The 72,089-nt window shown below is 40.7% G+C and overlaps 3 protein-coding genes across 3 annotated transcripts in view; all 3 read left to right on the top strand.

Annotated features, from left to right (window-relative positions):
- Nucleotides 1–6,845, top strand: part of LOC307117658 (E3 ubiquitin-protein ligase TRIM39-like) — a 19,303-nt gene extending 12,458 nt beyond the window's left edge. Inside the window, exons 5-7 of the mRNA XM_079802641.1 lie at nt 4,066–4,243; nt 4,698–4,724; nt 5,785–6,845. Of these exons, the coding sequence (XP_079658767.1) occupies nt 4,066–4,243; nt 4,698–4,724; nt 5,785–6,323 (744 nt within the window). The 3' untranslated portion in view covers nt 6,324–6,845. The remainder of the gene's footprint in view (nt 1–4,065; nt 4,244–4,697; nt 4,725–5,784) is intronic.
- Nucleotides 6,846–17,264: 10,419 nt separating this feature from the next.
- On the top strand, nt 17,265–43,754 carry LOC307117650 (E3 ubiquitin-protein ligase TRIM39-like). The gene is made up of 7 exons (XM_079802630.1): nt 17,265–17,381; nt 25,914–26,470; nt 30,357–30,452; nt 32,063–32,296; nt 35,848–35,998; nt 41,611–41,637; nt 42,691–43,754. Exons 2-7 carry the CDS (start codon nt 25,916–25,918, stop codon nt 43,230–43,232), a joined length of 1,605 nt encoding a protein of 534 aa, XP_079658756.1. The 5' UTR covers nt 17,265–17,381; nt 25,914–25,915; the 3' UTR covers nt 43,233–43,754.
- A 7,732-nt stretch (nt 43,755–51,486) lies between these two features.
- Nucleotides 51,487–67,420, top strand: LOC307118005 (E3 ubiquitin-protein ligase TRIM39-like; the record flags this gene model as incomplete). The annotated part of the gene is made up of 7 exons (XM_079803298.1): nt 51,487–51,578; nt 54,528–55,084; nt 58,499–58,594; nt 61,557–61,821; nt 65,214–65,273; nt 65,730–65,756; nt 66,879–67,420. The coding sequence occupies exons 2-7, from the start codon at nt 54,530–54,532 to the stop codon at nt 67,418–67,420; spliced, it is 1,545 nt and encodes a 514-aa protein (XP_079659424.1). The 5' UTR covers nt 51,487–51,578; nt 54,528–54,529.
- Nucleotides 67,421–72,089: the final 4,669 nt, after the last annotated feature.

The raw sequence follows: 72,089 nt of genomic DNA, 5'->3' as shown, positions 1-72,089 counted from the left end.
CCCGGCCTGGATATGTGCCCAAGGTTCCCACTACTCCCTTCCGGGACCAAGTGGTGAGCCTGCAAGCGCTGCCTTCGGAGGAGGCAGACCCAGCCCTAGCTTTGCTCTGTCCCGTCCGTGCTCTCCGGACTTACGTGGACAGAACGCAAAGCTTCAGGACCTCAGAGCAGCTCTTCGTCTGTTACGGAGGACAGCAGAAGGGAAAGGCTGTCTCCAAGCAGAGGATGGCCCACTGGATAGTGGATGCCATCGTCTTGGCGTATGAATCCCAAGACGTGCCCTGCCCGCTCGGGGTTAGAGCTCACTCCACCAGGGGTGTTGCTTCTTCCTGGGCGCTGGCTCGTGGCGCCTCGCTGACAGACATTTGTAGAGCTGCGGGCTGGGCGACACCCAACACGTTCGCTAGGTTTTATAGCCTGCGTGTAGAGCCGGTGGCTTCTCGTGTGCTCGCTTCCCATAGTCAGCTTCACTGAAGTGCCCGTTCTAGTGTCGGCTTGCTGCGCCATTCCCTTCCCCTGGAACGGATACGTGCGCTTATTTTCTCCAGTCGAGTTCACCAGGATTGGCGAACCCTGTTGAGTCCTCCGCACCCCTCGGCAGTCGGATGTTGCGGAGCGTCCGACGCCAGGTCTGGCACTCGTATGCATTGGTGGAACTTGTGTCAGGCTGGGTTCCGTATGTCGTGACCCCTACGGCGGTCCCATACGTGTATCTCCACGGTTCAGCTCCCTACGGCGAGCTCGTGTCTTTCCCTTGGCAGAGTTCTCTGCCGTCTCAGTACGGTGTCGTCCCCCGCCTGCATTAGGCCGGGGCCTCCCCTGGGACTTCCGTATGTTGTGCTGCCCACGGCCAGCCCATACGTATTCTTCCACATGGTAACTCCCTCCGGGCATGATGTGGCTCCCGCAGCGTCCTTCGGGCACGCTTTCCCAGCGTTATCCAATCAAGTCTGCTGAATGGGTCTTGCGGAACAGCAGTATGACTCTTCTGGCGTGAATCTTCCCGCCCGCTTCAGAACGGGGTCTGAGGGGCTCTCGCTGGGCGCTGGAAGTGGTAGTAACTGTGGCGTTTTCCATAGGGATCCCAATTCGTCGGTTATTACCGACGTACGTCGTAGTGACCGACTGAAAGGGAACGTCTCGGTTACGTATGGTAACCCTCGTTCCCTGAAGGAGGGAACGGAGACGTACGTCCCGTCGCCACAGTTCCTTCCATCACTGCCTGGCCGGTCTCTGGTTAGGCTCCTTAGTGAAAAACGTCAGTCCGATGCTCTCGCTTCCTGTTTATACCCGCGGCGCGGGGCGGAGCGCGAGATGCAAATCTCGCACGCCAATTGTTCATTGGCCTGTTCTTAAGTTCTCGAAGCTGATAGGGGCTCTCTGAAGTGATCCCAATTCGTCGGTTATTACCGACGTACGTCTCCGTTCCCTCCTTCAGGGAACGAGGGTTACCATACGTAACCGAGACGTTTTTCATAAAAAGGTTATTTCAGCTTTACAGTTTCTGTAAGAATGAAAATCAACAAAGACTTTTTGCTTTCCTGTTCAAACCCACTCTTTCTTTCCACCATTTGTAATTCCTAAAGTCACAAGAGGTGCTGATACTGATCAAGGCTTGACGGTCACAGCTTTGGCTGTAAGACATTGTAAAACAAAGGCTCTGACCATTTTATCATGCTTTAGAAATCATACAGAACAGAAAGAAGCAGCAATAACTAGGGCTGGATAAAAAATATTGATTTCTCAATTTTAATCGATTCTTACTTTTATAAAACAATATCGATTTTTAAATCCAAAGAATCGATTACTCATCCTGTTTTCAGTTAATGAATGAAATAATCATTGTAGCACGCCTCCAATCCAATAAATTGCAACAATCTTTGTGCTTTATTACTATTGATGTGAAACAAAGTCTCAGATTTCAAATTGCGTCTATTTTTTTTTAACGAAATTCAAAAATATAAATACAGTTTTGGCGCTGTGGCGTGAGATCGCTCTGCCGCTCAGCTCAAGAGGAAACGCGGAGCAAACTTGAACAGATCTTCTCTTCCGCCTTAATACCAGTAACAGCGCAAAATATTTATAATAAACATGAATGAGCTTCTGAAAGCGTGTTAAAAGATACAGGACAACTTACCGAAATCGTATCATGTGTAACCAAGGGCGACCACTTTCCTGACAAAAATAACTTATTTTATTTATACAAAATTAATTATAACAAAATGAATTTAATCAACACAGAAAAAAACAACAAATAACAAAAAGTTAAATTCCCCCTTCAAAGATGTCAATGACCAACCAACCTTCCATAAACCCCAACACAATCCCAGCTTAAATCACACATAATTCGAAATAAAGAGAAAAACAAATTACATAAGTGTTCCCAAAAATCATATTACACCAAAGGAAAACCACTCAAAAGAAACTATAAATCAAACCAGGAAAACGTACACTCCACGGCAACCATAAATCTCATGCAAATGAATTAATGTGGTTTCAAAGCATCCATACGGTAGTATGGGTAAAAAGGTTGGCTGGCAATACGAGGCTGGGAAATGGCATACAAACAAAAACAAATAAAAGACAACAGAAAAAAAGAGCACCTCACTAGCCAGTCCAGTTCAGTACAAACATAATTTCTCCCTGCGCTGGAGGCAAACAGCGCGCACATACGGGGACTGGCTAGCTGAGGAAAATAAAACAAAAACAAACACAGGAGGAACAGCGATCAACTAAGCCTAATAAACAAACAAAAACACAAATTACTATACACCAAAAAAATACACACAATACATAGTTTTACTTTTTAATCCTAAAAAGAATAAAAACATTTGCAGACACTATACAAAAAACTTCTACAGTTACCGGCCACACGGCCACCAACTCACGATCACATGAAAACGGGCGTGACTAACGGCATGCAGACCCACGCTCTCTGCATCTGCAGTGCACTAAAACATGATACCTCATTTTAGTAAACAAGGCTTTATGGATATGCATCCCATCGATTCACTCATCCTACCTGCTCACAAGACCATGTCCGCGCACACTCAGCCACAGCAGTACTGCCGGACAGCACAATGTTTGCATCTACGTTAAAAACACCTCATTTAATTTAACAATATTTAATAAGTGACAAAACAAATCGAGGTTCACTTCAGCCTACCTGCTCACCCAGACCGCATCCGCGCAAAACCCGGAAGTGCTGCCAGACCACACGCGTCCACACAACAAATCGGACCCCGTCTCTAGATCTCCCTTCAGGTGCCTACTTAAAAACCCTCTCCCTACCTGGCCACGCCCATTAATTACATCAGTAACCACCTCACCGGCTACACATGTCACATAGAATCGCTCAATCAGTGTTTCAACGGCCATCTCGTCCATACTTTGAGCTTCAAAACTGCTCATCAGAATCCTATGGGTGACATCACGGACACCTACGTCCATATTGTTTTACAGTCTATGGTTTCAACCACAGAAAGATGCAAGTAAAACGGCTTGTAAACAATGTCATGTAACATCACATTTACCTCAGAAAAACCATATCCAGTGTCCATAAACCCGTTAGTCAGCTAGAAAAATTAACTCTAGAGATTATATGCACCACATTACATAGGATATTCATTGTCATTTTTTAATGTTCTTCAATATTTAATGCATGTATGTACGAATAAATCTGGCAAGTTGTTTTTATGACAGCCACTATTTAAATATTTACATTTCAAAAAATGAATTGGAGTAGAATTATGATTATGTAATTGTTAAGTTATTAGTTAGTAAAATATTATAACTTAAGTAAATTTTTACCTTCAATATTAGTAGGCTAATGTACTCAAGGTCAATCAGCTGACTCCCATAGTTTACAACATTAGTTCAGAAATTTGTTTTCTTTGAGAAAATGTTCCATGTTTTGTGCCTGATACATTTCCAAAATAATCGATATTGAATTGGATCGAAACGAATCGAAAATCGAATCGAATTGAAAGCTTGTGAATCTAAATCGAATTGAATTGTGAAATTTGTATATTTAATTGGACAATGCCTTAAATATTTCAGAAATTAGATATTTTATCCTCTCTCTCTCTCTCTCTCTCTCTCTCTCTCTCTGTACAGTCGTCCACACAGCAAGAACTGGACTGAGATCAGGATTGACTCTGATGTGAATGTGATCTCTCTGATTATAGCTCTGACTGAACTGAAGAAAACTCTAGAGACACTAAATGAAAAACTCCGTCAAACTGGTATGTGCATATCATACAGTGTATATATATTTTGCTATTAACTATCTAGGAAAAAAACAATTTCAAGGAAAATTATGGATTAAATAACATTTTAGCATCAGTGACCTGTGAATTATTTAATCTCTGTCTGCAAAAGATCACACTGTTCATAAATATAACTGCAACATAACTTCAACCTGCCATGTTAGCTTTAGACTGGTGTGATAAAATCACTTACTAAACCCAGTCTGTGTAAAGTTTAAATTTAACTCACGTCATAATCAGTTAAAACACTATTACTGTAACTTACTTTAGAGACATGTAAGCAACATGATGTAACTATCCGTGTACAAACACTAACACATCAGCAGAACTCACTACACACCACTGATGCTGCCAATAGAGAGAAACTCACTGTTAACCTGAAATTATTCATATTAATAATTCATCATTATATTGTCATCTGTGTCCACAGGGTTGACGTGGGCTCAGAAGTTTGCAGGTACAGTGTGACTGACACAATACACTCACAATACTGTTAATAATCTGTATTATATACAGGGTTGCTCATAACTGATACAAATAAACGATGCTCAGCAGAAAACGTGAAGGGAAGCGCTTTTGCACATGTTTACTTAAGGATTTGGATATCTAAATTTGATAATAATAACAATTTACATTCAATATCTATCTAAATATTAACATATTATTGTATTGTTGCTATATAAGCTATGCTATGAAGTAACTAGTAACTAGGAGTAGTTTTTTTATTGGATACTATTTTACTCTTACTCAAGTTACTATTCAGATTAGTACTTTAACTTGAGTACAGTGTTTGGATACTCACCTCTGTCTGCGCATCTCTGTGTGAACACACACACACACACACACACACACACACACACACACACACACACACACACACACACACACACACACACACACACACACACACACACACACACACACACACACACGTGGTGTTTTCAGCCTCTGAAGCCTCACTATATGAGGACATGAACACATGAACTTCATCTCCAGAGCCGCTCTGAGTCACTTCATGAGCATTTCACAGTTTCATTTGAGAGAAACTACCGTCACATAAACACACAGAAACAGAAACGTCTTCACCGCAATGAGTCAAAATAAGTTTGGTTGAATTTAGAAACGTCTCAATGTAATAATAATACTAACACTAATAATAACGCATTATTATTAATAATTATTTTTTAAGGAATAATCACAATTTTCCTTCCATATTTTAATTTGAACAGTAAAGCTCATTGTGCAGAACAGATTGTTTAATTTCATATGATTAAAAGATCAATTAACAGACAAATCTTCATTTGATTACAAGAAAATACATAAATAATTTGTGGATAAAAAACATTTCATTGAAATTTATGTTTTTATGAATTAGACATGCTTTTTGATTATTAAAATTTAATTAAACCATCCAGAAATATTAAAACAGAAAAACATAATTTGGTCAAAATGAGGCAGAATTTGAAAAAAAAACATGTGTGTTCTGAAGTTGATTGATAATGTCTGATCTCTCTCAGTGGATGTGACTCTGGATCCTGATACAGCGAATCCATATCTCATCCTGTCTGAGGATGGAAAACAAGTCAGTCATGGAGACATTAGGCGGAACGTCCCAGAAAACCCAAAGAGATTTGAGGCCATTTGTGTTCTGGCAAAGCAGGGATTCAGTTCAGGGAGATTTTACTATGAGGTGCTGGTGAAGGGAAAGACTGAGTGGGATTTAGGAGTGGCCAGAGAATCCATTAACAGGAAGGAGGTGATCAGACTGAGACCTGATAATGGATTCTGGACTGTGGCTCTGAGGAATGAGAATGAATATTTAGCTTGTGAAAGTCCACCTGTCTCTTTATCTCTGAGAGTGAAACCTGAGAAGGTGGGTGTGTTTGTGGATTATGAGGAGGGTCTGGTCTCTTTTTATGATGTGGAGTCCAGATCTCATCTCTACTCTTTCACTGGTCAGACTTTCACTGAGAAACTCTATCCATTTTTCAGCCCAGGCGATAATGATGAAGGTAAAAACTCAAACCCTCTGATCATCTCACCTTTACTGGATTAGAATATGTGAATGAAAACCAAAAGGAAATTTGCACAAACCGGAATCAAGTAGATTTTAACTACAATTATAAAGAAATGAAAATGTGATGGACAAAATGTGTACAAGTGCAAAAATAAACTGTATATTCAGGCCCTTAAAATAATCAGTCACTGATAAAACATCAAATATAATGAAACATTTGTGAGTTATATGTTTTGTGGAAAAAATTAATATTTCATCACTACATTTGAACGGTCAATTTGTTACAAGTCTATATTTTCTAATCAACACAAAGATTTGTTTGCTTTTCTCTTTCATTTATACTTTGCTGTAACTTTTCAAATCTACAATGAAATTCTACATAATATGCTACATTTCCAAACTTTCCAGAGTGTTTCTATTGTTATTCTGTGATGACATTTCTGAAGTCATTTTCTCTCTTTTCTCTCCAGCTGTTAATATTGAATGTCTTGTGAAATGTTGAGGTTTTTGGTTTATATTGTAATAACTGCAGCATCTGAATAAAGACAAGTGTTGAATTCTATAACTGATATTGATTATAATCTAAACAGATAATTATTATGAAAACACATTAGAGAATGAAAGTTCATGAACATCTGCTCACATTAACATTACAACAGACAGACAGGATAAGAATAAAACAGAATCTTTATTGTTGAATAATTGTTTTTTATCCAACAATAAAGATTGTGAATGAAAACACTAATATTATCATTCAGTGTAGATGACTCTTCAATCTAGTGCATATTCTTCAGGAGAAGCGGGAGCATTAGAAGCTTCACAATGACAGTGTTTTTGACTTTGGTTTGAGCTCAATATCAGTGAATGCGTGCACCTGAGTGAGCTGACGGCAGTCCATCGATGCCAGGAGCTTCTGAGAGCCGGAGACGGTGGGAACAAACTTCTCCATCAGTGTAACCGTCGCAAGCTTCTCCACATCACTGACACACAGAAAGACAATATCAACTCTCTGGAAGATGTTCACTCTTTAAATATCATATTTAATGCAGTACAATCTATGTTTCTGAACCAATCTAAAGTGCAGGAACACGTCACAGCTGAAATTAAACTGCTGTTAAACACTGAAAGTCTTACCCATACGGGATCTTCCTGACGCTCTGCATTCCCAATCCCTCTATACGGAACAAAACGTTCTTCAACACTTGTGACAGCGGGTTCAGGAACGGGATCTTGACTGTCAACTCTTTCCCCAGCACAGCGTCCTCTAGAGGCTGAAACAGCACAAACACAATCAATGATGGAGAGTTTCTTTATGATGAACTGAATCCAAATACGACGCCTTTAGATGTTTCACCAGTTATAACTTTTAACGTTAATGTGCATTTCTATTTTATTTAACCCTTGATGTAACTTATATATATATATTTAAAGCTGTGAATTCAGAATTCACTAAATTAAGCACATTTTAATTTGACTAAGATTTTTTTTTACAATGCTGTTAACTGTACAAGTCTTCTTTACCAAGAAATACTATTAAGAATTTCCCCCAAAACAGATACATTCTTTATGATAATTTAAGCAGTTACACTGAAATTGTTTTTATTGGCGAAAGGCAGCATTAAACCATCAAAATGAAATGTTTGTTTATTTGATTATTGTAATGCTCTACTGGGTGGTTGCCCTGCTCGCTTAATAAATAAACTCCAGCTGGTCCAAAACGCAGCAGCTCCAGTTCTTACTAGAACCAGGAAGTGTAGATGTATAAAGTACTAGAGACACATACTTGAGTAAAAGTACAAGTTCCTTATCAAAAAAGTGACTTGAGTAGAAGTTGAAGTGCTCTTTAAGCACCACACTTAAGTAGAAGTACTAAAGTATTCAACATTTTTTGTACTTAAGTATTGCAAGTAGTTTATTTTAAAATGTACTACTCAAGTACTGAAAGTAAAAGTACAAGTATTGTCAAGTCAAGTCAAAATGGTAAATGGTAAATGGACTGCATTTATATAGCGCTTTTAACAGACCTACGGCCATCCAAAGCGCTTTACATTTGCCTCACATTCACCCATTCATACACTCATTCACACACCGACGGCGGAAGTCAAGTCACCTTTATTTATATTGCGCTTTTTACAATGCAGTTTGTGTCAAAGCAGCTTTACAGTGATAACTGGTATATCATTTTTTAAAATAATATAATATAATATAGCCTAATATATAGGCCTATAATATAATAGCCGAGAATTACATTTAAACTTGTGTGAATTAAATAAACTCAAAACCTTTTTATTTAAAGCTTTTCATTTTTATTTTGTTTTATTTGCCTCTATTAGGATCTAAATCTGAGTTGTCATGCATTCCCAATTAAGTTGAATAATTCAAATAATATTAATGATTCTGGTATTTCCATTCAGAACAACTAGTTACTGACTGGCGCTTGCCAAAATGTTACTCACCTAATGCAGACTAATACACATTGCTGAAGCAGATTGATGCTGTCTAGGTCTGGAGCGAGATTTACGTAAGGTAATGTGGAAATAAGAGGGGGATCCTCTCAATTACAGCGTGCTGCAGTTCTGTTTTCCACCACAGATTTACATGGGAAAATTGTGGGGCGCTGTACAGTGTGCACACACTTATCAGATTATATTTTAAGCACGTAAAGAAGTAAAGAAAAAAAGTAAAAAACAAAAAAACAAAGAAACAATTAGGCTAGAAGCAACAATAATCAAAAGGTGAACATTTATTAATAAGCAACTTAAATGTTTATTGTTTACTTATTATTCATTAAACTTGTTATTAAATGTTCATTTATTAAACATTAATAAATGTCCATTTCAAGCAATACAGTCATATTTAAATAATAGTTGAGTTAAAAAAATAAATAAATAAATAAAAACATTCAACCCAACCGCTGGGTTAAAACACCCTAATTGCTGTGTTTGTCCCTTTTCCAAATTGTTTTTTATTTTATTTATTTTTTTAACCCAGCATTGTTTAGAGTGCACTACCTTTTACTGAAAGGTTCTTTTATGGCATCAGCGTGTCAAAACTTCCTTTTGGAACCTTTATTTTTAAGAGTGTGTAGTGAAGTATTGCATTCTATTAAATATTATAATATAGTTTAAATTGGTTCAACAGGAAGGGAAAATCCTGTCCAAAAATTATTAAGGCTTGATGTTAATTTCTTTAAGTGATTTTCCTTTTCTTTCATTTTACTGTAGGCCTGATCAGTTTGTTATCCCAAATAGTGGGTAGGTGTGTTCGGCTAATGTAGCCTAAATAAATTACTGAACAAATGACTACCAGAAAAAAGAAAAAGAAAAAGAAAGAAAGAAAGAAAGAAAAGATAGCATCCTCAACAAACAAGATATTACCTTAAGTTTGATGATTATGGACATATAAAATAAATATATATTTATATATATATAAATGTGTAGCTATATAAAAATGCAAAAAATTAATAACAGATGTTAAATAAAAAGGTAATGAAAAGGGTATATGTTAAGTGTTTTTTTTTTTAGGAGGGGTGTGTGGAGCAGGTGGCCCTCCAACATAAAGTTTGCCTAGGGCCTCCAAATGTCTAGAACCGGCCCAGGCCAAAACTAACTAATTTAAAGCTAAACTGAAACAGAAACCAGCGTTATAACCTGGCTATCTCTCTAATACTAAAACTGATATGTTGTGTGTGAGTGTGAGGCGCTGACGCATTCACTTGAATTTTCTTATAAAAGCGGAAACAACTTAAAATACTCAGACATTTGTGGTCAAATATATGTAACACTATTCAAATCTGTGAAGGGTTAAATAGGCCTATTATTTTTGTACACTTTTATTTCCTTTCTGTATCACTTTTATTTCCTTTCCTTTCTCAAAAATGAACCAAAACTAGCCTGTAGTCTATTGTTGCATTTTTAGCCTTTCATTTTGGTAATAGGCCTAATTAATTAAAGGGGCTATATGCGTTTTTCTGAAATTTAAACTCGCAACTGACACCTGTGGCCAAAAAACAGAACTGCTCTCATTTTCTGCTCGCTCTCGCAGCGGTGGTGACGTCACATCCGCAGACAGCGCGGGAAAAGACGACCCGCCAGAAAATAGGAAAAATAGGATACAGGCTTATAGGTGCACCCACTGTGAGCGGACAAGGTGTCAGTATGCTCATCAGGAGATGTTTGAGTCATAAATGGTAAAATAAAAAGGCTATTGTTACGTTTATTTTGGGGAAAAAGTTGCATATAGCCCCTTTAAGTAAAATAAATTTCACGCACAGAAATAGGCTATTTATTCCCTTCATATAATTTAATCCTATTTTATTTCCTTCACAGCGCAGCAGGTGGGTGATGATGATGATGAACTCTCATGTTCTGTTGTTTATTCTGCTATTGTTCATGTAGGCTAAAACTAAACCCCTGGGATTTTTTTTAATGATTCACAAACACATTTCAATTCTAATTTAATCTTGTCGGTTAAAGATGATTGTGTAAGTTGAGAGTCAGGGGGAAAACCCAGAAAATGATATTGAAAAGGAAGGCAACACTAATTTTCGTTTAAGTTTTTCAACTAATATTTATATTTTCATATGTTTTAGGTTTATTTCGATTAGCATAAATGTTTTAATCATTTTTATTTCTTAATTAGGCCTAACTATAATAATCCTGTTTGGGTAAATTTTCCCGATGTATAGCCTAAGTCAATTAATATTTACAAAGATTCACAAATTATTTAATTTCGTCAGTGACAATCTCAGGGCTGGGAGTCTGACGCTCATCGAGGCCAATAAACCTACAATATTGTTGAAAACATTACTTTTAAGAGTAATGCTGGGAAAGTGATAATGACGTGCCTCTTTTGCCAAATTTCATTTATCAGTTTTATCTTGATAATAGGCTATGACAGTATGCTGTAGCAGTAATGTTATATAAATCGTTTGTTAAAAAGGCACGATTTTGTGAGCACTATTGGCGAACTGAATGTGAATAGCCTACTCCTCTCCTCATCCCCCACAGCGCCAGGCCTGCTCTACAGCGTGGTAGTTTTGTTCATTATGTTAATAAAAGTTCTATGTTTAATATAGCCCTACGAGAGTTTTTGTTTTGCTCTTTTCCATTGAAGCAATTGATGCAGAATCGCTAATTGCGATTAAAAATTGAAAGTAAAATGTTAACGGCCAATTCATTTAAAAGCGAAGGAAAGACAGCAAAAGTGAGGATAGCAAATAAAGTGTGACATATAATAATGTTCATTATGTTAATTACATTTCTAGGGAAATGTTTAATTTAAGGGATGTCAAATAGGAATAACAGTTTCATTAGCCTTATTATATTTCAAATTTGTTGGTTTTTTGTTTTGGTCTATAGGCTACATGGTGAAAACAAATGTAACACACACACTTAGCAGCAATTTAATATTGCATTAATAACACTGAAAATATGAAAAAAAGCTACTGCGGGGCAAAGGATCGCGATCGCCTTTTGACGCGTCCATGGTGATTGTTGTCCCTGTGCGCCACCTAGTGGATAGCCTATTTTGCAATTATTATAAATGACTGCATATCCTACTATATACTGCAAGGAATGCGTCTGCTAAATGATTTAATTTAAATGTATTAAATGTAAACAAAACATTAAAATAATTATAAAAAAAGAGTGCAGTAGCCACTGATAGAGAATACTGAATGGAACTGAATAGAGAATAGCCTATCGTTATATATAGCCTATAGATCGGTGGTAGTAGCCCGTCATGTGCTTTGGCTACATATGTAGAGGCATTTACATTTTGCATTTAAAAACACAATGCCTTAAGCTGTTTAAGGCATTGCCATTAAAGTGAAATAACCGGACATAAACATATGAGCTTGATAAAATTGCACGTTTTGGAAGAAAATTTCAGATTGCACTTGGAGGCTTTTTCATCTGAAATCTTTAAATATAAATTAAAACACATGAATACAAATGAGAGCGTACTTAGCCTATAAATGTTAACAACAGATTTAATTAAATTTACTGTGGGTTTTTTTTAATTATCTGTGCATTCATGTTTCTGTGAAATACGCTTTAGGTTACACAGAAGAAAGATGATATTCTGATATAGCAGCAGAGGACTGTTATTTTGGTGAACGAACTGATGATGACGTCACTGTCTCAGATTTGATTCACCAATCGGCGGAAAGGGGCGTGTAATGACCGCCCACAAGTGGAAAACGAGATTTGAAGTTGTGTTTCTGTTTTCTATCCGTGACCCGAAAAAACGAAAATCCAGCCAAAATCTCATTTTCCGTTTTTGTTTTAAAAACGAAAAAACGACCGTTTTCGCGTTTCTGCATATTTCAGTTCTAATTGGAAAACAAACTATCAAAACGTACACGGACCTTTTTGCTTGTTCAATTTACTTTTTGTTTTAGTCTGCTTTTTGCCAGTTGTCAATCGGCTCACATCATCACGTTCGAAATATTGTCTCACGCAGGTCTTAACTGTCTCTCCAATTCGTGCGTTTCCTTTACGTTGAAATGCCAGGGGTTCTTTGTTAGACATTCTCCACCTTTTTTTTGGAGAAACCCAATGCTGCCTCTGCGTACTTCCTCAGCCTGTACTTCCGGATAATTTTACCCCCGGCACATATTTTCGCAATCATCTGCCTTTCCTTTTCGCCAGTGGCATTTTGGTAGCGTGCTCTTAGGTCGTTGGTAAGGGCCGCATGGAAAAGGAGACGTTTCCTTACCACTGTAGGTGAACTTCGCAGCTCGAGGTTTATCTTTGACCTTGGGGACATTTGTTGTTTCTTCTGCCGTTGGCATCTTTTCTTAAATTTCTCCTTCTGTTTGCATTCCTTTTTCAGCTCTTTTTCCAGCCGTGACAGCAGTGAGGTTATTTTTTTGTGTGTGTTGTTTTGACCGTTTCCTTCCCTCTCGATGTTGTCTTGAAGGGCCTGGTTCTTGGCAATCTACTTCTTGGTGACCAGACTCGGGACTCTCTGGTGGTGTGGAAAGGATGTTGACTGCAACTGCAGTAGCCTTCTTTGCTGCACTGGTCTTTGCCTGGTCAAGTCAAGTCAAGTCAACTTTATTTATATAGCGCTTTTCACAAAGTAGATTGTTTCAAAGCAGCTTTACAGTGTTAAACAGGAAAATAATGCAGCATAATTTTATTCAGCCGCATAGCTACTCCGGAAAAAATGCTGATGTCATCAGCCCATCTCAACCATCACACAGCGACAGTGTGGGCTTTAGATCAATAATTCGATCAGTAATTTAGTTTAAATGGTTAATTTAGTTTATTATTTAGATTTATTTCGATGTTTATTTGAAAATTTTGAAAAATTTGTGTTATGTAGTTATTAAAGAAAGTAGTCAAAAGTTTGAACATCATATTATTTTTATTATTTCAAATGATTAAGCTAAAGGACAATCACAATGTTGGTAGGTAATTTTTCTACATATTGTCATATAAATAACTTGAAAATACTGTAGTTCATTAAGATTAAATCTTACTATAACCACTCTTACTAAAAAAAAAATGGGGTAAGCACACTTATATTCTCATTTCAAGAGATGTTCTGAGTAAATTATTTGTTTGTAACACTTTACAATATAGTTTGATTTGTTAACATTACATTAGTTAATGTATTAGACTAATAACTAACATGAATTAACCATGATCAATACATTTGTTACTGTATTTATTAATCTTTGTTAATCTTAGTTAATAAAAATACAGCTGTTCGTTGTTTGTATATGTTACTTCACAGTGCACATTAACTATGTAAACAAATAGAGAGCAATTTGAGCGCAAGACGCTCGTGTTGTTTTAAAGACAGTGAATGCGCGCTCGCGGGGCTCTCTCTCTCTCTCTCTCTCTCTCTCTCTCTCTCTCTCTCTCTCTCTCTCTCGCGCTCTCTCTCTCTCTCTCTCTCTCTCTCTCTCTCTCTCTCTCTCTCTCTCTCTCTCTCTCTCTCTCTCTCTCTCTCTCTCTCTCTCGCACTCTCGCGCTCTCTCTCGCGCGCTCTCTCTCTCTCTCTCTCTCTCATGCGCGCGCGCTCGCTCTCTCGCTCTCTCTCTCTCTCTCTCTCTCTCTCTCTCATGCGCGGTAATGTGGGTTTGGAATGGAATGATTCGTAAAATTTTTATAATTGTAACGAGTAACGATGCAGCACATAAAAAAATATCGGAGTAAAAGTATTAAACTCATCGGAAATATGTACTGAAGTAAAAGTGGAAGTAGGAGAAAAAAATAATACTCTAGTAAAGTACAGATACTGCCTTTTAGTACTTAAGTACAGTAGTGAAGTAGTTCTACTTCGTTACTATACATCTCTGAGTATGACCATATTAGCCCAGTTCTGTCAACACTGCACTGGCTCCCTATTAAACATTGCATACATTTTAAAATCTTGCTGATTACTTACAAAGCACTAAATGGTTTAGCTCCCCAATACTTGAGCGAGCTCTTAAAGGGTTAGTTCACCCAAAAATGAAAATTCTGTCATTAATTCCTCACCCTCATGTCGTTGGACACCCGTCAGACCTCCGTTCATATTCGGAACACAAATGAAGATATTTTAGTGTAAATCTGATGCTGAGAAAGGCTTCAGATAGGCCTCCATTGGCATTCAGTACATTGACACTTCCAATATCCATGAAAGGCACTAAAAACGTCGTTACAAAGTCCATCTCACCACAGTGACTCTACAATAATTTTACGATGCGACGACAATAGTTTTTGTGCGCAAAAAAAAATCAAAATAACACCTTTATCCAGCTTGTTCTTGTCTTCCGTGTGTGTCTCCACGACGCATGCGCGAGAATATGAGCAGATCCGGCGTTCTTACGGGTGTCCAACGACATGAGGGTGAGTAATTAATGACAGAATTTTCATTTTTGGGTGAACTAACGCTTTAACATATTATACTCAACTGCAGGCGGTCGATCCTTTTCCTATTTACCACCTGAAATCTGGAACAGTCTTCCTAACATTGACACACTCTGTCAGTTTAAAGACTAAAAACACATCTCTTTACTGTGGCATACACATAAAACACTTTTTCAATGAAATGATTGTTAGGCTGCATTAACTAGGTCAGCCGGAACCGGGAACACTTCCCATAACACCAGGGCTGCGTTCAGCCCCGACACAACGTTGCAAAACGTTTTTTAATCGGAAACGGTGCTGCCTTGAACACCCTGTTCTTTTGACACAAGAGTTGTAACTATGGCAGCCGAGAAGGCCATTCTTTGTGTTCTTTTTGAGGAATTTTCGGAGCCTGATGAAATCGATATAAATACGTGTTTAATACTGCAAAATACATGCAATCACTGCCCTTGCCATCCAGAATAAAAGACAACATCCCAATCCCATTTAATGAACCTTTCTTATCTCCTGGTAATCAATTCTAACTTAAATCATTTTCTTACTTTTTTAATAGCTTGTATTTTCTTTCTCACTTTATGTCAAGCACTTAATTACCATATATGAAATTTGGTATATAAATAAACTTGCCTTGCAATTAAGCTAAAGATATAAATACATACATCATCATGTTGATTATGTATATATATATATTACTATTAAACTCTTACAACAATCATGTTTACAACTTTACTTCCATTGTGTGAGCTGTCTCTTTAATACCGCGTGGTTTATATACATTTTGCCGCTGATTTGGATTTTTGGACATTTTTGAAACACCCACCAAACGAGATCAAACGCATCTCAAACCCGTTGCACACCGTTTCCAGGAAACATGACGTTCAACCGGAAACCATAGCAAAACGTTGCGCACCGGTTTGAGCTTTGAACGTGCCCCAGACCTGATGTACTCGTGACATCATCAGAAGAATGGCATCTACGCTAATGATAGTCTCTCTGTTTTATCCCGAAGTTTAGTGCAGTCAGCCGGATCCGGGCCTCGACTGAGCTTGGTTTCTCCCAAGGTTTATTTTTCTCCATTAGGTCAACTGATGCCACCTGATGTCCTTGCCACTGTCGCCTTTGGCTTGGCTTGCTCAGTTGGGGACACTAAAATGTTAACTAAATATCCAAATAAATCTAATTAGCAAACTAAATTAACCATATAAACTAAATTACTGATCTGCCCACATTGTCACTGTTTGATAATTGAAATGATCTGATGACATCACCGTTCTGTTGCATTATTTTTACTGTTTAACACTGTGAAGCTGCTTTGAAACAATCTGCATTGTGAAAAGTGCTATATAAATAAAGTTGACTTGACTTTATTGCTTATCAATTTCCAAGATTTTCTGTATCAGGGGTTTTGCTTTACTTTTTAATGGCAAGGATCCCTAAACAATCCCCTTGTGAGATCAATTCTTTATTAGGCTTACAATATATAATATAATTATAACAGCCTATAATATAATAACACATGATAATTCTCTCTATGAAACCTGTAAACCGCATTCGCCGGTTCTAACACTATACACGCGATACTAATTGCGGTTGACCAGAGCACTGCAATTATTTCTCATTTAAACTACAATCAAATGGATTTCTCCCTGCATTTTGCGTCTGTGTGCACGTGCGCAGCTTAGAGGGAACATTCGTCAGTAAGCGCGGCGGTAGAGCGCAAATGACGTGTGATTTTTCAAATCTGAAACCAGCGCATTTGATTTGAAATGCGATATCTGCACTGCCTGTAGTTAGGCCCCTGGGTCGGCTTTAATAACAACTAACAATTATGGATTTTTTTTTTTTTAAAATTTACCATGCCTTCATCGTTTATTTTTTAGCAACTTTACAAAAGCCTTTATTGTTTTACTCTATGTTAAGTATGTGCCACTTCTAACAATCGGCAATTGTATAAACTGTGATAATAACTTGATATTTGCCACTGTTGTCATAAAAAATTAAGGAACTTAACAAAACTACACATAATATTCTAACAGTTTCTTACACTGTTTTCATCAGGGATGAATCAGGAACTGCTTCATATTCATGATTATGGGCGGAGCTCTATGACATCACTGCATGTGTGTGAAGACTTCAGTGAAAGTGAAACTGAACAGATGAACCTGAAGCTTCTTCACAACAACATTCAGAAACTCTGAAATCAACGATCAGATCTGATATTCACTCACAGGTAAGCGATGGGAATGTAAGTTCACTAGTTTAATGTCATGATGCAATATAAGAATGTTTGTGTCACATATCAGAAACAGCTAGTGTGTGAACTGCAGACAGAATAAACGAAGTTCAGTGAAAATCATACCCAGATAGCAAAAAATATCGGCACGGCTTCTTTTTGCCGCCGGCCCTAAGCTGTCGGCTATAGGTGCGTCCCGCTGGCGGTGATGAAACGTTTGCCGCCGAATACGTCACTCCCATTTCTTGCGGGTCGCCGGCTTCATTTTCTCTGGCGGTTGCCTCCGCCTAATGGACCGCGGCCGGCTGGCGGCAAGCCGCTTTGATATACAAGGATTTCTACTCTCAAATTCGACCAGCCACGTTGGCTATGTTTGGCTTGTTGGGAAATAGAGTGGAACTGACAGCATTTTAACTAGTTCTCACATTTGAAGCGATTATAAAATCATAATAGCCTAGCCTATATGTGAATTATATCAAATATTAGTTTTTTTTGCTCCAAAGCCATTAGGGTTTATAACAGATTCTTGACTCTTGATTCCATGATAAGGTTAGGTTTAGGAAATTACATTTACATTTTCACTTGATTATTTGCATGTTGAGTGTGTTTAAACAGTGTTGGTCAATTTGACCCATAATGGATGTAATACTTTTTTTTTTTTAGCATAATAAGAGGGTTAAGAAAGTTTGAAAGTTCATTTTAGGATATTGAACACTTTTATTTTTGTATTGCCCTTTTTCTATTTCTTTTTGGACTGACTTTAAAATAGACATGACAAAAAATTAGAACTTAGAACTTCATGACATTTTACTTTGTTTTCAAAACCCATATTTTTCTGAAAAACAAAAATATATTATTAATTATTTAGGAAAAATTATACATTCATAAGACAAGAATAACTCAAAAGAAGCCCTCTAATATTACCTTTTATAAAGCTGATTTTTACAATATACTTTGAAACCCTTTCAAACATGAGGTCGCAAAACAAAAAGCTTACAAAAACAGAAACCTGAAAGCTTTTCAATTTCATGTGACTGCCTTAATATTATAAAGTATTTTCTATCTCAGAATTCTTATTTTTATTATTTATTTTATATACATTGTTATATTTGTTGTTATTCTTTGTTCTACATATTCGGAACTGTACCACAATGCTTTATTATTTTTATTTTTCTCTCATTGTACTTTTTGTATTGTACTGTCTATAAATGTACTAATTTAAATAAAAATAAAACCAAACCAAACAGAGAAGTACCTCCACCGGCCGAGAGGGGCAGTATACCTAAAAAAGACGGAAGACAAACCGGAAAAACGTATGAAACAGATTTACCAACAGCGGCCGGCAACTCATCACACGGTTTTAGTATTTGAAGAGAGGAGATCAGAAAATATCCTCGACTACGAGCGTTTAAGTAAGTACATGTTTCCTTTTTGTGTAACACAATATTATGTTCATTTTTGATGTATATACCGGTAGTAGGGGTGGTTAATCTGTCTGATTTCCCGATTCGATTCGATTACGATTATTAACGATTCTTGATTAGTGATTATTGATTTTCCATTTCACAACAGTAAACGAAAATACACTACAAAGTGATTGCGGTATAAAAAAAAAGTCAGCTACTGAATTACTTAACTCTTTTATTGAGTAACAACAACTCAAAGCACTTGTCGTGTAGTGTCGTGTAGTTACACAGAAATGAATACATCACATTGTGTTGTGACTCATCAAGTTGAACTAAACAATAACAAATAAATGAAAGGCTTATTTCCTTTAGGAAGTAGATCAGAACCAACATACTGTAGAAATTGGACAATTTTCTTCTAGAAAGACAACGTGTTCAGGTGGAGGAAGACTGCAGGTTGCAGTCGAAACATGTCAAGGTAAAGAAGAAGTTTTTTCTCCAAACACCTTGTCTTTCTAGAAGAAAATTGTCCAATTTAATCATTAAGAAGACAAAATGAACATTTTTGAACAACTTACTGTAGCTTCAGCTTATATACTGTACTGTAGAATACAGTGACAAAATGTCAATAGTGATGGATGCGGTGCGCGCGTGAGGGGGGCGGGAGCGCGTGGAACGCTCGAGCTCCTCTCGTTCGTTTCCTGACGTGAGAAAGACAAAAGGGGAAAAAACGACAGAAGAAAAACGGGTTCGTGTCGGAGGAGTGTCGAGGCCCGTTCGGTTCCGTGAGCGGGAGCCGCGGGTCGGTGCAGCGGAGCGGCGGTGTGTTTCCAGCATCAGTCCGGCTGTGTGTGTGTGTGTGTGTGTGTGAGATCCGCTCATCGCGTCCTCAGGATCGCCTTAATTCCCGCGAATGTGCGCGTCGATGTGTGTCGCGCTCGCTCATCTGAAGCGCTCATAAATCTGCGGATTGAAGGCGTTTATTCGGTGTTTGTGCGCGAATCTGAGCCGTGCTAACGCGCTAATGCTAATGTGCCTGAGCTCCAGAGGAGGCGAGGCGGGAGGATTTCTAGAGTGTTCCCTCAGAATCATCTCAGCATTAACGACAGATTTACATTCATCTAATGAACACACACACACACACGGTGGTAGTGTCAGGTTTAGATAAATAAAAAAATCGATTTTTGAAAATTTAATGATCGATTCATGCTCGTCCATAACATACTCGCGATTAATCGATAATTGATTTTTTTCACCACCCCTAACCGGTAGGTTGTTTTAATTTGTTTGTGCCGACACGCACGCTGCTAGTCTAGAGCACAATACACAGTGCTAACACGTGCTGTTTCGCCTTTTTTACACACTGAGTTCAAGCATGTTCTACATGTTAAAATGTATCTAGCTACTGTAGGTAAATTAGCCAAAGCTTTACATCTAGAAAGACTTAAGTTTAACTTTTGGTGTTTTTTAACAAAACAGAATGATGTATATAGGTTATTTAAATTATTTTGTTAGTCCGAACAAGCATGCTGCTAGGTCAGTTTTAGCAAGTGTTAGCTAACATGTGCTGTGTTGCTACTGTTCTTCTAGCATTTAAGGTGATTTATGAGTTATTTCTCTGAACTGCTGTACTTTTTATGTTTGAGGACAATGCAGTTTACTTGAATCACTACACTGAATGAATACATTTTACTGTTCCACATTTGGCTGACCAGTTTCCCCCCCCCACAGCATAGCTACTGTATATTCTGTATATAACGTTAACAATGTGGTTTTGTTCACATTTTCTTGCAGATACCTTGACCAGAGCACAATCGGTTATCTTCATCCAAGAGACCTACTGTTGGACAATCGTTTCGGCTTTCAAGGTAAATAAATTGTTAGTCACAATGTCTAGTTACTGGGCTATAAGGAGAAGAATATTGAAAGGAGTTGAGATGGACAAACAGGAAATTGCAGCTGTTGGAAACTTAAACAGTATGGAAAATTGTGCCTTTAGTTATTTAGTTATTTATATATATATATATATATATTTTTTTAATGTAGATTTCCAGAATGAGAACCAAGCCCTGAGGGAAAGCAATGCACGAGCAGGTGAGAACATGCACTCTTTCTTAAATTTTACTTCTTTGACTGTGATGTAGGTCCAAAATTACCAAATGCCTTTCATTTTGTAGCTTCGGATGGCAGCGGCTCACTTCAAGAGCAGGTGAAGCAAGTGAAACAATGTTGACGACGTTTGCTCGTACTGGGCAATCAGGTACAACTTGCAAACAACACCTGTGGTTGTTGGTTTAATTCCCACTGGGGCCACCTGTACATGTAGTAGACCTAGTTGTAAATGTCATAGTTTAGTAGTTGAGGGACCAGGACTGACTGCTTTATTCTTTTATTCGGTGAACCCCTGTAGGTGCAGATACTAATGCTGCGACGTCTTGGAGAGTTTGGCGATGTTGTGCGTAGCATGGACAACAAAATGGACACTATGCGGCAACATTTCAGTGCCAATGTGTCTTTTGGAGAGTTCTCCCTGCCAGGGGGTCTGTTACTCCCCCTAGACAACCCATTTGGCGTTGCTTGACAACAGTTTGAGGCAGGATAAAGAGCTCCAGTAAGTGTGCTGATTTTGTTTATAATGCTGTAGGGTAATCTAAAAAGTAAAATTTAAGATTGTACACTGCATATTCTACAGTCTGAATCCACAGCCTGTCACATTTTTATATTTATGTATGAGAAGCTTCAGAGATATGTAATTTGTAACACTTTTTTGTATTTTCAGCTTCGGTTTTTGGCAATCAAATGTGGGAGGGACCTAAAAACAACCGTGTGGCGAATGCTTCAGAGTATCTTCTCTAATCACCTTTCCATTAATACAACCTGGACTGGTGTAGGGGATAAAGCATGTTTTAGAGACATGTTCCTGAAGACCATTGTTCAAAGTAATATATATATATAAATATATAAATTTGATATATATTTAAGTAGATGTGTGTGGCCTTATGCCATTCAAATGGAATGACAGATCTGTATTTTCTACAGGAGCCATCCGGAAGATCCCGGCAACCCAGGATGCCACTGATGAGGCGGTCCAGGTTAACGTTATGCGTTACCTGAAAGGAACATCTGATCGTGAAGGCGGAAAAAGATGCCGCACAGCTGAGAGGGACCCACAGCCGACCTCTTACACCTAGGCTGACTACTGACACCTGGAACCCTTTCTTTATCCTGCAGTCAGTAACATCAAGACCCCTAAAGAAGCCAGAAGTTTCAGGCTACACTCACCCAATCCACACTGTTCACTGTGGAAATTACTTTTTTTTTTTATTCCCTGTGACCCTGCCTTGAAGGCAGCTCCTTGGATGGATATGGGATGGCGAGGTTGTTTGTCCTTTATATAGGCGCACAAGAAATCACTGAAGATAAGCCAATTTGCGCTGCCTCATTCTGGAGGTCGGGGTTAGGGTTAGGCCTAACCCTAACCCTAACCCATAGTCAGGCTTGTTATAATGGTCTGTTCTACTACTGTTCTATTCTTCTCCAGAGCTTTACTCTAAATTATTACCATTTATCCTATTGTTAGAAATGGCTTGTTAAATGTGATGTTATACCTCGATTTATTTGGTATCCTGCACATTCTTTGGTACCAAATATCCTCATTATTTGATATAATGTTTAATGGTACACTCTTAAAAAAAAAGGCTCGTAATCATAGGGGAACCTTTTTTAGTGCTATATAGCACCAATTTTGGTGCTTCAGTGGTTCTTCAGCGGTTCTTCAGAGGTGCTATATAGCACCTTAGTCAAAGAACCGGTGAAGAACCTCTGAAGAACCGCTGAAGAACCAAAATTGGTGCTATATAGCACTAAAAAAGGTTCCCCTATGATTACGAGCCAAGAACCATTTTTGGTGCAATATAGAACCTTTTTTTTTTTAGTGTTTAATTCTTTTCATCCCAGAGCTGACCTCTTTGTTATTAACAGATATTGTAAGTGTTATAATTTGCTTGTAAGGCTGTTTTTTTTTTTTTTTTAAACCAAATTTAATTTAAACATGCAGGTTCTTTAGTAAAAATGTTTTTTTTTTTAATTATTTATAGGCCTATTTAAGCTTATTTATTGTCTGTTATTTGTATTTCATTTATATTATCTTGTATCATTGACAGTTACTGTACTTTGAAATGTGGAATAAAAATGCCAAATGGGAATTTATCTGGTTTGTTCAATTATTATCCATCATAAACTGCATGTTACAAATATATGAATAATAAATAAATAAATGTATATTATTTATTACACAATAAGCGGAGGCAGATCGCTCGAAAAAAGCGTTTGCCTCCGCCGGGCCGCCTTCTGGTATAAAGGCGGCGGAACGGCGGTTTGCCTGCGGGCCGGCGGCGGAACGAAGGCGGTAGGAAGCCGGCTGCCGCCGGCGGTGCGCCGTCAAACGTGTTTGCGATTACGCAATTCTGACGCTTCTACAGCCGCCGGATCACCGCCGGTGGTCCGCCGACTCATTGCTATCTGGGTAACTCCATTAAACAGAAATGACACTTGGTGTTTATTTAGTTATTGTGTTGTCTTCTATAAAAGATCTTATGATGGTATTAAAATGTTTCAGTTTTGTGGCTCTCAGAGACGCATATTTAGTTTCTGTTTATTTTCTTCAGTTTGTTCTTCTCAATAGTAGCCTATCAGCTGCAGTGCCACAGATTCATCAGAAATGACAGACCAGCGTCTCAGACCAGAAGTTAAAGTGTTAGTTCACCCAAAAAGACCTTCATTCATCTTCAGAACACAAATGAAGATATTTATGATGAAATCTGAGACTCTCTGACCCTCCGTAGGCAGCAATTTAATGACCACTTTCAAGGTCCAGAAAGACATTGTTAAAATAATCCATGTGACTACAGTGGTTCAACCTTAATTTCATGTTTTTCTTCTAACTGATACAAAAAAATGAGTAAAAATCTGCATACTAGTCTTTTTACTACTTTGTGTGTATGAAGGGAAAATATTAGAGGTCGACCGATAGTGGATTCTACCGATACCGATAACTGGGTTGGACCGCACTTGCCGATAACCGATTAATCGACTGATAGTTTTTAAAATGGATACTGGATAAAAAAACATAAGTAAAACAGTGCTGAACTTTATAACAAGAAAAAAAAAACAGTACTGATCCATGAAAATATGCTAAATGAATAACAAATAAATATGAATATTAAAATAAGAAGTTCTAACAGAAATTCTTCAGAAAATAATTTAAACATTAAATATTACAGGTCAAATTTGTTTCTTTACCTATAACCTAGAAACATGCATGCACATATCATAGGTAACACTATGCAAGTCCCTATGCAACAAGGATGTGTTAGCTTACATGAACTATATGCCTTATGCATTTTTACAGCATTTAATAAGAGCAATATTGTACCTTGATCATTCATGTTAGTTCATAGTGCATTAACCAAGGTTACCAGATAAAATAAACATTCAAACTCAATTTAATGTTGAAATTAACATACTAACAATGAACAATACTTCCATAGCATTTATTAACCGTAGTTAATGTTACAAATGGAATCTTATTGTGGTGTTACAATTTCATATAAATCCAAACAGTCAGCTTTTTTAGAATGCAAGTATCTAATAAAAAACGAATGTGCTTCTGCTTTGTTTATGTTTCTGTCGGCAGCATGACGATACAGTTTGCTTTCTCACATCACTAGTTTTATATATGCAACATTTGCGTCGGACTTGCGTGTGTTTTTATCACATTGTTTTAACTGCTTGAGGTACTGCTTATTTTTTAGCGTCCTCTCAGCCTCGTCGACAAACATACACACTGCTGTTCTTTACCTGTTAATGCAGCATCTAGTCAAGAAATGAATTACTTTATAATGATTTGGCAACAAGTACTGCAGTGTTCAGTATTCATACCGTTTCGCTGTCGTGTTTTAAACCCGCATCTGACATGTCAGCGCTCTCCGTGCAGCGTGTGCTTTCCTTGCAGCGAGCAGCCTCACGTGTGAATGAAAACACAAGGCGTCAGTGAGTTTTTTTTTTTGCCTCTAGAGGCCGCTCTCGCGCTATACAATGGCAGCAGGCCCTTCTCTCATAGTGTGTAATAACAGCGCACCCTTCTCAGCCGCTCCAGCAACGGACGCATCACGGAAAAACTATCGGTGTGGATTTTTGCCGATAACCGATTGTTCCACCAATAAACTATCGGTGCCGATTAATCGGCAAAACCGATGAATCGGTCGACCTCTAGAAAATATTATACCATATAAGACCTAATATTGATTTCTCAATAACAGAATCAAGAATAGATTCAACCCAAACAGACTGTGTAGCTGTCATAAACAATAAAAAAATAAAATAAAGTTATATTCCCCCTAAAATATGTTTTAGACTCCAATCGTTGTTTGATAAATAAATCATAACGGGACAAACTACTCAAGAGATTTTTCCTCTAGGTGGCGCTTCATGTTAACATTCATCATAGGAGATGCTTCCTCAGGTTCAACATTGAAACCTTCGATGTATAAAGCATTTTAATAGCTGGCCAACATATTTTGCTCTGTCTTGTTATATTCTCGCCCTTTTCTGATTTCTGCATGAAATTATTTTTAAATTTCCAGCACTGGAATGCATTTTTATCCCTCACCATAGTGGCAACTCTCAGACAGATTGTAGCCTAAAGCTTTCAGGGGCAATGTGGATTGATGTGATTGGCAGACGTGGTGCAATCAAAAGCATCAGAATAGCATTGCTTTACTAAACAGCCTTTAAATGACAGGAGACCTCGCGCACATCAAAAACAGGCAAAGCAACAAACTAATATTATTAAACATATCCTAGCTTTTTACAGAAAATATTCAGATATATCCTTTTTTAATCATTAACATTTTCATAAGTAGCTGAAATTTAATTACACATTTTTTCAGTTACATTTGTTTTGGAATTAAATTACATAACTGCGTCACATGTCACTAGTTACTCCCCAGCACTGAGTATTTAACATGCAAAATCCATAGCCTAATTTATTCAGTGCATATAATTATCAAAATTGCTCTCTTTAGCCGTGTAGATAATATATTGTCATTACTTATCTTTTCAGCCATGGCGTCCTCCAGTGGTCCAGCACTAAATGAGGAGCTCCTGTGCTCCATCTGTCTGGAAGTGTTCACTGATCCAGTCACCACTCCATGTGGACACAACTTCTGCAGATCCTGCCTGAGCAAGTGCTGGACGGACACACAGACCTGCTTCTGTCCTCTCTGTAAAGACACATTCAGCAAAAGACTTGATCTCAAGATTAATACAACACTCAGAGAGGTTGCGCAACACTTTAAGGAGAAGCTCAATCTAGGAGAACCTGAGGTGTTCTGTGACGCCTGTGGTGAAAGAAAGCAGAAAGCTGTGAAGACCTGCCTTACGTGTCAATGCTCTTACTGTGAGACTCATCTAGAGCCTCATCTCAGAGTCCCACGTCTAAAGAAACACAAACTCATCAATGCTGTGGAAAATCTGGAGGATTATATTTGCCAGAAACACGAGAGACCTCTGGAGCTGTTCTGCAGAGATGATCAGACGTGTGTGTGTCTGTTCTGCACTGAAGGAGAACACAGGACTCACAACACTGTTCCTATAGAGGAGGAGAGTCGAGAGAAGAAGGTAAAGAGATACAGACAAAACACTTTAAACACCCCATGAAATGCAGTTCCCTATCAGTCAGTCACATTCAATGTTACGTCGGACTGAACTGAACATATAGGGATCTTGCCTGAGGGCCCAATCACCTTTGAGTGGCAACAGAACAAGCCAACAAGTCAGATTTGCATCGCAAGCCACTCCCCGCTTCCGGGTATATAAGGAAGCATGCAAACTCGCACATTAAGCTTTTGCTTCAGAGCAGAGCGGACATTGTTTCACTCTGCTCTTCGATCATCATTCAGTGAGTCTACTAAACAAGAGGGAAGCTGTTACTGTGTTGGTGTGATGGCACATTCCAGCAGAGATCGCGGTTGCTGAGTGTTTGCACGGTTAAGTGCAGTGGCTGTACCGCTGGGCGCTTTAACATCTAAAGAGCAATTTATGTAAAAGGGATGTGGTCATTTCCTGGCCTCGTCTGACAGCCCAAGCATGCTGAGGTAACATTCGTTCATGAGTCATGCCCCCACTGCGGGAAGATGACCATTGCGATGCTGAGATAAAGACTGAGATACCTTGAAAAAGGTGGATTCCCCTCTTCTATTCCCCGATCTGGTCTTTCTACGCAGCAGAGAGCCCCTTCGGTTAATACACAGGGTGATCTGTGGATTACAGTGGGAGCTCTCCCACTCATGTTTCACATCACAGGCTGTGGCACTTCCTGCTGCGGTTGCTCGTCCTTCCCATGGGGACCCAGCATCTCTTTCGGGGGTCCCGCAGAGAACCCGGTGTCGATCGACTGAAGATTCAACTGCTCTGTCCCCTTCAGGGAGAGTAGCAATGTTGTTTGATTCCAACCTGGAACTGACTGGCATGATTTCCCGGGCTGGCTGGATGATTGGTGTCTCTGGGTGGCACACAGTGAACAGCAGCTTCCCAATTCAGTCCCTTTCTTCCCGGAAGTGCACGAGGAAGTCACAATGTCGTGGAAGGCACCTTTTTCTGCCAGAAACCGTTCCGCTGCCTCCTCCGCTCGCACTACCCTCGATGGCGGGGTGGCCAAAGGATACGTGGAGATCCCTCAATTGGAGCGCGCAGTTGTGGTGCAGTTATGCCCGCAAAAGGCTTCTACCTGGCAGGGTCGTCTGTGTCTCCCATCCAAGGCCTGTAAGTTCTCGGCTACATTCTCAGCCAAGGCTTACAGCACCGCTGGACAGCCCACCTCTGCCCTGCATGCTATAGCCCTCCTGCAGGTATATGAGGTCAAACCAAAAAAAGAGCTGCACGAGGGTAGAGCTGGTGCAGGGTTGATACAGGAGCTTTAGACAGCGATGGACCTCGCCCTCAGGGCAATAAAAGTCACAGCGGTTTCATAGGCAGACAATGTCCACGCCAGTGGTCCAAGAATGCCATCTCTGGCTGAACCTGGCCAAGATAAAGGAAGTTGACAAAGGTCGATTTCTCAACTCCCCCATCTCCCAGGCCGGCTTCTTCTGTGACTCTGTTGAGAACTTTGCCCAGCCATTCACGGCAGTACAAAAGCAGACAAAGGCTATCAAACACATCCTGCCCCTGCAGAATGCTGCTGCTGTCTGTGATTCGATGACACAATGCCTTCTCATCCATCTCAAGCCTCTCCCACACAGGAACTGTGGAGCAAGGTAAGTTTGCCACCACACTCACGGCCCCCACACCAGGACTCTGAGCCTTCAGAGGCGGGCCCCTGTGCTCCACAGCTCTTCACTTTACCACCAGTTTACCTCAGTGGCAGACAAGGATGCTCCTATGCTGCATGTGGAGATCGCAGTCCTACTGGCAAAGGATGCAATAGAGCCGGTCCCTCCAGCCAATATGAAGTCAGGGTTTTACTTCATTGTGCCCAAGAAAGGCGGTGGGTTATCTTGGATTAAGCTTCCGTTCAAGATTCCTACGCAGAAACGCATCCTCACATGCGTTCGCCACCAAGATTGGTTTGCAGCAATCGACAAGAAACACATGTATTTTCATGTGTCGATCCTAACTCAGGAGACAACCCACTGCCAGTTGTTAACCCTCAGCATGGATGTACTGACACACAGCTGGCCCCGGGGTCTACGCAAGTATGCGTTTCCCCCAGTGAGCCTGCTCACACAGACCCTGTGCCCATCCGGACCTGGTTCCCAGAACTCATGCTCCTCAAGGCAGCCCCTCCCTGGCGGATCCCCCTGAGGAAGGACCTGCTTTCTCATGGAAGGGGCACCAATTGGCACCCGCATCCAGACCTCTGGAATCTTCACGTGTGGTCTCTGGATGGGACACAGAGAGCTAAAGTGGCCTACCTCCAGCGGTAGTTGACACTATCACTATCTAGATCTCCCTTTATGAGGCACGCTTACACTTTGAAGTGGAGCCCCTTTGTTGCTGGTTGTCTTCTTGCAGGGAAAACCTGTGTAGATGCCCTGCAAAACAGGTTGGAGCAAAGGCTGTCTCCCTCCAATCTGAAAGTGTAAGTCTCTGGGGAAACACAGCTTAGTCGATTTAATCCTCAGCCATGTCAGTTGCATTGCTGTGTCCTATTCACACCTTGTGTTTGTACGTGGACCTCACGCAGAACTTCAGAACAGCTCTTTGTCTGCAATGGAGGCCAGTAGAAGAAAAAGGCTGTCTCCAAATTGAGGTTGGCCCACTTGAAAGTGGATGCCATTGCTTGGCTTACTAATCCCAAGGCGAGCCGTGCCCCCTTGGAGTGAGAGCTCACTCTGCTCAGAGTGTTGCTTCCTCCTGGGCATTGGCGCATGGCACCTCTCTGGCAGGCATATGTAGAGCTGAGTGCTGGGCAACACCTAACACATTTGCGAGATTCTACAATCTCAGAGTGGGGCCGGTTTCTTCCAGTGTGTTGATACAAACAGGTAATATGCCGGGTAGGCTGGCTCGGTCTCTCTTGCTGCGCCATTCCCCTCTGAGGACAGGATACGAGTTCCTATTCTGCTCCTCAGGTGAGTTCCCCAATTGTTAAACCCTGGTGGAGTTCCTCCAGCATCCTCGCCAGTCAGATGCTGATGCCAGGTCTAGTACTTCTGTGTATGCCAGGTTGGTCGGCCCCTGTACTAGACTAGATGCCTACATGTTGTGATTACTTTCCTAGGTTATCCTCTGCCAACTCTGTGACAGTATTGACTCCACCCCTGAACAAAGCGGGTTCTACCATAGAGATCTTTCATATGTAGCACTGGCCAAATCGACAGTCTATATGTTTAACTCCACATATTATCTCCCTACGGGCAGGATGTGGTTTCCGTAGCATTAATTTCTGGTTGGAATAGGCACGCTTTCCCAGTGTTATCAAGTAGTCTCACTGTATAGGGTCAGAAGGAACACAAGTGATCGACATTCTCTGTGCAAAGCCATGTCCTTTCTTCCGCCCCAACAGGTGCAGGGGGAATAGGCGGCTTACTCAGGGCAGTTGTTGTAACACTTTCCAAAGGGATCCCAATACATCAGTTCAGACCATCATAACATTAAACTTGAATGACTGATAGGGAACTCTAGGTTACTAATGTAACGTTGCGTCCCATCACCACAACTCCTGTATCTCCGCTGAAACGGCAGGGAGTCCATCTCGACTCCTCAGCAGAAAACTTAATGTGAGAGTTTGCCTTATACAGTATACCCAGAAGCGGGGAAGGGCTTGTGATGCAAATCTAACTTGCCAATGTGCATTGGCTTGTTCTGTTACCACTGAAAGTTGAGATCCCATTATGTCAGTTCAGTCCGCTGTAACGTCTCCATTCCCTCCTTCAGGGAATAGGGGTTACATTAGTAACCTAAATGTTTTCTTTCCTGTGTCTTGACATTGACATGTAAGACTGTCAGAAGATGGAAAGATATATTCAGTGATAAATGCGTCTGTGTTTTTCTCTGTATGTAGAATCAGCTGGTTCAGACACAGACAGACATTTATCAGACGATCCAGGACAGAATGAAAAAGATTCAAGAGATCAAACACTCAGTAGAGATGAGAAAGGTTTGTGCTTCGATCAACCCAAGTTCATATCCGGACTTATGGTCACTTCCGATTTCACTTTCTGTTCACTCTCCAACTATCCTATCAAAAAATACATCTACAAAAAATGTTATGCGTCATAATATTTCAATCTAATTAATAAAGGTGTTGAATAAATTGAGAGTTCTACCATATTTTAGTAATCTTGGTTTATTGCACTTGAGTTGTATGCAGTTCTATTGGAGTGCTTTGACAGCTCGTCCTCAAGAGCAGCATGAACATTTGTTTTGTGTTACACTGAAAATCACACATTTTAACTCTTTCCCCGCCATTGACGGAAATGTACGGCTTTCTGCTATTCTACATCATCTGAAAGAGCTGAGAACTGAATCTCCTGATCAAAACACAGGTGAAGAAGAACCAGAAACAAGTGATTGCATATGTAAAATAATGCAATCAACATAAAAGGTCCTGTTCTTCGTGATCCCATTTTTCAAACTTTAGTTAGTGTGTAATGTTGCTGTTAGAGCATAAATAATGCCTGTAAAATTATAAAGCTCAAAGTTAAATGCCAAGCGAGATATTTTATTTAACAGAAGTTCCCTTTCAAAGCCTACAGTGAACGGCCGGTTTGTTCTACATCCCTGTACTTCCTGCTTTAATGACGTCAGTAGAACAGTTTGTTGACTAACCTCCGCCCACAAGAATACGCGGAAAAGGGGGCGTGGTCTTGTTGCTCCCTCGTGGAGAAGAGGAAGTGTTGCGTTCGGTTGCGTTTGTAGAGTGAGTTTGTCGCCATGTTGTTGAGACGCTGTTATTTTCATCCCGGAGTCAAATCACCTTTCTTTGGCCAGGGACGCTGTAGTTTGAGTGTATGCATCTCCCCGTTATGGTAAGAGGCGTGACCTTTCCGGGTAACGTGCGCTAAGCTGCTGTCCAATCACAACACGGGAACCGCTGGCCCAATCAGAACTCGTTACGTATTTCTGAAGGAGGGACTTCATAGAACAGGGAAATCTTTCAAGACGTTTTGAGGACAGTGAAAACAGCGGTATACAGATAAGTAAATTGTGTGAAAAATACTGTGTTTTTATACACGCGAAACATGAACACGTGCTATATTGCACACTGTAAACACAATCAAAGCTTCAAAAAAACAGGAAAAACGGGACCTTTAAACAGAAATCAAAACTGCTCATGTTACCCTAATGAAATGTCGACCCAGGACGAGCTATAGGACTATAAAGCTTTGGGGGTGTTGATGAGCTCAATCGAGCTCACCATCTATGTTTTGACCATCTTTCTGAATCTGATCCAAAAATGCATTTTTGCTCAAAATAATGTTTTTTTTATTAAACTTACCCAGTTGATAAAAAAGAATACATTAAGATAGAATTAAACTCTATTCTGGGGGGCATGGAAATTTTGTGAAAATTATCAAAAATGCTGGCAGTGATTGGCAACTTTTTAAAAAATTGCTGGTGGGGAAAGAGTTGAGTAAGAGGCGAAGAGTAAGAGTTTAATTGATGATGAGAGAAGTTTCATTTTGTGGTGAAGTATTCCTTTAAATAATATGTGAATACATAATCGATTAACAAATGGAACATCGTTTAACTGTTGTCATTCATCAGAGAAACACAGAGAAAGAGAAATCCTCCATTGTTGAGCTCTTCACTGATCTGATCCGCTCCATTGAGAGATGTCAGTCTGAGCAGCTGAAGATGATGGAGGAACAGCAGAAAGCAGCAGAGAAACAGGCTGAAGATCTCATTAAAGAGCTGGAGCAGGAAATCACTGAGCTGAAGAGGAGAAACACTGAGCTGGAGCAGCTCTCACACACTGACGATCATCTCAAACTCCTACAGGTCAGTCAACATCTGTCTCATCAGCCATCATGTACAATATTACAGGACAAACCAGAGGTGGGGGACTTGAGTCACATGATCATATTCTGTTTTTGCTCTATTTCTCCAATGACAATAGTCCCAAACAAGCCACAGCAAAAGAGGTGCACCGAAATTTTTGAACTGTTTATCAGAAAATTAAGAGCTTGGGGTCTCAGATTCCTTGGGTCATGCCAAAAGCGTCAATACTGACTGTTTTTAACACTTTGACATATCGAATTTGGTAGGATTCATTGTCAGCATGTCCTGAAGGAAACTGAGAAGTTTGAACACAGAGCCACCTAGTGTCCCAGAGATATAAGGTTTTTCATAAAAAGGTTATTTCAGCTTTACAGTTTCTGTAAGAATGAAAATCAACAAAGACTTTTTGCTTTCCTGTTCAAACCCACTCTTTCTTTCCACCATTTGTAATTCCTAAAGTCACAAGAGGTGCTGATACTGATCAAGGCTTGACGGTCACAGCTTTGGCTGTAAGACATTGTAAAACAAAGGCTCTGACCATTTTATCATGCTTTAGAAATCATACAGAACAGAAAGAAGCAGCAATAACTAGGGCTGGATAAAAAATATTGATTTCTCAATTTTAATCGATTCTTACTTTTATAAAACAATATCGATTTTTAAATCCAAAGAATCGATTACTCATCCTGTTTTCAGTTAATGAATGAAATAATCATTGTAGCACGCCTCCAATCCAATAAATTGCAACAATCTTTGTGCTTTATTACTATTGATGTGAAACAAAGTCTCAGATTTCAAATTGCGTCTATTTTTTTTTAACGAAATTCAAAAATATAAATACAGTTTTGGCGCTGTGGCGTGAGATCGCTCTGCCGCTCAGCTCAAGAGGAAACGCAGAGCAAACTTGAACAGATCTTCTCTTCCGCCTTAATACCAGTAACAGCGCAAAATATTTATAATAAACATGAATGAGCTTCTGAAAGTGTGTTAAAAGATACAGGACAACTTACCGAAATCGTATCATGTGTAACAAAGGGCGACCACTTTCCTGACAAAAATAACTTATTTTATTTATACAAAATTAATTATAACAAAATGAATTTAATCAACACAGAAAAAAACAACAAATAACAAAAAGTTAAATTCCCCCTTCAAAGATGTCAATGACCAACCAACCTTCCATAAACCCCAACACAATCCCAGCTTAAATCACACATAATTCGAAATAAAGAGAAAAACGAATTACATAAGTGTTCCCAAAAATCATATTACACCAAAGGAAAACCACTCAAAAGAAACTATAAATCAAACCAGGAAAACGTACACTCCACGGCAACCATAAATCTCATGCAAATGAATTAATGTGGTTTCAAAGCATCCATACGGTAGTATGGGTAAAAAGGTTGGCTGGCAATACGAGGCTGGGAAATGGCATACAAACAAAAACAAATAAAAGACAACAGAAAAAAAGAGCACCTCACTAGCCAGTCCAGTTCAGTACAAACATAATTTCTCACTGCGCTGGAGGCAAACAGCGCGCACATACGGGGACTGGCCAGCTGAGGAAAATAAAACAAAAACAAACCCTGGAGGAACAGCGATCAACTAAGCCTAATAAACAAACAAAAACACAAATTACTATACACCAAAAAAATACACACAATACATAGTTTTACTTTTTAATCCTAAAAAGAATAAAAACATTTGCAGACACTATATAAAAAACTTCTACAGTTACCGGCCACACGGCCACCAACTCACGATCACATGAAAACGGGCGTGACTAACGGCATGCAGACCCACGCTCTCTGCATCTGCAGTGCACTAAAACATGATACCTCATTTTAGTAAACAAGGCTTTATGGATATGCATCCCATCGATTCACTCATCCTACCTGCTCACAAGACCATGTCCGCGGACACTCAGCCACAGCAGTACTGCCGGACAGCACAATGTTTGCATCTACGTTAAAAACACCTCATTTAATTTAACAATATTTAATAAGTGACAAAACAAATCGAGGTTCACTTCAGCCTACCTGCTCACCCAGACCGCATCCGCGCAAAACCCGGAAGTGCTGCCAGACCACACGCGTCCACACAACAAATCGGACCCCGTCTCTAGATCTCCCTTCAGGTGCCTACTTAAAAACCCTCTCCCTACCTGGCCACGCCCATTAATTACATCAGTAACCAACTCACCGGCTACACATGTCACATAGAATCGCTCAATCAGTTTTTCAACGGCCATCTCGTCCATACTTTGAGCTTCAAAACTGCTCATCAGAATCCTATGGGTGACGTCACGGACACCTACGTCCATATTGTTTTACAGTCTATGGTTTCAACCACAGAAAGATGCAAATAAAACGGCTTGTAAACAATGTCATGTAACATCACATTTACCTCAGAAAAACCATATCCAGTGTCCATAAACTCGTTAGTCAGCTAGAAAAATTAACTCTAGAGATTATATGCACCACATTACATTGGATATTCATTGTCATTTTTTAATGTTCTTCAATATTTAATGCATGTATGTACGAATAAATCTGGCAAGTTGTTTTTATGACAGCCACTATTTAAATATTTACATTTCAAAAAACGAATTGGAGTAGAATTATGATTATGTAATTGTTAAGATAATATTATAACTTAAGTTAATTTTTACCTTCAATATTAGTAGGCTAATGTACTCAAGGTCAATCAGCTGACTCCCATAGTTTACAACATTAGTTCAGAAATTTGTTTTCTTTGAGAAAATGTTCCATGTTTTGTGCCTGATACATTTCCAAAATAATCGATATTGAATTGAATCGAAACAAATCTAAAATCGAATCGAAAGCTTGTGAATCTAAATCGAATTGAATTGTGAAATTTGTGTCAACACCCAGCCCTAGTAATAAAATCACAATACGTAAATGAGTTAAGGCAAGATGTTTATGCGCTGGTCAATTTACAGATTTTGGGCTTTTTATAACGTGTTGTTTCACACTAGTGGAAAGAAAACATCCAAAATACACGTTTATGTGTTTATTTTAGTGAACTTATCTATTAGTTTCTGTAGATTGAAATTGCAATACATATCTTTAAAGGCCATGACAGTTTCTCTTAAGCAGTGATTTTATGTAATACTTTTATATTGTCATTTTCATTTTATTTATTTGTTTTCATTTTTATACGTCTTTTTTAATGTCTATAATTTTTACTCATTTTTATTTCAGTTATTCAGTTATTTTAGTACATCAAGTTACACAAAATAAAAATGAAAAATGTTGTTGAGAGTATTTTCTGATTTAAAAAAAGAGAAATCCAGAATCCCCTCAGTAAAAACCTTTAACTCTAATGTCAACAAAGTCAAACAAGAACTTTGAATCTGACTTTATCCAACGTTCAGATGTCAGTTCTGAATATTTAATCTAATCAGTGCATATTTAATTGGACAATGCCTCATTTATTTAAATATTTCAGAAATTAGATATTTTATCCTCTCTCTCTCTCTCTCTCTCTCTCTCTCTCTCTCTCTCTCTCTCTCTCTCTCTCTCTCGTAGATGAGCTCATCTCTGTACAGTCGTCCACACAGCAAGAACTGGACTGAGATCAGGATTGACTCTGATGTGAATCTGAAGTCTCTGATTATAGCTCTGACTGAACTGAAGAAAACTCTAGATGGGACTCTACATGAAAAACTCCGTCAAACTGGTATGTGCATATCATACAGTGTATATATATATTTTGCTATTAACTATCTAGGAAAAAAACAATTTCAAGGAAAATTATGGATTAAATAACATTTTAGCATCAGTGACCTGTGAATTATTTTTTCTCTGTCTGCAAAAGATCACACTGTTCATAAATATAACTGCAACATAACTTCAACCTGCCATGTTAGCATTAGACTGGTGTGATAAAATCACTTACTAAACCCAGTGTATGTAAAGTTTAAATTTAACTCACGTTATAATCAGTTAAAACACTATTACTGTAACTTACTTTAGAGACATGTAAGCAACATGATGTAACTATCCGTGTACAAACACTAACACATCAGCAGAACTCACTACACACCACTGATGCTGCCAATAGAGAGAAACGTCTAAGGTTACGTATGTAACCTCTGTTCCCTGAGAACAGGAAACTCTCGCTGCGTCTAGCTGACGCTATGGGGAGCGCCCTCGGCGTGACTGGTGTCTGAAGCTACTATCGAATCACGGCAAAGTCTTTGACCGACGTCAGCCCATGACGTCATCAACGTGCGACCCGGAAGTATAAAAGGGCGCCGTGCCAACACATACACATCTTCTCGTCTGAAGGGACTGTATGGCAGATAGGCCCTGAAGCATGGCAACGCGACGCAGCGCTCGTTCCCTGTTCTCAGGGAACAGAGGTTACATAGTAACCTTAGACGTTCCCTTTCGAAAGGGAACTCTCGCTGCATCTAGCTGACGCTATGGGGAACGATATACCAACGCCGCCATGCTGAGGGGAGTGTCTGCCCATTGGCAGTGACAACTGTCAACTCAAGTAATTCATAGAAAAACCTGAGCGATTCCCCCTCAGGTCCTGGGCTGACAGTGACAGCACTCCCTACGGTCATAGCCCAAGCTATACAACTAAACGGAACCCTAACGCACTGCGTGGAGTTCCATCTAGACAGCTCGAAGGCCCGGGACCACTACTTCCAATGAAGGGGTCCCTTCAAGGGAATGTGGCTAGGGGACCCGAAGGAACCCCAGCCAGTCACTACTCGGGAAAAAGTTCTCCCGAGTGCCACCAGGGAGGCCTGACCTGGTGCCCTAAGTGTTATTCACACTTCGGTTTAGCCAACCCTGTCTGTTCAAAACAGAGCCTCTGGATGGTGCCCAAAGGGCGTCCAAGCTAAGGGACTGAAACACAGGCAGTCTTACTTAGCCCGGAACTCAGAGACGGGTTATCCAAGTCCAAGAGAGCAATACTCAGCGTAGTGCTTTTCAACCCTTGCTCTACCAAGGATCTACCAGGTGCTTGTGTTTCAAAGCAGTAGGGAGGCCGAAAGGGCCTAATGACTGATCTAACAGGGAGGCCTCATGAGAGGCCTACGACCGTCTGACCAGGCTCAGGCGGCTGAGCACTCATAGACGACCCTCATTGAGGGGAGCAGCTGAGCCTGCCTGGCGAGTAACCTCCAGCTGTAGGCCCAACTACCACAAGTTCTCACAGAGAACTGGTAATCAAAGTGCCTAGCTCAGGAACTTCAACTTCAAGGAGGCCCTGTGGGCCTACTACTTGATAGCGGGTATTCCAGGGAGGCCTATAGAGGCCTACTACCTAACCGCAAGCCATGCTGGAAACCCAAGCATCCAGGCTCGGGACTCCGTCCTCAGGGAGGCCTTAGTGAGGCCTACTACCTGACAGCAATACCGCCTGCTGAGGTTACCCTTGTTTTCTCAAGGAGGCCTAATGGAGGCCTACTACTTGACAGTCAAGCTACGCAGGCTAGTCGGGCATCCTGTTTAAGGAGCCCGTCCTCAAGGGAGGCCTATTAGGGCCTACTACCTGATAACCAGCCTTTAGGGAGGCCTGGAGAGGCCTACTACCTGTTTGCAATACGTGCTAACTGTTTCAAATGACTGGGTCCCAGGAACACCTTAGGGAGGCCTGATGGGGCCTACTACCTTGTTCGAGTGACCACAATCTGGGAGCTCACCCTCCGGGAGGCCTATTGAGGCCTACTACCCGACAGTCAAGCTACGCAGGCTTTTCGAGCATCCTGATTAAGGAACTCGCCCTCAAGGGAGGCCTATTAAGGCCTACTACCTGATAACCAGCCTTTAGGGAGGCCTGGAGAGGCCTGCTACCTGTTTGCAATGCGTGCTAACTGTATCAGATGACTGGATCCCAGGAACACCTTAGGGAGGCCTGATGGGGCCTACTACCTTGTTCGAGTTACCACAATCTGGGAGCTCACCCTCCGGGAGGCCTATTGAGGCCTAATACCCGACAGTCAAGCTACGCAGGCTTTTCGAGCATCCTGATTAAGGAACTCGCCCTCAAGGGAGGCCTATTAAGGCCTACTACCTGATAAGCAGCCTTTAGGGAGGCCTGGAGAGGCCTGCTACCTGTTTGCAATGCGTGCTAACTGTTTCAGATGACTGGATCCCAGGAACACCTTAGGGAGGCCTGATGGGGCCTACTACCTTGTTCGAGTCAGGGAGGCCTATTAAGGCCTAGAATTAACAGCAGGCTTTCAGGGAGGCCTGATGAGGCCTACAACCTGCCTCTGAGAGTGACCACAAACTGGGAACTCACCCTCAGGAAAGCCTAGTAAGGTCTTAGAGTAAGCAGGCTTTCAGGGAGGCCTGATGAGGCCTACAACCTGCCTCTGGTAGTGATCACAACCTGAGAGCTCACCCTCAGGGAGGCCTAGCAAGGCCTTACAACTAACAGCGGGCCTTCGGGGAGGCCTGATGAGGCCTACAACCTGATAGCCTCCAGGCTAGCTGTCCTGATGCGCACATTGGTACATACCTCCAGTGAGGCCTGGTTTGAGGCCTTCCAACTGATAATGCGCCTTGTTCAAGAGACCTACTGAGGCCTACAATTGACAGCCGACCTTCAGGAGAGCGTAATTACCCCTTTTTAACCTGATAGCCAGCTAGGCTAGTAGTACCTTGATGCTTAAGCATTGTCACCTGCCTTACTAGAGGCCTGATAAGGCCTACCACTGTCACCGTTTAATCTTGAAAACGGTGCAATCCTTCCTGCTAACTGGGACAGACATATTTGCAAAATGTGGGTTGTAGTAACATTAGACCCTACGGCTCGTTTTCATGGAGGCCTGCTGAGGCCTAACACATGATAGCTACCCATTACTATGGGGACCCGTTCCAGGGAGGCTTGTAAAAGCCTACAAGCTGTACGAGTTTCGCAAAAACGAGAAATAACTGCCAGACAAACAAACTGACTGCTATTTAAACCAACGACTCTCAATGAGAGGAGGCCTCCGATCTAAGTGGTGTACAACCAAAGGTGACGGTGCCTCAGCAACGCGCCTCCTTCATCCACATACCAACTGACGCCGTAGCGCTCAGCTGTAACAGAGACAAACTAATCCAACCTGCAGTGGCTTAGGGAACCGAAGACAATAGTAACCCTAAGCGGTAGACAAACACTACATTCTATCAGAAAAGTGTGCTACCGCCTAGTAATCCGCAAACATTTCAAAGAAAAGAGCGGTGGCCTAAACACTACCCTCAATATGAGAGGAGGCCCATCTTCTGATAACCATAAGCGGTGGCCTATCTGATGCCATCTTGACCAACCAGGGAAAGCCAACACACGCTCACATACACAGCCCAGAGAATGGTGCTGTGTTAAAGCCTAACTAAGCAGGGGAAGACAGTACTCTCTGATGAATACCCAACTCTATATAGGAACCTGGGGTCTGTAAGAAATACATATTTTTAGTATAACACACAAAAATGACCACTCTCACCTGCGGCATGCTGAGCGAAGACTCATTGTGTGGTTCTCACCACCATGTTCTACCGCCCTTGAATGCCTGAAAGGGGCGTTCTCACTGAGCAAGTCCGGGCGGGCCATCAGAACATAGTTCTACTCACCATAGGCCCGCCTCAGGCCTGATGTAAGAAGCGCCTGGGTAAAAGTCATAAAAAGACATTAAAAAGGAAAAAGGAGAGGGCTATGATGTAATCGCCCTCAAGGGAAGTGATCCATCCCCAACGCCTTCGTTGAGAACGTTTGTCCTGGATCACCTCCCTTAGATCCTTTTTCCCGTGGGAATCCCGTCTCCTCTGTACCCTGCTCCTCCAGGGGGGGGGGGGGGTGCGAGAGGAGACGCTAGCACTCTGGTCCTGCCGTGAAGGACCAGGTCCCGCCTGCCTGGGTGGGGGCGCGGATCTCAGCGGTATGCATGTCTTAAATCCCGCTAAGCGTGCCTTCGCCTCCCTGAACTTTCCAACCACCGCCTCCACGGAGGTGCCGAAAAGTTCAGTAGGCGAAACCGGCGAATCGAAGAGAAAACTTTTCCTTTTCTCTCTCCCCGATATCAGCCAGGCCCAACCACAGATGCCTCTCCGTAACCACCATAGCCGCCATAGAGCGGCCGATAGCAGCAGCAGTCTGCTTGGTGGCCCGGAGAGACAGATCTGTGGTGCGGCGCAGCTCAGCAACCGCCTCAGGGGACAGCCCGGCCCCCAGGTCGAGATCCTCCAGCACTTCCGCCTGGTACGCCTGAAACACCGCCATGGTGTGAAAAGCAGCACCAGCCTGACCCGCTGCCGTGTATGCCCCTGCCATTAAAGCACAACGTGATTTAGAAAGGCAGAGTTTGAGCTCTTCAGTGTTGATGCCCACGAAATGCGAGAAAAGTTCGCAAACTTTCCTCGCCAGTCGGTAGCCCCAACACATATCCATATCCCCCTATCCCCTCGACATCAGCGAAGTTAAAACGCTGATGTCGATGAACATTGGGTAGAATATGGATTCTTCCATGCCCTCTCGATCTCTGTAAGAAGATCAAGAAGGAATGGAAAGCTCATCTGAGCTGATGGTTTATGGCCAAGGAGAAATCGATCGTGCAATTTATCACGAGCGATCTCTCCTCTAACGCGCCAACATGGCAGCAGCAGCCTGCCCGCAGCACGTTCCATAACATTCATCAGCTCAGCATACACGGTCAAGGTGGCTGAGAGGATTCATACCACTCTCACCAGCCATCCCTAAGAGCACTTGCTGTTTAGTCTCGTTAGCCGCCAGATCGTCGCGACGATCGGCGAGCCGCATCTGAGAACCCATGATGCATGCCAACGCTCAGCCTCAGCTTGAGCGGGACAGCATCATCCAGTCCCAGATGCCAAACTTTCTTCCCTCAGGAAAAAAGCCAGACTAGAGTGGAGCGATCTCAGATTGAAAACCGCTCACACTCACCCACAAACAACTTCAAATGAACTTGACTGTGCATGCTCTTGATCCCAGGCAGTAAATACACACTCGTGTGTATTAATAATTGAATTTGTTTTACCTTAACTCGTATAGCAGTTCAAACAGACAGTCCCTGAAGACGAGAAAGATGTGTTTGTGTTGGCACGGCGCCCTTTTATACTTCCGGGTCGCACGTTGATGACGTCATGGGCTGACGTCGGTCAAAGACTTTGCCGTGATTCGATAGTAGCTTCAGACACCAGTCACGCCGAGGGCGTTCCCCATAGCGTCAGCTAGACGCAGCGAGAGTTCCCTTTCGAAAGGGAACTCACTGTTAACCTGAAATTATTCCTATTAATAATTCATCATTATATTGTCATCTGTGTTCACAGGGTTGACGTGGGCTCAGACGTTTGCAGGTACAGTGTGACTGACACAATACACTCACAATACTTCTGTTAACAATCTGTATTATATACAGGGTTGCACATAACTGGTACAAATAAACGATGCTCAGCAGAAAACGTGAAGGAAAGCGCTTTTGCACATGTTTACTTAAGGATTTGGATATCTAATTTTGATAATAATAACAATTTACATTCAATATCTATCTAAATATTAACATGTTATTGTATTGTTGTTATATAAGCTATGCTATGAAGTAACTAGTAACTACGAGTAGTTTTTTTATTGGATACTTTTTTACTCTTACTCAAGTAACTATTCAGATTAGTACTTTAACTTGAGTACAGTGTTTGGATACTCACCTCTGTCTGCGCATCTCTGTGTGAATGAATGGCAGACATGCGGTTTCATTTACCACACACGCACGCACAATTTTCCTTCCATGTTTTAATTTGAACAGTAAAGCTCATTGTGCAGAACACATTGTTTAATTTCACATGATTAAAACATCAATTAAAAGACAAATCTTCATTTGATTACAAGAAAATACATAAAGAATTTGTGGATAAAAAACATTTCATTGAAATTTATGTTTTTATGAATTAGACATGCTTTTTGATTATTACAATTTAATTAAACCATCCAGAAATATTAAAACAGAAAAACATAATTTGGTCAAAATGAGGCAGAATTAAAAAAAAAAAAAAAAAAAACATATTTCATAGGGCCCTACATTTATATTAAATTGTTAGTTTCAATATTTCAATTAATTAGACATGCTTTTTGAGTACTAACATTTAATTTGACCCTTAAAATTAAACTTAAAAAAAATAAACGTAATCCAGAAAAAATAAACCGGAATATCATCTGCCATGTTGAAGAGAAAAGAAGACGGTGAGGAGAGCAGTCAGGAGGAAAGTGATGATGTCAGCGTGTAGGATAAGTGTGAGCACCAATCAGCTTCTCCCCTTGAGAACCAGACCAAACGAGTTATGTGCACCCCTGATTATATACTGTACATCTGAACATGATTCTGAAGTTGATTGATAATGTCTGATCTCTCTCAGTGGATGTGACTCTGGATCCTGATACAGCAAATCCATATCTCATCCTGTCTGATGATGGAAAACAAGTCCGTCATGGAGACATTAGGCGGAACGTCCCAGAAAACCCAAAGAGATTTGATCCCGTTGTTTGTGTTCTGGCAAAGCAGGGATTCAGTTCAGGGAGATTTTACTATGAGGTGCAGGTGAAGGGAAAGACTGAGTGGGATTTAGGAGTGGCCAGAGAATCCATTAACAGGAAGGAGGAGATCACACTGAGACCTGATAATGGATTCTGGGCTCTGACTTTGAGGAAAGAGAATCAATATTTAGCTTGTGATGATCCATCTGTCTCTTTATCTCTGAGAGTGAAACCTGAGAAGGTGGGTGTGTTTGTGGATTATGAGGAGGGTCTGGTCTCTTTTTATGATGTGGAGTCCAGATCTCAGATCTACTCTTTCACTGGTCAGACTTTCACTGAGAAACTCTATCCATATTTTAGCCCATGCTTTAATGATGAAGGTGAAAACTCAAACCCACTGATCATCTCACCTTTACTGGATTAGAATATGTGAATGAATACCAAAAGGAAATTTGCACAAACCGGAATCAAGTAGATTTGAACTACAATTATAAAGAAATGAATATGTGATGGACAAAATGTGTACAAGTGCAAAAATAAACTGTATATTCAGGCCCTTAAAATAATCAGTCACTGATAAAACATCAAATATAATGAAACATTTGTGAGTTATATGTTTTGTGGAAAAAATTTATATTTCATCACTACATTTGAACGGTCAATTTGTTACAAGTCTATATTTTCTAATCAACACAAAGATTTGTTTGCTTTTCTCTTTCATTTATACTTTGCTGTAACTTTTCAAATCTACAATGAAATTCTACATAATATGCTACATTTCCAAACTTTCCAGAGTGTTTCTATTGTTATTCTGTGATGACATTTCTGAAGTCATTTTCTCTCTTTTCTCTCCAGCTGTTAATATTGAATGTCTTGTGAAATGTTGAGGTTTTTGGTTTATATTTTAATAACTGCAGCATCTGAATAAAGACAAGTGTTGAATTCTATAACTGATATTGATTATAATCTAAACAGATAATTATTATGTAAACACATTAGAGAATGAAACTTCATGAACATCTGCTCACATTAACATTACAACAGACAGACAGGATAAGAATAAAACAGAATCTTTATTGTTGAATAATTGTTTTTTATCCAACAATAAAGATTGTGAATGAAAACACTAATATTATTATTCAGTGTAGATGACTCTTCAATCTAGTGCATATTCTTCAGGAGAAGCAGGAGCATTAGAAGCTTCACAATGACAGTGTTTTTGACTTTGGTTTGAGCTCAATATCAGTGAATGCGTGCACCTGAGTGAGCTGACGGCAGTCCATCGATGCCAGGAGCTTCTGAGAGCCGGAGACGGTGGGAACAAACTTCTCCATCAGTGTAACCGTCGCAAGCTTCTCCACATCACTGACACACAGAAAGACAATATCAACTCTCTGGAAGATGTTCACTCTTTAAATATCATATTTAATGCAGTACAATCTATGTTTCTGAACCAATCTAAAGTGCAGGAACACGTCACAGCTGAAATTAAACTGCTGTTAAACACTGAAAGTCTTACCCATACGGGATCTTCCTGACGCTCTGCATTCCCAATCCCTCTATACGGAACAAAACGTTCCTCAACACTTGTGACAGCGGGTTCAGGAACGGGATCTTGACTGTCAACTCTTTCCCCAGCACAGCGTCCTCTAGAGGCTGAAACAGCACAAACACAATCAATGATGGAGAGTTTCTTTATGATGAACTGAATCCAAATACAACGCCTTTAGATGTTTCACCAGGTTGAGCATCAGCACTAAACGCAATGGATTCTCACACGTGACGTAACCAAACGCATTATATGCTCTGACCTGAACCCCACTGAACATTTTTGGGATGAATCTGAATCAGGCGTCATCATCAAGTGATTTTTAAGAAGTGCAACTTCTAACTCAGACATTCTGGGCCACAATTATCAGAGAAAAGTCCGTTTAATAGTCAAACTCACTCACTCTCTTGTGGTTTGAGGTGGACAGGAATCCGGTCCTTCTTCACGGTGTCTTTCATCGCTCCGGTGTAGTTCATGACCAGCTCCTCATACAGCAGACTGGCCCTGCGCTGCTTTGAGCTCTTGTTCTTCAGGACGATGGAGAGTTTGGCGTCTCCACCGATACGAGGTCCTGCCCCGTCCATGACGATCTCAGCGCTCACGTCGCTGGACGACGGATACAGAGTCGGCTTGGAGCCGAAGCTGGCGGCCATTTTAGGACAGTATTAAATGCAGTTCACAACCCTGACTTGAGTGAATACTGTCATTTTATATCGATAGACATTAAATGGGGAGCGCGGGGCACAACCTAACGCAGGGTTAGTTGTAACGCGCATGTTTTAACCCTTTCCACACATGCCAGAATGACCAAACTTAGTGTATTTACTAGTTGCCATATCAACATTATTTAGAGAAAAAGTATCGCCAAAATTAAAAGAATCTCTGGAAGATATTACTGAACATGTTTCTTAAGTAATTTCTTACTTAAGTTTAGTTTTCATCTCTGTTTTTTGTGATTATTTAAAATAAGACAAATCCGATATTATTGTAATCTTATATCTGTTATTTAACAGTTGAGATGGTTCTTTAATGCTGATCTAACAGCAGAAGACACGAGACGTGATTTAAATCCCAGTTGTGCAGATGGTGTGTGTGTTAACACTGCGTTACAAAGAGCCCCTATTAGAAATATGCCATTATATTTTATACTTTTATGAATTCTTTTGAGAAACCATTAGAAAAGGATGAATAATGACTGAAAGTTAATGTTCAGAAATGATTCATTATTATTATGTTTTGAACTATGCTGATAGCTGTATTTAGCGATGTGTTTGTAGTCAAACTCAAAAATGCTTATATTTTTAATGATTAAAAAATGCCATTAGTATATTTTAAAAAGTTAATAATTGTATTTTGTTGACAAAATATTTTAGTTTGTCTTGTATATTTTTTTGATTACATCAGGTAACATTTTAAGCTGTCATTTGGTCATGTTACAATGTACTCCACCTATGGGGCATGTTGTCACATTTCACTTCTATTATTTTGGGGTAAATCAAGAAAAAAGTATACACAGTATTAATTAAACAAAACCACATAATTGTACTAGACATGTGTGCAATTAATGTGGGAAACAATAAATACTCTGAACCCCAAGTGGATTTACACAAACTGAGAAAGTCAAAAAGCGTTAGGTTCCCTTTCGAAAGGGAACTCTCGCTGCGTCTAGCTGACGCTATGGGGAACGCCCTCGGCGTGACTGGTGTCTGAAGCTACTATCGAATCACGGCAAAGTCTTTGACCGACGTCAGCCCATGACGTCATCATCGTGCGACCCGGAAGTATAAAAGGGCGCCGTGCCAACACATACACATCTTTCTCGTCTTCAGGGACTGTCTGTTTGAACTGCTATACGAGTTAAGGTAAAACAAATTCAATTATTAATACACACGAGTGTGTATTTACTGCCTGGGATCAAGAGCATGCACAGTCAAGTTCATTTGAAGTTGTTTGTGTGTGAGTGTGAGCGGTTTTCAATCTGAGATCGCTCCACTCTAGTCTGGCTTTTTTCCTGAGGGAAGAGAGTTTGGCATCTGGGACTGGATGATGCTGTCCCGCTCAAGCTGAGGCTGAGCGTTGGCATACATCATGGGTTCTCAGATGCTCATCTCAGATGGTTTCGCCTACTGAACTTTTCGGCACCTCCGTTGAGGCGGTGGTTGGAAAGTTCAGGGAGGCGAAGGCGCGCTCAGCGGCATTTAAGAGCATGCATACCGCTGAGATCCGCGCCCCCACCCAGGCAGGCGGGACCTGGTCCTTCACGGTCTGGGGACCGTAGGCAGGACCAGAGGGCTAGCGTCTCCTCTTGTGCCCCCCCCACAGAGGAGACGGGATTCCCGCAGGGAAAAAGGATCTGAGGGAGGTGATCCAGGACAAACGCTCTCAAAGAGGGCGTTGGTGATGGATCACTTCCCTTGAGGGCGGTTACATTCTCCTTTTTACTTTTTAATTGTCTTTTTATGATTTTTTTTTTTTTACCCAGGCGCTTCTTACATCAGGCCTGAGGCCCATGATAGTAGAACTATGTTCTGATGGCCCGCCCGGACTTACTCAGTGAGAACGCCCCTTTCAGGCATTCAAGGGCGGTAGAACATGGTGGTGAGAACTGCACAATGAGTCTTCGCTCAACATGCCGCAGGTGAGAGTGGTCATTTTTTGTGTATTACACTAAAAATATGTATTTCTTACAGACCCCAGGTTCCTGTATAGAGTTGGGTATTCATCAGAGAGAACTGTCTTTCCCCTGTTTAGTTGGCTTAGCACAGCACCAGACTCTGGGCTGTGTAGGTGAGCGTGTGTTGGCTTTCCCTGGTTGGTCAAGATGGCGCCAGATAGGACACCGCGCATGGTTATCAGAAGATGGGCCTCCTCTCATTTTGAGAGTAGTGTTTAGGCCGCCGCTCTTTTCTTTGAAATGTTTGCGGATTACTTGGCGGTAGCACACTTTTCTGATAGAATGGAGTGTTTGTCTACCGCTTAGGGTTACTATGTGTCTTCGGTTCCCTAAGCCACTGCAGGTTGGATTAGTTTGTCTCTGTTATGACTGAGCGCTGCGGCGTCAGTTGGGATGTGGATGAAGGAGGCGCGTTGCTGAGGCACCATCACCTTTGGTTGTGCACCACTTAGATCGGAGGCCTCCTCTCATTGAGAGTCGTTGGTTTAAATAGCAGTCAGTTTGTTTGTCTGGCAGTTATTTCTCGTCTTTGCGAAACTCGTACAGCTTGTAGGCTTTTACAAGCCTCCCTGGAACGGGTCCCCATAGTAATGGGTAGCTATCATGTGTTAGGCCTCAGCAGGCCTCCATGAAGACGAGCCGTAGGGTCTAATATTACTACAACCCACATTTTGCAAATATGTCTTTCCCAGTTAGCAGGAAGGATTGCACCGTTTTCAAGAGTACGGTGACAGTAGTAGGCCTTATCAGGCCTCTAGTAAGGCAGGTGCCAATGCTTAAGCATCAAGGTACTACTAGCCTAGCTGGCTATCAGGTTAAAAAGGGGTAAATACGCTCTCCTGAAGGTCGGCTGTCAATTGTAGGCCTCAGTAGGCCTCTTGAACAAGGCGCTTTTCAGTTGGAAGGCCTCAACCAGGCCTCACTGGAGGTATGTACCGATGTGCGCATCAGGACAGCTAGCCTGGCGGCTATCAGGTTGTAGGCCTCATCAGGCCTCCCCGAAGGCCCGCTGTTAGTTGTAAGGCCTTACTAGGCCTCCCTGAGGGTGAGCTCTCAGGTTGTGATCACTACCAGAGGCAGGTTGTAGGCCTCATCAGGCCTCCCTGAAGGCCTGCTGTTAATTCTAGGCCTTAATAGGCCTCCCTGACTCGGACAAGGTAGTAGGCCCCATCAGGCCTCCCTAAGGTGTTCCTGGGATCCAGTCATCTGAAACAGTTAGCACGCATTGCAAACAGGTAGCAGGCCTCTCCAGGCCTCCCTAAAGGCTGGTTATCAGGTAGTAGGCCTCAATAGGCCTCCCTTGAGGGCGAGTTCCTTAATCAGGATGCTCGGCTAGCCTGCGTAGCTTGACTGTCGAGTAGTAGGCCTCAATAGGCCTCCCTGAGGGTGAGCTCCCAGATTGTGGTCACTCGAAAGAGGTAGTAGGCCCCATCAGGCCTCCCTAAGGCGTTCCTGGGACCCAGTCATTTGATAAAGTTAGCACAAATTGCAAACAGGTAGCAGGCCTCCCCAGGCCTCCCTAAAGGCTTGTTATCAGGTAGTAGGCCTTAATAGGCCTCCCTTGAGGACGAGTTCCTTAATCAGGATGCTCGACTAGCCTGCGTAGCTTGACTGTCAAGTAGTAGGCCTCCATTAGGCCTCCTTGAGAAAACAAGAGGTAACCTCAGCAAGGGACTATGCTTCGCTGGCAGGTGGTAGGCCTACCTAGGCCTCCCTGGAAGTGAGCTTAAACGCTCTGAAAATTGGCGGTATTGCTGTCAGGTAGTAGGCCTCACTAGGCCTCCCTGAGGACGGAGTCCTGAGCCAGGATGCTTGGGTTTAGAATCCAGCATGGCTTGCTGTTAGGTAGTAGGCCTCTATAGGCCTCCCTGGAAAACCCGCTATCAAGTAGTAGGCCCACAGGGCCTCCTTGAAGGTGAAGTTCCTGAGTAGGCACTTGATTACCAGTTCTCTGTGAGAACTTGTGGTAGTTGGGCCTACAGCTGGAGGTTACTTGCCAGGCAGGTTCAGCCGCTCCCCTCAATGAGGGTCGTCTATGAGTGCTCAGCCGCCTGAGCCTGGTCAGACGGTCGTAGGCCTCTCATGAGGCCTCCCTGTTAGATCAGTCATTAGGCCCTTTCGGCCTCCCTACTGCTTTGAAACACAAGCACCTGGTAGATCCTTGATTTGAGCAGGCAGACTCCCCTCGATAGCAAGGGTTGAAAAGCACTAAGCTGAGTATTGCTCTCTTGGATAACCCGTCTCTGAGTTCCGGGCTAAATAGGACTGCCAGTGTTTCAGTCCCTTAGTTTGGATGCCCCCTGGGCACCTTCCAGAGGCTCTGTTTTGAACAGACAGGGTTGGCTAAACCGAAGTGTCCATAACACTTAGGGCACCAGGTCAGGCCTCCCTGGTGGCACTCCGGGAGAACTGGTTTCCCGAGTAGTGACTGGCTGGGGTTCCTTCGGGTCCCCTAGCCACATTCCCTTAAAGGGACCCCTTCTGTTGAAGTAGTGGTCCTGGGCCTTCGAGCTGTCTGGATGGAACCCCACGCAGTGCGTTAGGGTTCTGTTTAGTTGCATAGCTTGGGCTATGACCGTAGGGAGTGCTGCCACTGTCAGCCCAGTGACCTGAGGGGGAGTCGCTCAGGTTTTTCTATGGAATTACTTGTGTTGACAGTTGTCACTGCCAATGGGCAGACACTCCCCTCAGCATGGCGGTGTTGGTATATCGTTCCCCATAGCGTCAGCTAGACGCAGCGAGAGTTCCCTTTCGAAAGGGAACGTCTAAGGTTACGTATGTAACCTCTGTTCCCTGAGAACAGGGAACGAGCGCTGCGTCGCGTTGCCATGCTTCAGGGCCTATCTGCCATACAGTCCCTTCAGACGAGAAGATGTGTATGTGTTGGCACGGCGCCCTTTTATACTTCCGGGGTCGCACGATGATGTAGTCATGGGCTGACGTCAGTCAAAGACTTTGCCGTGATTCGATAGTAGCTTCAGACACCAGTCACGCCGAGGGCGTTCCCCATAGCGTCAGCTAGACTCAGCGAGAGTTCCCTGTTCTCAGGGAACAGAGGTTACATACGTAACCTTAGACGTTGTGCCCGCTCTCCCCTACAAATCAAAATAAATGCTCAAAAGATTAAATAGTCTACAGTCTTCTCATTTGCACAGATTCTCAATGTTTTACTGCTCAGTTTAAATGACTTTACTCCAGAGTGAATTCAGAGATAATGATCTTTGACAGTCTCTGCCCGAGTGAAACTCTTTCCACACTCGTGACATGAATACGGTTTCTCTCCAGTGGGAATATTTATATGCATTTCAAGGTTTCCTCTTTGTGAGAAACTCCTCCCACACTGAGAGCATTTGTACGGTTTGTGATGTTAATACCTTTCTGAATGAAACTCTTTCCACGTTGATGGCCTTTGAAAGACTTTTCTTCAGTTCTGAGATCATGAGGTTTCTGACGCTGATGTTTCTCCTCCACTTCGCTCAGTTTTTCACATCCATCGAGTCTAAAAATTACCACAGTAAATTGTCAAAAATCAATTATATTGTGGAAAATGTAAAGCAAAGAGAAATGGAAGGAAACCAGAAACTGAAGTATTTGTTTTTACACGCTTAAGGTCAATTCTGTCATGTTTATACGATCAAATATAGTAGAAAACAGCTTGTCAAGAGCAAGAATCATCATTATTAGTGTCACTGCCCACAAAAGAGACTAATCCAGATTCACTAATGAATTCACAGTTACTGAACTCAATCTGTTGAGAGATTAATAACGTGTTTTCTCTTAATAAAACAAGAAATAAATGGCAGAATAGTCTCAATTGCAGCCCTTAATAATGAATCTAAAAGCCCGTTTTTACACAGATGAGGGGAAAAAAGTGACTTTAAAAGCAACTCCAGTGATTTGAAAGCATCAGTTACTGTCATAGCAGACAAATGTCATGAAAAGATAAAAGGCAAATGTCAGCTGAAGGATTAAATCCTCGTGGCTGTGTTGTTCCTCAGCTGTGGTTTCTCTCTTCATCTTCATCATCTGCTGTTCTCCAGCGTTACAGTCTGAACCCAGAGACTCTGTGCAGGTTTGATCGGTGGATCCATGACTGTCACACACACTCTCCTGAGCGTCAGTGTCACAGAGTAAAGTGAGTCCTGTGTGTCTCTGGATCTCTGACGATCTTAAACTACTCAATAGTGCATTAGCGCCGCCACTGGCAGTGGAGAAACACAACACCTTCATCTCTGGAGGATCAGGTCTCAGGTCTCGCTTTCTCCTCAAGTCAGTCCACACTGAGACTCACACACCGTCCAGAGCAAACACAACATTGAGAAACTAATCACAACTACACAGATATTCTAACAGTTTCTTACACTGTGTTCATCAGGGATGAATCAGGAACTGCTTCATATTCATGATTATGGGCGGAGCTCTATGACATCACTGCATGTGTGTGAAGACTTCAGTGAAAGTGAAACTGAACAGATGAACCTGAAGCTTCTTCACAACAACATTCAGAAACTCTGAAATCAACGATCAGATTTGATATTCACTCACAGGTAAGCGATGGGAATGTAAGTTCACTAGTTTAATGTCATGATGCAATATAAGAATGTTCATGTCACATATCAGAAACAGGAAGTGTGTGAACTGCAGACAGAATAAACAAAGTTTAGAGAAAATCATAACTCCATTAAACAGAAATGACACTTGGTGTTTATTTAGTAAGTTATTTATTTGAAAAATTACAGTTCCACTCATTTTCTGTGTTGTCTTTTATAAAAGATCTTATGATGGTTTTAAAATGTTGTAGTAAAAAACCTGTTACATTTGCTGTTCTGAGGCTCTCAGAGACGCATATTTAGTTTCTGTTTAGTTTCTTCAGTTTAAATAAAGTTATATAACACCTAAAACAGGGGTCTTCAACGTTTTTCTGGGCAAGGACCCATTAGGCGATAGAAACATGGAGCTGGGACCCCCGATACAAAATGTGTCAAATAGAGCTGCATATTAAGCATTATTAATAGAAACCCCTTATATTATGATTATGAATAAGTTATATTATGTTAAGACAGATGGACAATTAAACATTTACCTGAACCTCAGCTTTAAGTTTATAAAAAATCCACATTTTAATTTTACTTTCAGATGGACAGTAAATATTAAACAATTACTTGAACGTTAGTTTCAAGTTTACAAAAAACTTGTATAACATACTATATATATATGTAGATTATAGCTATAGCCTCGAAAACCCAAAAGAGCGTTCACTTTACAATCATTAAGCTGTAACTCATCTCAGTTCGCAATCTCACAGCGTTCCATCAAAATCAGTTAAGTCGTCTACACTGAATAATGGATCTCTTACTTACGAGCGAGCAGAACTCAGCACTTAATAAAAACTCTGGTGTTTTGAGCGGTGAGATAAACACCTCTGATTGGCCATTGCGTTCCAGAAATCAATAAGCATGTCTATGATTGGCTACATTTCTCAGCGCTGCCAAACACGCTGTACACTGAACATCTCACTTTCTCCAAAGCGCAAACTCAATGCAATGTTTGCCAAATCTGTTTTGCCAATAATATTATACTATTACAGTATCAACGGAGGGTGCTCTGCTTTAGTTTCAGGGTGCAAAGTCATTGAATTTGACTTTGTGATGTTATTTGTGATCAAACATTAATTGGCGGACCCCCTGCAGTACCGCTGCGAACCCCTTAAGACGGATTTAAACTTCTGTGTCGGACCTACGCCGTATCCTCTACAGCACAAGTTACGCGTTGGTTTTCATTTATACTCCTGCGTTGTGTAATTGTCAATGTGCAATTACACATGCAGACCGCTAGGAGGCAGTGTCCACAGGCATGTTGATGGTGTAACCCACAGTATCAAGGCAAAAGCCGGAGAAGAACCAGCTTGTTTACATTGTCATTGCATGCATCTCAATCAGCTCCTGGTTCAGTAGTCAGGGCACTAATCAGGACATTAGTCAATGGGCTGATCCCTGATCAGTGCCCTGACTACTGAACTAGAGCTGATTGAGACGCACCCGAAGTATCAGCAGCAGTGATGGCGGCAGATAGCAGCTTTTCTTGCGGCTTGAGTTGTTGTATCTAATACAAATTAAGCATCTCTAGTTGGTTAGTAGAGTTACATATTAGCGATCTGGCGCTGGAATGCGTTTTTGAAATCATGCGGAGCTTGTGGCGCTGTTTTCAGTATCGGTGGCTCTTGCACAGACTAGCGCTTCAACCGATTGCTGTTGCGGAGATTTCCGTTCCGTTGAAATCACAAAACGAAATGCATCCATTGGGATGTGTCCCTGTTCTTGTTATACAATCACTGATTAACATCTTTGGTTTTAATGAGAAAATAAATAAACTATACACAGCAGATCTATGTTTATATTCACTAACATAAAGAATCTGTGCACTACAAAATATTGTGTTATATAGCAGATGTAAAGATGAAACTATCATCCCATTTCTGGACACACACACTCCTATTGCAGATTTTTTTATTTATTTATTGACCTGAGGGAGGGGTTCTGGCAGACCAATCACAGAGCTTGCGGTCCGCTTAGAATTGAGGCGTTGTTACATTTTTGGAGAGGTTCGCGTCAGGGTACGTCGTAGGGTACGTGCACATCACACAGTCTTTGGTGTAGCTACGGGGTACACTCGACACAGAAGTATAAATTGGTCTTTATGGTTCGCCGACCCCCGGTTGAAGACCCATGACCTAAAATATTGTTTAGACTCAATGACCAATCGTTGTCTCTATTTTGCAAGTCAAAACGGGACAAACTAATCGAGAGATTTGTCCACTAGGTGGCGCTTCATGTTAACATTCATCATAGGAGATGCTTCCTCAGGTCATTGAAACCTTCGAGTAGATAGCATTTTAATAGCTGGCAAACATATTGTGCACTGAACTGTTATATCTGCGCCCCTTTATGATTTCTGCATGAAATGATTTTTAAATTTCCCTCGCCATGGTGGCAACTCCCAGACAGATTGTAGCCTAAAGCTTTCAGCGGCAATGTGGATTGATGTGATTGGCAGACGTGGTGCACTGCAAATTCAAACAAGAGAACCAATCAAAAGCATTAGAATAGCATTGCTTTACTAAACAGTCTTTAAATGGCAGGAGACCTCACACACATCAAAAACAGACAAAGCAACAAACTAATCTTATTCAACATATCCTAGCTTTTTACAGAAAATATTCAGATGTAACCCCTTTGTAATCATCAACATTTTCTTACGTAACTGTAATTTAATTGCGATTTTTTTCTCAGTAACTGATAACAGATTAGTTATCAGTTTTGTTTAATTTGTTTTGTAATTAAATTATGTAACTCGTAAATACGTACGTCACTAGTTACTCCCCAACATTGAGTATTTGACATGCTAAATTCATAGCCTAATTTATTCAGTGCATATAATTATCAAAATTGCCCTCTTCAGCAATGTAGATGATATATTGTCATCACTTATCTTTTCAGTCATGGCGTCCTCCAGTGGTCCAGCACTAAATGAGGAGCTCCTGTGCTCCATCTGTCTGGAAGTGTTCACTGATCCAGTCACCACTCCATGTGGACACAACTTCTGCAGAACCTGCCTGAGCAAGTGCTGGACGAACACACAGACCTGCTTCTGTCCACTCTGTAAAGACACATTCAGCAGAAGACCTGATCTCAAGATTAATACAACACTCAGAGAGGTTGTGCAACACTTTAAGGAGAAGCTCAATCTAGGAGAATCTGAGGTGTTCTGTGACTTCTGTGATGAAAGAAAGCAGAAAGCTGTGAAGACCTGCCTGATGTGTCAATGCTCTTACTGTGAGACTCATCTGGAGCCTCATCTCAGAGTCCCGCGTCTAAAGAAACACAAACTCATCAATGCTGTGGAAAATCTGGAGGATTATATTTGCCAGAAACACGAGAGACCTCTGGAGCTGTTCTGCAGAGATGATCAGACGTGTGTGTGTCTGTCCTGCACTGAAGGAGAACACAGGACTCACAACACTGTTCCTATAGAGGAGGAGAGTCGAGAGAAGAAGGTAAAGAGATTCAGACAAAGCACTTTAATATCCCATGAAATGCAGTTCCCTATCAGTCAGTCACATTCAATGTTACGTTGGACTGAACTGATGTATAGGGATCTTGCCTGAGAGCCCAATCACCTTCGAGTGGTAACAGAACAAGCCAACAAGTGAGATTTGTGTCGCAAGCCACTCCCCGCTTCCGGGTATATAAGGCAGCATGCAAACTCACACATTAAGCTTTTGCTTCAGAGCAGAGCGGACATTGTTTCACTCTGCTCTTCGATCATCATTCAGTGAGTCTACTGAACAAGAGGGAAGCTGTTCCTGTGTTGGTGTGATGGCACATTCCAGCGGAGATTGCGGTTGCTGAGTGCTTGCACGGTTAAGTGCAGCGGCTGTACCCCTGGGCGCTTCAACATCTAAAGAGCAATTTATGTAAAAGCCAACCTATTAAACATGGTTACTTAGTAAACATGCTGATGCTGCCTCTTTTTAAGGATGTCATTAAACCCGTTTGTTTCTGCATGTGGTCGTTTCCTGGCCTCGTCTGACAGCCCAAGCATGCTGAGGTAAAATTCGTTCATGAGTCATGCACTCACTGCGGGAAGATGACCATTGCGATGCTGAGATAAAGACTGAGATACCTTGAAAAAGGTGGATTCCCCTCTTCTATTCCCCGATCTGGTCTTTCTGCGCAGCAGAGAGCCATTTCGGTTAATATACAGGGTGATCTTAGGATTACAGTGGGAGCTCTCCCACTCATCTTTCACATCACAGGCTGTGGAGCTTCCGTTTGTCGATCGCTGCATCAGAAGACAGGCTTGAGTCATTGGGGGATGAAGTCATTGAGGGATGAAGATTCGAATGTGCTGCCCCCTTCGGGGAGAGTACCAATGTTGATCGAGTCCAACCTGGAGCTGACTGCCATGATTTCAGCTCCAGGTTTGACTCCACGGAAGGGGGCAGCGCAGTCGAATCTCCATCCCTCAATGACGGATGATTGGATGATGGCATCTCTGAATGATTGGTGTCTCTGGGTGGCACACAGTGAACAGCAGCTTCCCAATCCAGTCCCTTTCTTCCCGCAAGTGCACGAGGAGGTCACAACATCGTGGAAGACACCTTTTTCTGCCAGAAACCGTTCCGCTGCCTCCTCCGCTCGTACTACCCTCGATGGCGGGGTGGCCAAAGGATACATGGAGATCCCCCAGGTGGAGCGTGCAGTTGTGGTTCAGTTATATCGTCCGCGTCTTCTCTCAAGGCCTGTAAGTTCTCGGCTACATTCGCAGCCAAGGCTTACAGCACAGCTGGACAGCCCACCTCTGCCCTGCATGCTATAGCCCTCCTGCAGGTATATGAGGCCAAACACTAAAAGAGCTGCACGAGGGTAGAGCTGGTGCAGGGTTGATACAGGAGCTTTAGACTGGCGAAGGATGCAATAGAGCCGGTCCCTCTAGCCGATATGAAGTCAGGGTTTTACTTCATTGTGCCCAAGAAAGGCGGTGGGTTATCATGGATCAAGCTTCTGTTCAAGATTCCTACGCAGAAACGCATCCTCACATGCGTTTGCCACCAAGATTGGTTTGCAGCAATCAACAAGAAACACATGTACTTTCATGTGTCGATCCTAACTCAGGAGACAACCCACTGCCAGTTGTTTAACCCTCAGCATGGATGCACTGAACTCATGCTCCTCAAGGCAGCCCCTCCCTGGCGGATCCCCCTGAGGAAGGACCTGCTTTCTCATGGAAGGGGCACCATTTGGCACCCGCACCCAGACCTCTGGAATCTTCACGTGTGGTCTCTGGATGGGACACAGAGAGCTAAAGTGGCCTACCTCCAGCGGTAGTTGACACTATCACTATCTAGATCTCCCTTTATGAGGCACGCTTACACTTTGAAGTGGAGCCCCTTTGTTGCTAGTTGTCTTCTTGCAGGGAAAACCTGTGTAGATGCCCTGCAAAACAGGTTGGAGCAAAGGCTGTCTCCCTCCAATCTGAAAGTGTAAGTCTCTGGGGAAACACCGCTTAGTCGATTTAATCCTCAGCCATGTCAGTTGCATTGCTGTGTCCTATTCACACCTTGTGTTTGTACGTGGACCTCACGCAGAACTTCAGAACAGCTCTTTGTCTGCAATGGAGGCCAGTAGAAGAAAAAGGCTGTCTCCAAATCGAGGTTGGCCCACTTGAAAGTAGATACCATTGCTTGGCTTACTAATCCCAAGGCGAGCCGTGCCCCCTTGGAGTGAGAGCTCACTCTGCTCAGAGTGTTGCTTCCTCCTGGGCATTGGCGCATGGCACCTCTCTGGCAGACATATGTAGAGCTGAGTGCTGGGCAACACCTAACACATTCACGAGATTCTACAGTCTCAGAGTGGGGCCAGTTTCTTCCTGTGTGTTGGTACAAACAGGTAATATGCTGGGTAGGCTGGCTCGGTCTCTCTTGCTGCGCCATTCCCCTCTGAGGACGGGATACGAGTGCCTATTCTGCTCCTCAGGTGAGTTCCCCAATTGTTAAACCCTGGTGGAGTTCCTCCAGCATCCTCGCCAGTCAGATGCTGATGCCAGGTCTAGTACTTCTGTGTATGCCAGGTTGGTCGGCCCCTGTACTAGACTAGATGCCTACATGTTGTGATTACTTTCCTAGGTTATCCTCTGCCAACTCTGTGACAGTATTGACTCCACCCCTGAACAAAGCGGGTTCTACCATAGAGATCTTTCATATGTAGCACTGGCCAAATCGACAGTCTATATGTTTAACTCCACATATTATCTCCCTACGGGCAGGATGTGGTTTCCGTAGTATTCCTCTCTGGTTGGAATAGGCACACTTTCCCAGTGTTATCAAGTAGTCTCACTGTATAGGGTCAGAAGGAACACAAGTGATCGGCATTCTCCATGCAAAGCCATGTCCTTTCTTCCACCCCAACAGGTGCAGGGGGAATAGGCGGCTTACTCAGGGCAGTTGTTGTAACACTTTCCAAAGGGATCCCAATACATCAGTTCAGACCATCATAACATTAAACTTGAATGACTGATAGGGAACTCTAGGTTACTAATGTAACGTTGCGTCCCATCACCTCAACTCCTGTATCTCCGCTGAAACGGCAGGGAGTCCGTCTCGACTCCTCAGCAGAAAACTTAATGTGAGAGTTTGCCTTATACAGTATACCCAGAAGCGGGGAAGGGCTTGTGATGCAAATCTAACTTGCCAATGTGCATTGGCTTGTTCTGTTACCACTGAAAGTTGAGATCCCATTATGTCAGTTCAGTCCGATGTAACGTCTCCATTCCCTCCTTCAGGGAATAGGGGTTACATTAGTAACCTAAATGTTTTCTTTCCTGTGTCTTGACATTGACATGTAAGACTGTCAGAAGATGGAAAGATATATTCAGTGATAAATGCGTCTGTGTTTTTCTCTGTATGTAGAATCAGCTGGTTCAGACACAGACAGACGTTTATCAGACGATCCAGGACAGAATGAAAAAGATTCAAGAGATCAAACACTCAGTAGAGATGAGAAAGGTTTGTGCTTCGATCAACCCAAGTTCATATCCGGACTTATGGTCACTTCCGATTTCACTTTCTGTTCACTCTCCAACTATCCTATCAAAAAATACATCTACAAAAAATGTTATGCGTCATAATATTTCAATCTAATTAATAAAGGTGTTGAATAAGTTGAGAGTTCTACCATCTTTTAGTAATCTTGGTTTATTGCACTTGAGTTGTATGCAGTTCTATTGGAGTGCTTTGACAGCTCGTCCTCAAGAGCAGCATGAACATTTGTTTTGTGTTACACTGAAAATCACACATTTTAACTCTTTCCCCGCCATTGACGGAAATGTACGGCTTTCTGCTATTCTACATCATCTGAAAGAGCTGAGAACTGAATCTCCTGATCAAAACACAGGTGAAGAAGAACCAGAAACAAGTGATTGCATATGTAAGCATATGCATATGTAAAATAATGCAATCAACATAAAAGGTCCTGTTCTTCGTGATCCCATTTTTCAAACTTTAGTTAGTGTGTAATGTTGCTGTTAGAGCATAAATAATGCCTGTAAAATTATAAAGCTCAAAGTTCAATGCCAAGCGAGATATTTTATTTAACAGAAGTTCCCTTTCAAAGCCTACAGTGAACGGCCGGTTTGTTCTACATCCCTGTACTTCCTGCTTTAATGACGTCAGTAGAACAGTTTGTCGACTAACCTCCGCCCACAAGAGTATGCGAAAAAGGGGGCGTGGTCTTGTTGCTCCCTCGTGGAGAAGAGGAAGTGTTGCGTTCGGTTGCGTTCGGTTGCGTTTGTATAGTGAGTTTGTCGCCATGTTGTCGAGACGCTGTTATTTTCATCCCGGAGTCAAATCACCTTTCTTTGGCCAGGGACGCTGTAGTTTGAGTGTATGCATCTCCCCGTTATGGTAAGAGGCGTGACCTTTCCGGGCAACGTGCGCTAAGCTGCTGTCCAATCACAACACGGGAACCGCTGGCCCAATCAGAACTCGTTACGTATTTCTGAAGGAGGGACTTCATAGAACAGGGAAATCTTTCAAGACATTTTGAGGACAGTGAAAACAGCGGTATACAGATAAGTAAATTGTGTGAAAAATACTGTGTTTTTATACACGCGAAACATGAACACGTGTTATATTGCACACCCCTTCCCCTCTGGCTCTCAGCGAAGGCGGTCGCATTCTCTCCTCTCTCCTCTCGTCTCCTTACTCCCTCCTCTCCTGCTTGCTTGTCTCGTCTCGTCTAGTCTACTGTCTTAAACTTTGGGAGACTCTCCACGCACTGCTCTCGAACTAAAAATTATGGATTTGATCAACTGGTCTCTCAACGCAATTGACACCATCTTCTCGACGAGAAGCTTGGGTTCGGGGGAACCTGACTGCCCTGCCGGAACGTTTGCTGCTGGCTACACGATGGACGCGTGGGAGAGGTGGCATGTTGTGTGTCTAGCGGCACTTTCCGTAGAGGACATTGAAGACATCTACCTATTCGGATTCATGGTAACAGGGTTTCTGCTGATTGGATCAGGCATTGCCCTGGGATATCGAAAAATTCAGAAAGCGGTGACAGCTGTTCAAAGCTCCACAAGGCTGCCCGTCATGATTGAAGCAGTGGGCAGAGCGGTCATCTCCCAAACTGGGACTACTAACCGCAACATGGATAACATCATGGAGTTGCAACGCAAGATGGATATCATCACGGAAAAGCTCACTGCTCTGCAAAATGGTTTCAGAGACCAGAACGAACTAAGAGAGTAGTCATAAATTGTGGCTACTTGCTCCCAGACCAAACAAATTCCAATCTTATCTGCTTTCGGCTCCCTCAACCAGCACGGCCTTGGCCAAGGCCGCTGCTGAGACAACAACTCCTCCAGAAGAGCACTGCAGGAAGACGCTCTTGCATTCATCCCCCAATCACCTGCTGACTCGGACTGGGATCTGATCAAGGTTGTCTCCATAACAACGGGAGCACCGAGATTAGGGTGCCAGGCGTGACTCTCCAGGCCTACACAAACATGCACATGAACTTTACAGACACACACACACTTATGCACACACCCATCTCTCACCTTCGCCGCTTTGTACCCCCAGTCTGACAAGCGGGTCTGTGACCACCTCCTGAGATGGCTGCTGGACCGGGACGCCTGGCTGTGCTGGGACACCTCAACCCCCACAATTCCTCTCCCCTGTTGCAAGTCGTGTTTCATGTCGTAATGTGTGCTCATGTTGCTGAGATGTTTTTTTACTGTTCTCAAACTGTGCTCCCGTAGGAGCATAGTCTGGGGGTTGTTTTTTTTTCATCTCCTCACCCCTACCTACCTATCCTCATGTTATGCTGTATTTTCTGTCCAACTTAAGATGGCGCCGCAAATGGCGACTCGGTGTGACTCGCACAACACCAAATACATTTCACTGCCAGCTGTATACTTGTATATAACTGTGTATGTGACAAATAAAAACTCTTTGACTCTTTGACTTTGACACTGTAAACACAATCAAAGCTTAAAAAAAACAGGAAAAACGGGACCTTTAAACAGAATATAAATCAAAACTGCCCATGTTACCCTAATGAAATGTCGACCCAGGACGAGCTATTGGACTATAAAGCTTTGGGGGAGTTGATGAGCTCGTATGTTTTGACCATCTTTCTAATTCTGATCCAAAAATGCATTTTGCTCAAAATATTGTTTTTTTTATTAAACTTACCCAGTTGATAAAAAAGAATACATTAAGATAGAATTAAACTCTATTCTGGGGAGCATGGAAATTTGTGAAAATTATCAAAAATGCTGGCAGTGATTGGCAACTTTTTAAAAAATTGCTGGTGGGGAAAGAGTTGAGTAAGAGGCGAAGAGTAAGAGTTTAATTGATGATGAGAGAAGTTTCATTTTGTGGTGAAGTATTCCTTTAAATAATATGTGAATACATAATCGATTAACAAATGGAACATCGTTTAACTGTTGTCATTCATCAGAGAAACACAGAGAAAGAGAAATCCTCCAGTGTTGAGCTCTTCACTGATCTGATCCGCTCCATTGAGAGATGTCAGTCTGAGCAGCTGAAGATGATGGAGGAACAGCAGAAAGCAGCAGAGAAACAGGCTGAAGATCTCATTAAAGAGCTGGAGCAAGACAACACTGAGCTGAAGAGAAGAAACACTGAGCTGGAGCAGCTCTCACACACTGACGATCATCTCAAACTCCTACAGGTCAGTCAACATCTGTCTCATCAGCCATCAAGTACAATATTACAGGACAAACCAGAGGTGGGGGTCTTGAGTCACATGATCATATTCTGTTTTTGCTCTATTTCTCCAATGACAATAGTTCCAAACAAGCCACAGCAAAAGAGGTGCACCGAAATTTTTGAAATGTTCATCAGAAAATTAAGAGCTTGGGGTCTCAGATTCCTTGGGTCATGCCGAAAGCGTCAATACTGACTGTTTTTAACACTTTGACATATCGAATTTGGTAGGATTCATTGTCAGCATGTCCTGAAGGAAACTGAGAAGTTTGAACACAGAGCCACCTAGTGTCCCAGAGATATAAGGTTTTTCATAAAAAGGTTATTTCAGCTTTACAGTTTCTTTAAGAATGAAAATCAACAAAGACTTTTTGCTTTCCTGTTCAAACCCACTCTTTCTTTCCACCATTTGTAATTCCTAAAGTCACAAGAGGTGCTGATACTGATCAAGGCTTGACGGTCACAGCTTTGGCTGTAAGACATTGTAAAACAAAGGCTCTGACCATTTTATCATGCTTTAGAAATCATACAGAACAGAAAGAAGCAGTAATAACTAGGGCTGGGTAAAAAATATTGATTTCTCAATTTTAATAAATTCTTACTTTTATAAAACAATATCGATTTTTAAATCCAAAGAATCAATTACTCATCCTGTTTTCAGTTAATGAATGAAATAATCATTGTAGCACGCCTCCAATCCAATAAATTCTTTGTGCTTTATTACTATTGATGTGAAACAAAGTCTCAGATTGCGTCTATTTTTTTTAACGAAATTCAAAAACATAAATACAGTTTTGGCGCTGTGGCGTGAGATCGCTCTGCCGCTCAGCTCAAGAGGAAACGCGGAGCAAACTTGAACAGATCTTCTCTTCCGCCTTAATACCAGTAACAGCGCAAAATATTTATAATAAACATGAATGAGCTTCTGAAAGTGTGTTAAAAGATACAGGACAACTTACCGAAATCGTATCATGTGTAACCAAGGGCGACCACTTTCCTGACCAAAAAACACGAATCTCACAAAAATAACTTATTTTATTTATACAAAATTAATTATAACAAAATGAATTTAATCAACACAGAAAAATACAACATATAACAAAAAGTTAAATTCCCCCTTCAAAGATGTCAATGACCAACCAACCTTCCATAAACCCCAACACAATCCCAGCTTAAATCACACATAATTCGAAATAAAGAGAAAAACGAATTACATAAGTGTTCCCAAAAATCATATTACACCAAAGGAAAACCACTCAAAAGAAACTATAAATCAAACCAGGAAAACGTACACTCCACGGCAACCATAAATCTCATGCAAATGAATTAATGTGGTTTCAAAGCATCCATACGGTAGTATGGGTAAAAAGGTTGGCTGGCAATACGAGGCTGGGAAATGGCATACAAACAAAAACAAATAAAAGACAACAGAAAAAAAGAGCACCTCACTAGCCAGTCCAGTTCAGTACAAACATAATTTCTCACTGCGCTGGAGGCAAACAGCGCGCACATATGGGGACTGGCTAGCTGAGGAAAATAAAACAAAAACAAACACAGGAGGAACAGCGATCAACTAATTTAATTTAACAATATTTAATAAGTGACAAAACAAATCGAGGTTCACTTCAGCCTACCTGCTCACCCAGACCGCATCCGCGCAAAACCCGGAAGTGCTGCCAGACCACACGCGTCCACACAACAAATCGGACCCCGTCTCTAGATCTCCCTTCAGGTGCCTACTTAAAAACCCTCTCCCTACCTGGCCACGCCCATTAATTACATCAGTAACCACCTCACCGGCTACACATGTCACATAGAATCGCTCAATCAGTTTTTCAACGGCCATCTCTTCCATACTTTGAGCTTCAAAACTGCTCATCAGAATCCTATGGGTGACGTCACGGACACCTACGTCCATATTGTTTTACAGTCTATGGTTTCAACCACAGAAAGATGCAAGTAAAACGGCTTGTAAACAATGTCATGTAACATCACATTTACCTCAGAAAAACCATATCCAGTGTCCATAAACTCGTTAGTCAGCTAGAAAAATTAACTCTAGAGATTATATGCACCACATTACATAGGATATTCATTGTCATTTTTAATGTTCTTCAATATTTAATGCATGTATGTACGAATAAATCTGGCAAGTTGTTTTTATGACAGCCACTATTTAAATATTTACATTTCAAAAAACGAATTGGAGTAGAATTATGATTATGTAATTGTTAAGATAATATTATAACTTAAGTTAATTTTTACCTTCAATATTAGTAGGCTAATGTACTCAAGGTCAATCAGCTGACTCCCATAGTTTACAACATTAGTTCAGAAATTTGTTTTCCTTGAGAAAATGTTCCATGTTTTGTGCCTGATACATTTCCAAAATAATCGATATTGAATTGGATCGAAACGAATCGAAAATCGAATCGAATCGAAAGCTTGTGAATCTAAATCGAATTGAATTGTGAAATTTGTGTCAACACCCAGCCCTAGTAATAAAATCACAATAGGTAAATGAGTTAAGGCAAGATGTTTATGCGCTGGTCAATTTACAGATTTTGGGCTTTTTATAACGTGTCGTTTCACACTAGTGGAAAGAAAACATCCAAAATACACGTTTATGTGTTTATTTTAGTGAACTTATCTATTAGTTTCTGTAGATTGAAATTGCAATACATATCTTTAAAGGCCATGACAGTTTCTCTTAAGCAGTGATTTTATGTAATACTTTTATTTCAGTTATTCAGTTATTTTAGTACATCAAGTTACACTAAATAAAAATGAAAAATGTTGTTGAGAGTATTTTCTGATTTAAAAAAAGAGAAATCCAGAATCCCCTCAGTAAAAACCTTTAACTCTAATGTCAACAAAGTCAAACAAGAACTTTGAATCTGACTTTATCCAACGTTCAGATGTCAGTTCTGAATATTTAATCTAATCAGTGCATATTTAATTGGACAATGCCTCATTTATTTAAATATTTCAGAAATTAGATATTTTACCCTTTTCACCTGCGGTGTCTTGCCTCAGCAGCTCCTGCATTAAACATATATATACATATATATGACATAATCTAAACATAATCTTTTAGATTTAATCTAAATACCTAATCTAATTCTCTCTCTCTCTCTCTCTCTCTCTCTCTCTCTCTCTCTCTCTCTCTCTCTCTCTCTCTCTCTCTCTCTCTCTCTCTCTCTCTCTCTCTCTCTCTCTCTCTCTCTCTCTCTCTCTCTCTCTCTCTCTCTCTCTCTCTCTCTCTCTCTCTCTCTCTCTCTCTCTCTCTCTCTCTCTCTCTCTCTCTCTCTGTACAGTCGTCCACACAGCAAGAACTGGACTGAGATCAGGATTGACTCTGATGTGAATCTGAAGTCTCTGATTTCAGCTCTGACTGAACTGAAGAAAACTCTAGATGGGACTCTACATGAAAAACTCAGTCAAACTGGTATGTGCATATCATACAGTGTATATATATATTTTGCTATTAACTATCTAGGAAAAAAACAATTTCAAGGAAAATTATGGATTAAATAACATTTTCGCATCAGTGACCTGTGAATTATTTTATCTCTGTCTGCAAAAGATCACACTGTACATAAATATAATCACAACATAACTTCAACCTGTCATGTTAGCATTAGACTGGTGTGATAAAATCACTTACTAAACCCAGTGTATGTAAAGTTTAAATTTAACTCACGTCATAATCAGTTAAAACACTATGACTTTAACTTACTTTAGAGACATGTAAGCAACATGATGTAACTATCCGTGTACAAACACTAACACATCAGCAGAACTCACTACACACCACTGATGCTGCCAATAGAGAGAAACTCACAGTTAACCTGAAATTATTCATATTAATAATTCATCATTATATTGTCATCTGTGTTCACAGGGTTGACGTGGGCTCAGACGTTTGCAGGTACAGTGTGACTGACACAATACACTCACAATACTGTTAATAATCTGTATTATATACAGGGTTGCTCATAACTGGTACAAATAAACGATGCTCAGCAGAAAACGTGAAGCGCTTTTGCACATGTTTACTTAAGGATTTGGATATCTAATTATGATAATAACAATTTACATTCAATATCTATCTAAATATTAACATGTTATTGTATTGTTGCTATATAAGCTATAGTATGAAGTAACTAGTAACTACGAGTAGTTTTTTTATTGGATACTTTTTTACTCTTACTCAAGTTACTATTCAGATTAGTACTTTAACTTGAGTACAGTTTTTGGATTCTCACCTCTGTCTGCGCATCTCTGTGTGAATGAATGGCAGACATGCGGTTTCATTTACCACACACACACTCACACTCACACTCACACTCACACTCACACTCACACTCACACTCACACACACACACACACACACACACACACAACACACACACACACACACACCACACACACACACACACACACACACACACACACACACACACACACACACAGTGTTGTCAGCCTCTGAAGCCTCACTATATGAGGACATGAACACATGAACTTCATCTCCAGAGCCGCTCTGAGAGTCACTTCATGAGCATTTCACAGTTTCATTTGAGAGAAACTACCGTCACATAAACACACAGAAACAGAAACGTCTTCACCGCCAAAATAAGTTTGGTTGAATTTAGAAACGTCTCAATGTAATAATAATACTAACACTAATAATAACGCATTATTATTAATAATAATTTTTTAAGGAATAATCACAATTTTCATTCCATGTTTTAATTTGAACAGTAAAGCTCATTGTGCAGAACAGATTGTTTAATTTCACATGATCAAAAGATCAATTAAAAGACAAATCTTCATTTGATTACAAGAAAATACATAAAGAATTTGTGGATAAAAAACATTTCATTGAAATGTATGTTTTTATGAATTAGACATGCTTTTTGATTATTAAAATTTAATTAAACCATCCAGAAATATTAAAACAGAAAAACATAATTTGGTCAAAATGAGGCAGAATTTGAAAAAAAAAACATGTTTGTTCTGAAGTTGATTGATAATGTCTGATCTCTCTCAGTGGATGTGACTCTGGATCCTGATACAGCGAGTCCACATCTCATCCTGTCTGATGATGGACAACAAGTCAGTGCTGGAGACATTAAGCGGAACGTCCCAGAAAACCCAAAGAGATTTGATAAGAGTCTTTGTGTTCTGGCAAAGCAGGGATTCAGTTCAGGGAGATTTTACTATGAGGTGCAGGTGAAGGGAAAGACTGAGTGGGATTTAGGAGTGGCCAGAGAATCCATTAACAGGAAGAAGATAAACACACTGACTCCTGATGATGGATTCTGGACTGTGATTCTGAGGAATGAGAATGAATATTCAGCTAGTGAACGTTCATCTGTCTCTTTATCTCTGAGAGTGAAACCTGAGAAGGTGGGTGTGTTTGTGGATTATGAGGAGGGTCTGGTCTCTTTTTATGATGTGGAGTCCAGATCTCATCTCTACTCTTTCACTGGTCAGACTTTCACTGACAAACTCTATCCATTTTTCAGCCCATGCCTTAATGATGAAGGTAAAAACTCAAACCCTCTGATCATCTCACCTTTACTGGATTAGAATATGTGAATAAAAACCAAAAGGAAATTTGCACAAATCAAGTAGATTTTAACTACAATTATAAAGAAATGAATATGTGATGGACAAAATGTGTACAAGTGCAAAAATAAACTGTATATTCAGGCCCTTAAAATAATCAGTCACTGATAAAACATCAAATATAATGAAACATTTGTGAGTTATATGTTTTGTGGAATAAATTAATATTTCATCACTACATTTGAACGGTCAATTTGTTACAAGTCTATATTTTCTAATCAACACAAAGATTTGTTTGCTTTTCTCTTTCATTTATACTTTGCTGTAACTTTTCAAATCTACAATGAAATTCTACATAATATGCTACATTTCCAAACTTTCCAGAGTGTTTCTATTGTTATTCTGTGATGACATTTCTGAAGTCATTTTCTCTCTTTTCTCTCCAGCTGTTAATATTGAATGTCTTGTGAAATGTTGAGGTTTTTGGTTTATATTGTAATAACTGCAGCATCTGAATAAAGACAAGTGTTGAATTCTATAACTGATATTGATTATAATCTAAACAGATAATTATTATATAAACACATTAGAGAATGAAAGTTCATGAACATCTGCTCACATTAACATTACAACAGACAGACAGGATAAGAATAAAACAAATATTGTTGAATAATCGTTTTTTATCCAACAATAAAGATTGTGAATGAAAACACTAATATTGTCATTCAGTGTAGATGACTCTTCAATCTAGTGCATATTCTTCTAGAGAAGCGAGAGCATTAGAAGCTTCACAATGACAGTGTTTTTGCCTTTGGTTTGAGCTCAATATCAGTGAATGCGTGCACCTGAGTGAGCTGACGGCAGTCCATCGATGCCAGGAGCTTCTGAGAGCCGGAGACGGTGGGAACAAACTTCTCCATCAGTGTAACCGTCGCAAGCTTCTCCACATCACTGACACACAGAAAGACAATATCAACTCTCTGGAAGATGTTCACTCTTTAAATATCATATTTAATGCAGTACAAGCTATGTTTCTGAACCAATCTAAAGTGCAGGAACACGTCACAGCTGAAATTAAACTGCTGTTAAACACTGAAAGTCTTACCCATACGGGATCTTCCTGACGCTCTGCATTCCCAATCCCTCTATACGGAACAAAACGTTCCTCAACACTTGTGACAGCGGGTTCAGGAACGGGATCTGGACTGTCAACTCTTTCCCCAGCACAGCGTCCTCTAGAGGCTGAAACAGCACAAACACAATCAATGATGGAGAGTTTCTTTATGATGAACTGAATCCAAATACGACGCCTTTAGATGTTTCACCAGTTATAACTTTTAACGTTAATGTGCCATTTCTATTTTATTTAACCCTTGATGTAACTTATATATATATATTTAAAGCTGTGAATTCAGAATTCACTAAATTAAGCACATTTTAATTTGACTAAGATTTTTTTTTACAATGCTGTTAACTGTACAAGTCTTCTTTACCAAGAAATACTATTAAGAATTTCCCCCAAAACAGATACATTCTTTATGATAATTTAAGCAGTTACACTGAAATAGTTTTTTATTGGCGAAAGGCAGCATTAAACCATCAAAATGAAATGTTTGTTTATTTGATTATTGTAATGCTCTACTGGGTGGTTGCCCTGCTCGCTTAATAAATAAACTCCAGCTGGTCCAAAACGCAGCAGCTCCAGTTCTTACTAGAACCAGGAAGTGTAGATGTATAAAGTACTAGAGACACATACTTGAGTAAAAGTACAAGTTTCTTATCAATAAAGTGACTTGAGTAGAAGTTGAAGTGCTCTTTAAGCACCACACTTAAGTAGAAGTACTAAAGTATTCAAAAAAATTTGTACTTAAGTATTGCAAGTAGTGTGCAATGTACTACTCAAGTACTGAAAGTAAAAGTACAAGTATTGTCAAGTCAAGTCACCTTTATTTATATTGCGCTTTTTACAATGCAGTTTGTGTCAAAGCAGCTTTACAGTGATAACTGGTATATCATTTTTTATAATAATATAATATAATATAGCCTAATATATAGGCCTATAATATAATAGCCGAGAATTACATTTAAACTTGTGTGAATTAAATAAACTCAAAACCTTTTTATTTAAAGCTTTTAATTTTTATTTTGTTTTATTTGCCTCTATTAGGATCTAAATCTGAGTTGTCATGCATTCCCAATTAAGTTGAATAATTCAAATAATATTAATGATTCAGGTATTTCCATTCAGAACAACTAGTTACTGACTGGCGCTTGCCAAAATGTTACTCACCTAATGCAGACTAATACACATTGCTGAAGCAGATTGATGCTGTCTAGGTCTGGAGCGAGATTTACGTAAGGTAATGTGGAAATAAGAGGGAGATCCTCTCAATTACAGCGTGCTGCAGTTCTGTTTTCCACCACAGATTTACATGGGAAAATTGTGGGACGCTGTACAGTGTGCACACACTTATCAGATTATATTTTAAGCACGTAAAGAAGTAAAGAAAAAAAGTAAAAAACAAGAAGCAACAATAATCAAAAGGTGAACATTTATTAATAAGCAACTTAAATGTTTATTGTTTAATTATTATTCATTAAACTTGTTATTAAATGTTCATTTATTAAACATTAATAAATGTCAATTTCAAGCAATACAGTCATATTTAAATAATAGTTGAGTAAAAAAAAAAAAAAAAAAAAAAAAAACATTCAACCCAACCGCTGGGTTAAAACACCCTAATTGCTGTGTTTGTCCCTTTTCCAACTTGTTTTTTTTTTTTTTTTAACCCAGCATTGTTTAGAGTGCACTACCTTTTACTGAAAGGTTCTTTTATGGCATCAGCGTGTAAAAACTTCCTTTTGGAACCTTTATTTTTAAGAGTGTGTAGTGAAGTATTGCATTCTATTAAATATTATAATATAGTTTAAATTGGTTCAACAGGAAGGGAAAATCCTGTCCAAAAATTATTAAGGCTTGATGTTAATTTCTTTAAGTGATTTTCCTTTTCTTTCATTTTACTGTAGGCCTGATCAGTTTGTTATCCCAAATAGTGGGTAGGTGTGTTCGGCTAATGTAGCCTAAATAAATTACTGAACAAATGACTACCAGAAAAAAGAAAAAGAAAGAAAGAAAAGATAGCATCCTCAACAAACAAGATATTACCTTAAGTTTGATGATTATGGACATATAAAATAAATACATATAAATATATAAATGTGTAGCTATATAAAAATACAAAAAATTAATAACAGATGTTAAATAAAAAGGTAATGAAAAGGGTATATGTTAAGTGTTTTTTTTTTAGGAGGGGTGTGTGGAGCAGGGGGCCCTCCAACATAAAGTTTGCCTAGGGCCTCCAAATGTCTAGAACCGGCCCAGGCCAAAACTAACTAATTTAAAGCTAAACTAAAACAGAAACCAGCGTTATAACCTGGCTATCTCTCTAATACTAAAACTGATATGTTGTGTGTGAGTGTGAGGCGCCGACGCATTCACTTGAATTTTCTTATAAAAGCGGAAACAACTTAAAATACTCAGACATTTGTGGTCAAATATATGTAACACTATTCAAATCTGTGAAGGGTTAAATAGGCCTATTATTTTTGTACACTTTTATTTCCTTTCTGTATCACTTTTATTTCCTTTCCTTTCTCAAAAATGAACCAAAACTAGCCTGTAGTCTATTGTTGCATTTTTAGCCTTTCATTTTGGTAATAGGCCTAATTAATTAAGTAAAATAAATTTCACGCACAGACATAGGCTATTTATTCCCTTCATATAATTTAGTCCTATTTTATTTCCTTCACAGCGCAGCAGGTGGGTGATGATGATGATGAACTCTCATGTTCTGTTGTTTATTCTGCTATTGTTCATGTAGGCTAAAACTAAACCCCTGGGATTTTTTTTAATGATTCACAAACACATTTCAATTCTAATTTAATCTTGTCGGTTAAAGATGATCGTGTAAGTTGAGAGTCAGGGGGAAAACCCAGAAAATGATATTGAAAAGGAAGGCAACACTAATTTTCGTTTAAGTTTTTCAACTAATATTTATATTTTCATATGTTTTCGGTTTATTTCGATTAGCATAAATGTTTTAATCATTTTTATTTCTTAATTAGGCCTAACTATAATAATCCTGTTTGGGTAAATTTTCCCGATGTATAGCCTAAGTCTATTAATATTTACAAAGATTCACAAATTATTTAATTTCGTCAGTGACAATCTCAGGGCTGGGAGTCTGACGCTCATCGAGGCCAATAAACCTACAATATTGTTGAAAACATTACTTTGAAGAATAATGCTGGGAAAGTGATAATGACGTGCCTCTTTTGCCAAATTTCATTTATCAGTTTTATCTTGATAATAGGCTATGACAGTATGCTGTAGCAGTAATGTTATATAAATTGTTTTTTAAAAAGGCACGATTTTGTGAGCACTATTGGCGAACTGAATGTGAATAGCCTACTCCTCTCCTCATCCCCCACAGCGCCAGGCCCGCTCTACAGCGTGGTATTTTTGTTCATTATGTTAATAAAAGTTCTATGTTTAATAAAGGCCTACGAGAGTTTTTGTTTTGCTCTTTTCCATTGAAGCAATTGATGCAGAATCGCTAATTGCGATTAAAAATTGAAAGTAAAATGTTAACGGCCAATTCATTTAAAAGCGAAGGAAAGACAGCAAAAG

Source organism: Gobio gobio, assembly GCF_949357685.1.
Source record: "Gobio gobio genome assembly, chromosome: 21".
In the NCBI taxonomy this organism is placed as follows: domain Eukaryota; kingdom Metazoa; phylum Chordata; class Actinopteri; order Cypriniformes; family Gobionidae; genus Gobio; species Gobio gobio.
Note: the sequence above shows the minus strand (reverse complement) of the source record. Positions and strands in the feature narration are given on the sequence as shown.

Bases quoted from the DNA above. Each gene is read 5' to 3' on its own strand.
- LOC307117650 (XM_079802630.1), top strand. From the start codon at position 25,916: ATGGCGTCCTCCAGTGGTCCAGCACTAAATGAGGAGCTCCTGTGCTCC. The intron at 30,453-32,062 runs GTTTGTGCTTCG...GTCATTCATCAG, and splicing joins ACTCAGTAGAGATGAGAAAG to AGAAACACAGAGAAAGAGAA. The intron at 41,638-42,690 runs GTACAGTGTGAC...GATCTCTCTCAG, and splicing joins GTGGGCTCAGACGTTTGCAG to TGGATGTGACTCTGGATCCT.